Source organism: Symphodus melops (assembly GCF_947650265.1).
Source record: "Symphodus melops genome assembly, chromosome: 10".
Classification (NCBI taxonomy): domain Eukaryota; kingdom Metazoa; phylum Chordata; class Actinopteri; order Labriformes; family Labridae; genus Symphodus; species Symphodus melops.
This window is the reverse complement of record NC_136700.1, coordinates 8717390-8789478: the sequence shown is the minus strand read 5'-3', so window position 1 is coordinate 8789478 and position 72089 is coordinate 8717390. Positions and strand designations below refer to the sequence as shown.

The 72089-nt window shown below is 39.0% G+C and overlaps 3 protein-coding genes across 4 annotated transcripts in view; 1 reads left to right on the top strand and 2 right to left on the bottom strand.

Annotated features, from left to right (window-relative positions):
* Positions 1–3961, top strand: part of hspa8b (heat shock protein family A (Hsp70) member 8b) — a 5458-nt gene extending 1497 nt beyond the window's left edge. Inside the window, exons 2-9 of the mRNA XM_079354336.1 lie at positions 761–970; positions 1062–1267; positions 1529–1681; positions 1846–2401; positions 2511–2713; positions 2820–3018; positions 3111–3343; positions 3424–3961. Coding sequence (XP_079210462.1) covers positions 766–970; positions 1062–1267; positions 1529–1681; positions 1846–2401; positions 2511–2713; positions 2820–3018; positions 3111–3343; positions 3424–3618 — 1950 coding nt within the window. The 5' untranslated portion in view covers positions 761–765 and the 3' untranslated portion in view covers positions 3619–3961. The remainder of the gene's footprint in view (positions 1–760; positions 971–1061; positions 1268–1528; positions 1682–1845; positions 2402–2510; positions 2714–2819; positions 3019–3110; positions 3344–3423) is intronic.
* A 723-nt stretch (positions 3962–4684) lies between these two features.
* lim2.3 (lens intrinsic membrane protein 2.3) lies at positions 4685–6687 on the bottom strand. The gene is made up of 5 exons (XM_079354809.1): positions 6533–6687; positions 5840–6034; positions 5207–5356; positions 4980–5114; positions 4685–4901 (listed from the first exon to the last, which is right to left on the bottom strand). Exons 2-5 carry the CDS (start codon positions 6012–6014, stop codon positions 4840–4842), a joined length of 522 nt encoding a protein of 173 aa, XP_079210935.1. The 5' UTR covers positions 6015–6034; positions 6533–6687; the 3' UTR covers positions 4685–4839.
* Positions 6688–13365: 6678 nt separating this feature from the next.
* LOC306830450 (roundabout homolog 2) lies at positions 13366–63794 on the bottom strand. Of its 2 annotated transcripts, none has more exons than XM_079353971.1 (26): positions 63206–63794; positions 53381–53707; positions 43221–43378; positions 41834–41954; positions 41604–41742; positions 39440–39567; positions 36211–36335; positions 34105–34276; positions 33475–33680; positions 31014–31095; positions 30632–30800; positions 27538–27704; positions 27115–27236; positions 26668–26884; positions 25814–25932; positions 23008–23185; positions 22197–22415; positions 21167–21209; positions 20925–21061; positions 20563–20844; positions 19759–19903; positions 17985–18301; positions 17652–17768; positions 16411–16590; positions 15960–16081; positions 13366–14036 (listed from the first exon to the last, which is right to left on the bottom strand). In XM_079353971.1, the coding sequence occupies exons 1-26, from the start codon at positions 63258–63260 to the stop codon at positions 14025–14027; spliced, it is 4059 nt and encodes a 1352-aa protein (XP_079210097.1). In that variant the 5' UTR covers positions 63261–63794; the 3' UTR covers positions 13366–14024. The 2 variants fall into 2 exon arrangements, with proteins under 2 accessions (XP_079210097.1, XP_079210098.1); XM_079353972.1 differs by having other exon boundaries at positions 16411–16572.
* Between the last annotated feature and the right edge of the window lie 8295 nt (positions 63795–72089).

The window sequence follows — 72089 nt, the reverse complement described above, 5'->3', positions numbered from 1 at the left end:
GCTGTTCCAGCTCATCCCTGGCTGCTTACTGAGTCATCCAGATGAATGCGGCGCTGTTTGTAACTACGTTCACGTCTTTATTTTCAGAGTTTTTCCAACATATTGTATTCTAATAACTCGTAAACCGAGTTCTAGTTCTGCACCTACTCACTGACTTCTGAAGATCAAGTTTGACAATTAATACTTCAAAAACAACACTCAAACACTGAATTGATTGAGAAAAGTGTCTGATATTCCCCTAGTGGCTAATATTGCAACTCAGATATGATATAGATATTTTTTACATTCTTATATTTTTATCTAATTTGATGTTTGCACTGTCTGATTTTCTTCTGCTATCCTGCTTTGCTGCTGTAACACTGTAAACTTCTCTGTTTGTGAGATGAATAAAGAATGATCTTATACCATAATAAACTCCGCAAAATGGCAGTTAATAAAAAAAATAAAAAAAACCTGCCAATAAAGGCTCTCTGCTTCCTGTTGTCCGGTGTTGCCATAACAAGAGAGCTGACAAGCCGTCAAACGTGGGAGACTTGAAAACAGGTGCTGTGGAGCCTCACTTCACTGAGACCGTTTGTTTCCACTTCTGTTTGAGCTCTTCACAGTCTGATAATAGCCTCATTACCCAACACTTTAAACGGGCCTCACAGATGCTTCGCACAGTGCTCAGAGTGGGCTGGAGCTTCTCATCTTCCATACACCCAGATTTTCATTCCCATGCCAATATATGATCAACAGCTGATCTTCTTCACATTCTCAGGAATCATGTCCAAGGGACCAGCAGTCGGCATTGACCTGGGCACCACCTACTCCTGTGTAGGAGTGTTTCAGCACGGCAAAGTTGAGATTATTGCCAACGACCAGGGAAACAGGACCACGCCCAGTTATGTTGCCTTCACTGACACAGAGAGGCTGATTGGAGATGCAGCCAAGAATCAGGTGGCTCTGAACCCCAACAACACAGTATTTGGTATGAAATATGTTTTTATAGACTAATCAAATATGATCATCTGAAATGAGATGCTTCTGCTTCATTTTTGAATATTTTTCTTGTCCTTCAGATGCAAAGCGTCTCATTGGACGTCGCTTTGACGACGGTGTCGTCCAGTCAGACATGAAACACTGGCCGTTTACAGTCATCAACGATAATACAAAGCCCAAATTGAGAGTAGAGTACAAGGGTGAGACCAAGACCTTCTTCCCAGAGGAGATCTCCTCCATGGTGCTCATTAAAATGAAAGAGATTGCAGAGGCTTACCTTGGAAAGGTACACCTGTGCTGTGTTTCAATATAAGTCTTCCTAAGAATTGTGTGTTTGTGTTTGACTATAAAATGATTTATTATTTTCAGTTGAACAGTCAAATGGTCTGTGCTGCTGCTGCTACAGTATTGTCTATTCCTGCATAGTAGTTTGTATTTGAAAAACAATTCTCTGGATCTGTGAACTTTTTAATTTAGGATTCAAACCGTAAACTTAATGTTGAGAGTGTCAACATCTGCTCCACCTTAAATAATTCTCTTCTTTCAGACTGTATCAAATGCTGTCGTGACTGTGCCAGCTTACTTCAACGACTCTCAGCGGCAGGCCACCAAAGACGCAGGGACCATTTCTGGGCTGAATGTCCTCCGTATCATCAACGAACCAACTGCTGCTGCTATTGCTTATGGCCTGGACAAGAAGGTACAATAGCTCTTTGGCTTTTTTTAAAAAACAGTGTTTTTAGTTTAGGGATTATACAATTACAGAATATGGACCCGCATGTTTTTTTTGTCATTTAGATGTAAATCTGTTGTAGTCCAAAGTGCTTCCTGTAGAAAGAACAATCAAACTATTTAAATCTACAGGTTGGAGCTGAGCGAAACGTTCTCATCTTTGATCTGGGTGGGGGCACATTTGATGTCTCCATCCTGACTATTGAAGATGGCATCTTTGAGGTCAAGTCCACAGCAGGGGACACCCACTTGGGCGGAGAAGACTTTGACAACCGCATGGTCAACCACTTCATCGCCGAGTTCAAACGCAAGTTCAAGAAAGACATCAGCGACAACAAGCGGGCAGTACGCCGTCTGCGCACGGCGTGCGAGAGAGCCAAGCGCACATTGTCCTCCAGCACTCAGGCCAGTATTGAAATCGATTCACTGTATGAGGGCGTGGATTTCTACACGTCCATCACCAGGGCTCGGTTTGAGGAGCTGAACGCAGACCTTTTCAGAGGAACCCTGGAGCCTGTGGAAAAGGCTCTTCGTGACGCCAAGATGGACAAGGGTCAAGTCCATGACATCGTCCTGGTTGGAGGTTCCACTCGTATTCCAAAGATCCAGAAGCTGCTTCAGGACTTTTTCAATGGAAAGGAGCTCAATAAGAGCATCAACCCTGATGAAGCAGTGGCCTATGGAGCAGGTATAAACCATTAACCAGACAAAAAGCTTCTAGAAATTAATCACAGAAGAGCTACAAGTGTAATACACATGGTTTCCCCCCCCCCCCCCCCCCTACGTTTGTTGTGCAGCTGTGCAGGCAGCCATCCTGTCAGGCGACAAGTCAGAGAATGTGCAGGATCTGCTGCTGCTGGATGTGACCCCCTTGTCTCTGGGCATCGAGACGGCTGGAGGAGTGATGACTGTTCTCATTAAAAGAAACACCACCATCCCTACAAAGCAGACCCAGACCTTTACCACCTACTCTGACAACCAGCCTGGTGTCCTCATTCAGGTGAAACCACCATGACCTTCCACTGAAACGTATCGTTTTTGGAGGCGTTTTACTTTTCAAAAAGTATTCATGTTTGTCTGGTGATCTGATATGATGTATGCTGTAGGTGTTTGAGGGTGAAAGGGCCATGACCAAAGACAACAACCTTTTGGGTAAATTTGAGCTGATTGGAATCCCCCCTGCACCCAGAGGGGTCCCTCAGATTGAGGTGACCTTTGACATCGACGCTAACGGCATCATGAATGTGTCTGCTGCGGACAAGAGCACAGGGAAGGAGAACAAGATCACGATCACTAACGACAAAGGTAACCTAAAGAACAACCTCATTGTGACTCTGAATGTTTAAGTTTGATGTTTGTTATTCAGCTTTGTGTTCATCTGACGTCACATCCACCAGGCCGCTTGAGCAAGGAGGACATTGAGCGTATGGTCCAGGAAGCAGACAAGTACAAGGCTGAGGATGAACTGCAGAGAGAGAAAGTGGCGGCAAAGAATGGTTTAGAGTCGTACGCCTTCAATATGAAGTCTACTGTGGAGGACGAGAAGCTGAAGGACAAGATCAGCGACGAGGATAAACAAAAGATTGTGGACAAGTGTAACGAGGTCATCAGCTGGCTGGACAAAAACCAGGTAAGAATAAAAGATGAGACTGAACTATGACCACTTCAGAATGTTTTGATTCTTCAACCTTTGTTTGACTCTTTTCTCAGTCTGCTGAAAAAGACGAGTTTGAGCATCAGCAGAAGGAGTTGGAGAAGCTGTGTAACCCCATCATGACCAAGCTGTACCAGACTGCAGGTGGTGTACCCGGAGGGATGCCAGGGGGGATGCCCGGCGGATTCCCAGGAGCTGGTGGCGCGCCTGGAGGAGGAGGAGCCGGCCCCACTATCGAGGAGGTCGACTAAACTCAAAGGCTGACCATACATGCATGAGTCTGTTCTCTTTTTCTCTGTCAAAGGATGGTGTGAGGGGTGATAACAGTCACATATCACAAGAATTACTACAATGTTGCACTCATAACCTTTAACCACTTTACCTTACCTTTTTTTCATTTTTTTTTCAATCAGCACGTTCACTGTGGTTTTTCCAGTTGTTGGTCTTTTCAAGCGGCTGAATGTTTGTTCACTTAAACCTGTTAATGTTTACATTACCATAGTGTTTTTATTTGAGCCTTTTTTTCTGGCTGGAAGAGTGGGTATTGCTTTTCTCTTTGAAAATACTATCCAATAAAAGATTTTTGAACTTGAACTTATTGCATTTCATTGTATTATTCTTTATTATAAAACGTTTCCATGTACACATATGCAAAACCACTTTACTTCACATTTTATTGAAGAGTTATTTCTTCCACTTCAGTGACATTTGTAGAGACTTGCAGTAACTGCAGGTACCCCTGATGTTTCCATCCATTTCCATTGTATTTACTCCTTTTGCCTACATCTGAACTCTAATCTCGTCACTTTTAGGATGAACTTGAACTTGTTTTTAAAGTTTTTCTAGTCAATCTTTTTATGTGTCCACTGAAGCCTTTTCATCAAATAAGCAGGTAGCAGAAACACATCTGTTGAGTGTAACCTATTAGCTATGAAGCTAACCATTTCCTTTTTATTATTTTTTTTACAAATGCAGTTGTTTATCACTGTACACTTAAAGGTATAGTATGTAGAATGATATGCTAATGTTACATTAAAATCTAACTTCAATTAAAAATGGACTAAACCCATGGTATATCTGTTTTAGTTGAGTAATTGCATTATAGCAGAGACTCACTACCGTGATACCACGTGAGCCTCTAAGTCATCTTTTGTTATTGTTTTGATTGAGAGCCCCCTAGTGGTGGATTTTACATACTTATTTAAACCTGATCCAAAAAAACAAGGAGATATGTCAGCTCCAGGCTGGTGTAAGATAGTGTTGTTCCTCTAAACTGACTAGACTTTTTAGTGATGTGGACAGAGCAGACAACAAATGCATTCTTTATTATCATTTATTTTGCTTATCCATGGATATATTGTAGGCCTATATGTTAACAGAAAGTGGTTGTAAAGTTAACATGGGTGTAAAGTGGTTCTTCTTGGCCCAATAATGGACCTGTGCTTTTGTGTGTGTTGAAGTTTTTCGGCAGGTCAGCGCGAGTTCGAGTTTCTTGGGCATTCGTGCATCCGATAGGCACACATGTAGAAGATACCTGAAAGAGAATCAGATAATTATGTCATATTTTGGCAAAACAGCATGTTTTTATCAGTTACTGTGTTGGTGTGCTCACCTGAGAAGAAAGTGAGAACCACTGCCACCCAGCCCATTATGTAGGACCAGGAGAACCGCCAGCTGCCATAGCGTTTACCGTAGTAGTTAACTGTCACTCCTGTGTACACAGCCATGGCCAGCAGCACAAAGAAGCCTGCACAAGAGAACAAGCCTCGAATTAAAAATGATGTACGTCTTCTGAACACAAAAGAGAGACAGAGATTTAGCTGTGTTTGAGGAGCTCACAGGAGATGAAGAAGAGGATGCCGGCTGCAAATGTCTTGTCAAACCCGTCAAAGGAGGAGTAGTGGATGAAGGCCATGACCCCGATCACGATGCCAATGAAGCAGGCCAGCAGGGAGAGAATCATGAAGGCCCGAGTGGCATCCCAGTATGCTGAGGATGAGAGGAGACAAGGAAAAAGACTGAGGCCTAAGAGACCCGACATTAAAGACACCCAGCATGCATTGCACGTTGAGTCAGTCATACTGTTCTTTAGCTGCAATTTGCAGTGTTAATATTTGCACCTATAATGAATGAGACTTTTTTTCTTGAATTATGAGGCAGCTGACTGTTGCAAATGAAAGTAAAACTCTCATATTGAATTTCCATAAACCTCAAAACTCACAACTAAAAATATGAGGTTTTTAGGACAATTTTCTATACAACATACTATTCATACAACAGTATGATCATTTCTAACCTCTATGCACTTGGCTCTCATCTATATGTTACCACCCTCAAAGGGAAGCTACCCCATTGTTTATAAGGATTAGTGCAGAAGCCACACACTGTCAGCATACTATAACACAAATAAGCCAGGATGTGCCGCCCTGCTTGTGCTCAAGCTTTGGAAAACAACACCTGTGCACCTCTCACCAATGCTGTCTGTGTGTGTCATGCATTTCCCAGGCACACAGTATCGCCACAGGCCCTGGTGCATGTAATTGCTTGAGTGACGGTACTGCATCCAGTAGTCAGTTGCCGTGGAGACAATAAGGAGTATGTTCCCGACTCCAGCACAGAACAACCCACCTCCCATGAAGCTGTACATCCTGCCAAAAAAAACACTGACTGACAAACAGAGAGAGATCACAGCAGGTGAGGGTCTCACAACATTTGGCCAATGCAACACTTTCTGTAGGAAATAGAACAACTGGATATGAAAGCAGCCTAAAATGATCCAAATTCATTCATCAGTACAACATAGAGAAATACATTTTAAAGAAAAGGAACTGAAACCTTTAATCTCACAGTTGACAGAGGTTTGGCCAAAGAAATAAAATAAAATGTTCAGACAATAATTTTAATATTTTTTTAAAACTTACTTTTACACTAGCTTAAACAACCAGCTTTCCCAAATTACCAAAAATATGCTCTGAATTTGAGTATAAAGGTCTAGAGTCATGTTTTTCTCCAATTTAATTCACTTAAGGACCTTTTTTTCGAGAGGTTAACTGAAAATTGTCGCAATAAAGAAACACTTTAATAGTATTTTTAAATATACAAAATATCACACAGGTGTAAATACAAGATTTGACCCTTTTAGTTCTTGGGTTATCAGTGACCTACCTTTATCTTTTACTCCTCAGAAAAAGTCAGAGATTCCAATTTTTAGGGTTGTCAAAGCACTGAGGAGCACGATATTGCTGTGTGTGGCAGGAAAGTTTTGTTTGCACGAAGGAAACCAAGCGAACAAGCAGCCTGATGGAACAATGGAGCATGCTGAGCCACAACCAATCACAGAGGATGAGTTTTGTGTTTTAGGGAATCTGCTGAAAATACAAAACTGTTATAGCGCTGTGCACATCTCAGTATTACTGATGACACAGGGCTTTTCATTCAAACCGCTGCACAACCACACACAGTAAACTCATGGCTTGCAACAGGCTAAGCCAATGTCAGTGCTGGAAAAGTTGCATTTAACAGAGATAACTGTCAACCCTTTAATTTGAATTAGGTTTAGGTGATGCGGTTTGGGAAAATTCTTCGGTCAATTACGTCAGTTAGGAAAATCAGCATTATTTTAATTAGTCAGTTTGTTCTTTAATTGGTCAGTTCTGCATTTTAATACATTCATCTGGACCAAGTTGTTCAAATAATTTAAATACAAGGTGTACCGTGTTCGAATTTGTTGAATGCCTCTGTGTATAATTAATGAAAATGCCTTTTGTCCTCCCATCTCTCATAATCAGACCCGTCGCCAGACCTTAGTCTTGGGTGGGTGGGGGGGGGGCCACAATTATTATCAGCCAGTACGCATTTTAATAATCCTATACTGTATTCACGCAGCACGCAAACATCACGTTCAACATAACCAACAGCAATATGACCCGGTACACTAATAAATGATTCTGTAGTCATAACTTAAAATATCTGATAATGTATTCAATATAAATGCATCATTGATTTTGTGGCAATTATTTAAGTAACTTTCAAACAAAAATGTTTAAGATAGTATCTGATTATTTTGGTTGCATTAAATATAATCTTTATGTTTATGTAATTCTAAATTAAGAGAATTTTTAATGAATCCAATTCAATAGAATTAGCCAGTTTTCAGTTGAAGAGCACTTCATGTTATTTTGCGCCTTTTTTCTGCTTTTGAATTCAGCAGCTATCGTCTGGTCACAAGACATAAAGAAAGTTCAAATAATTTAACTCAACAATTTCATTTGGTTGACAAAGGAGAGTTTTTTTTATACTGTAATGTTAATGACAACTTGTGGGTGTATGCTGCGCGTAATATTTACAGTCTATGATGCTACATTACAAAACAAAATTAACAAACAAAGTAATCCAGAGAGACAGAGACACAGTTGAGGTTATGCATGTTATGTTAATGTAGGCTTTTGTGTGATGGTATTGCACCACGATATCAGAAAGATATTACGAGTATTAGTTTTAGTATTAGTATTAGTATTAGTATTAGTATTAGTATTTGTGATTATTGATGGTGTGCAAGACTCACAAAATATACAAAATTCTTTTCTGGAATATCAAGTGTTTCATCAAACATTTTGATCCTACTAACATTGAAGAGCTACTATAGGACTATTAACAAGGACGGATGAATACATACCTTTCCAACTGGGTGTAACATCTAACCTTATAAAGCAACTGCACTATTAAAACGAGTAAAGTCAAAATGTCTTTAAATCTTTATATTTGTATAGCTATTTTAAAAGCAACTGGGGGTTTGTTGACCGACAAGGGACAAATATTAAAGCAAGAAAATGATGGTAGTGTGTATTTTACATAATACATATAGTCTTTAAGTTATAAACTCCTGTATATCCTGTTTTGTATTCTTTTTAAATACAAAAAAAAAGTTTTTGTTCGACTTAATACATATAAAACAGAATCACACAAATTCATATTTTATTAGTGTACTGCTCATATATTTCTCACCAGCTGCTCTTTGTTCTAGTTGCTCAAGGTCACGGCTTCTCCTGTTTTTGCAAAACAGTCAGCAGTTGTACCTCTCTGTATTAGTCCACTGCCCAGATAGCAGAAGACAGTCCCCTGAAACTATCCTTCATGAAAATTACAATGACAAAACAAGAGTTTTAATAAAGACAGTTATTTTTCTTTCTTGCTGGTCTGGGCTGAGCAGAGAAATTCTCAGCTGGGTGGCTCTTTGTATTACCTGTGATCAACCTGCAATAAACCAGCTTTTGATTTGATCTCATCAGGTCGTGATCTTCCTTTCCGTTAAGACGACACAGCCTAAAAATCTTTGAACTGGTGACCCCGATGTGATGTCTGATAGACAAGACGAGTCTGAAGTTAGGACCATGTGCGGTGGAGTTGGCGGACTTCTCCGCAGACGATTCAGGGGGCCCCCAACTAAAAGGTGAGCAGAAAACCTTTTGATATAAGAATTTCTGTTATTGGATAATCTAAATAAAATTCCCTTCTCTCTCTCCCGATATCCGTATCTATCCACTTTCTCTCTCTCTCATAATAAAGGCAGAAAAAGCCCAAAAAAATAATTTTAAAAAAGAGAGATTCTGTGAATATTAACTGTAAAAGGAGGACGGGGATTTTCATTTAAGATGACATATTTCTGACGGTCAGACAGAGGGGTGATGGCCATACAGCACAGGTAAGGACTTGTTGTTTTTCATGAAATGTGTTAAAGGGTGGCAGATTGACACATAAATGACAACTTTTTTTATGTGTATGTGTATATTGACATCGTAGAGACTTCCCAGGGAAGACTCGAATTCGTGGCAATATCGCACGGTCGGTGTCAATCATATTGGGAACAAAGAGGGTGGTTATAGGTAACTAGTGGGATATCCATTATGAATTAGAAACTAGTGTGTGGTCAGTACGGTCCGAATTCAAAGCCGATCTGGAGGATCTAAGATTGGAGGGTCCAGACTCTCGAATTAGTTGAGAGCCTAGAAGCTTGGCCTTCACTCCTTGATCGGTAATGAATCATCAAACGTATTGGTGAGACATTATTCGGACTGAATTGATTCACACGTGTATGATCTGTTTGACCCTCACTTAAATTAATAATGGCAGAAAAAGAGATTGAAAAGTGGGAGGATGGAAAGCCCAGCATGGTGGTGTTGGCATTGCTTGCCATATGGTAATCATGGAAACAGGAGTTTGAAATGAAAGACAGAGAAAAGGCAAATGTTTTTTCTCTAAACTTTTAAAACTAAAAAGTAAAATGTTTGTCAATGTTTATACATATTTTAAAAGCATTTTTTACACTGTTAAAAAAACAATTAACCCATTTTAATTTTAATTATATATTTTTAAATTTAAAAGCAATTTTTGCAATGTTAAAAACAAACAAGCCAAATGTCTTTCAATCTGTATGTTTGTATTAAATATTTTGAAGCTTTGAATAGGTTGGGTTTTTTTGAGGGTTTTTTTTCCCAAAATTTTGCTCTAAACCGGTAGCCGAAGAGAGGAAGAGAGGAAGAGAGGAAGAGAGGAGACCTCACCCTCCCCCCAGTGGGCGTGACGCGGCGTCAGGAGAGGTCGCGCACATTTTTTTTCTGTGTACGCATAAAAATATGTATATTTCATTTTTATTATTATTTTTTTAAATCAAACAATTACATTTTCCCTCAAACATGTCTTATGTGCTTATGTTCTCTCTTTCCTTTCCCTATTCTTGGCTGTTCTCCGTCAATGTTCTTTTCTCTCAGTCACTGTCTATACTGACAACAAAACTAAGACAACTAGAAGTTTGCCTTTACAGCCTTCTGCCCGACGGTCATGCTGTGTATCTTTTGGGATAGTAAACATTTAATACCAACAAACAAGATCAGGCATTTAGGAGTGTGAAAGAAATAAAAGAAACACCATTGTCCCTTATTACAAGCAAGTGTACACACAAACTTTGAAATGATTTTAATGTTTTAAAAAAAAGTTGTGTAATGTTTTGTCTTGGCAGAACAGAGTGAGATGAGTTGGCAGGTGTGAGGCTGATAAGTATTGTGGGTTTGAAAAGTTTTAGCAAACAAGCTGCAATAAAATAATGAAAGGGATTTATCTTTGTTGCCACTTCTTGTCGAGAGTGTAGGAGTTGAAAAGACTGAGAAAGGTGTATTGCTTTGCTGTATTGGAAGTCATCAAGAAGGCCAGTTTGTGAGGAGTTTTTATGAGAGCTTTGAATGAATCAGAACTAAAAGCAACTCATCTGAATTTTGTTGCTTTACTTTCAGGGCCTTCGAGGTACTGTCCATGCTGGCTTTTTGTCATACTGTCACCATGCATTTGGACTCCCTTATTGGAAAGAGCCATCATAAATACTATTCAAACACTATACAGGCTTACATTTTTTAAGAGTTTTTGCCAATAATCAGCGAAATCCAGAATGGAGTCCCTGGGCTTCAGAGTCCATCGCATGCCTCAATTATGACCACTAGATGGAGCCTTTCATCAAGTCTGCCAGTTAAGACTGAATCTGGGGGTTGATTTTCTTTCATGTGATTAAGTCTTGATTCACCGACATTCACCCTAAGACCTTCAGTCGTGTGTCTTTTTTATATTGCCTGCTGTTTTCTCTCCTTTGTGTTGTTACTGAAAGGGATTTACAATGAATCTGCCTTGAAATTGGCTTATTTTGGACAATATGAAAATAAATCATGTAACTTCTGGGAGTTTACTGATCCCACAGCTAAAAGGTCAAAGTATCAACCTCATTAAGGACACTTTAATTCAGGTTATAATAAATCCTTCACACAATTTGAACTTATTGTATTTAAACTTATATTGTTATTTTCCTTTTCATAATGTTGGCAGCAGTAGGTGTTAAACATTTGGATAGGTAGAGGGTTATTGATAGTAGGCTGCTCCGTTGTGCAACTTCAAATATGAAATAATGTGTAATTCAGGGTTATCTTTTACTCACTGAATCTTTCTCTTATGGTTCGTACACGAGTACTACTGACCTTCACGGTAAACAAAAAAAGAGTGTGCAGAGTTTGAAAACAGAAGGCCATTTGCACATTCAGAGGAAGCGTCTCTGTGTTTAACCTGAATCTCAGTTGAAAACATGAACCAAGTAGCTGATGTTTTTTTCTCAAAGATTACAACCGGTGAGAGAGCCCATGTGGAACCTTGCAACCTGTACTGCACAAACAACTCCTATTGAAACCAGTCTGGAGGGTTTCTTCTGAAGTATTTTAAATGTCATGTCAAACACAAGCTTTGAGAAATAACTTTTTAGTAGGAGAAAAAAGTAAGAGTTGATCCATTGGAGTCCATTTGTTATTACATGTTGCTGGTCCATGTGGGAGGGGTGGAGAGTGTAACCCACAGAGTTTATAATCCATGCAGGCCTAACAGCATAAAATTGTAGAACCCTTCTAAATTGCATAACGCCTTCAAATTGCATCGGATTACCATTATCCTCCCAGCCTGGAGGGATGGAGTCGGTAAATGCCAAATACAGTTGAGTCGAACTCAGTTACCACATCGCACATTTCTCTGCCAGCCAAAATACCGAAAGTGCTTCAACCCAAGAAATCTGCTTACAAGAGGCTCATTCAGCACATCACTGTGCAGACATGAAGAGAGAGTTTTTTTTAAATATCCTTTTTTATTGCTGACACATTTCAGGAGTCATACAGTGAGAATACACTTATCTCCTCTCTCATTAAGCCTCATTCACAAAGATGCCTCCTCCAAAAGCTAAAGTACCATTACATCTGAGGCTACAGAGTATCCTGTATCAGAAGTGGGTTTCTGTCAGACCTCAGAGACATTTGGCTCTGATGTAAAAAACTCAGCTTTCTCCACTGAAAAAGGCATCTTAATCATACAGCACCTATAGACACGATTTTGATTTTTATGTCACAAAGATAACGTCTTTTGTTCAGTACAAAAATATAAATGTTTGAAATACTTATATCAACATGTTATGTCTCAGTAACAAAGCTAGCATGCTTATGTTCATCAGTGATGCTCCTTATCTGCCATGCATCTTCTGTGTTACAGCATGCTAACTGGCTCTAAACATGAATTACAGCAGAGTTTGATGGGTGGGTGTTAGGGTGATGTTTATCTTCGAATGCAATATACAGTCATTGTTCGCACATTTCAAAAATGTGTGCTTTCAAATATGTTTGCATGATGTGTTATTTTTCTGTCTTCACGCCATTGTGTTCATTGTACCCTTCAAATTCTCACTATGGATCAGTTGAATTTACTTTGATTATTACTGATTCTATCAGAATTACTTGATGTATTACGGAGGGGGATTTAGTAATAAAAAGATGTGGATTTTAAGCAGTATAACTGTAACATGAGTTACACAACTTAATCAGAACTGGATTGTGGCCAAGCAAAACAAACATTGTCCAGCACACTTGTGACATTAAGAATATCTACAAATGTACAATTTGTGTATGTATGATGTATCCATCAGTTGTTCCAGTGTAGACTGTAAGGTGTAAGGTTCATTATGTAACATTAATCATATGATATCATATTATTTTAGCACTGAAGAATGTCCCATTGCTGTTAAACATTTTATTAGAGCTCATTGAACGCCTTCTCCAATCAGATAACTGGGTCGTGTAACTTAAGTTTTGCTTATAGTGTGTTTCTCACGTCCATAGCTTCAAGTATACTCTGATTTTCTTCTCCTATAGGTGAGGAGGCTCAATGTTATGTAATATAATATTTAACTAAGAGCACAGATTGCATTTATGTGCACCCACATTATCAAGTTAAGGTCATCAACTACAGTAAGACAGTGAGACAGAATCACATTTCTGACCTGAAGAGGGACCTCAGTTAAATTAGTTATCATGAATGTGCATGGAATATAATGTTATTCTTTTTGAGTCTCACAACTAAAATACCATCCACACGTAGATTTCCTTCCCGAAAAGTGTAATATCAATCACAAACGGACAGAAATATTTTCATTATAAATGTTTTATTGGTTTAAAAATCTTGACAGAACACACTGGTGATCTACAGGAATACCACAGTACACAGCCACACAGAAATGAGAGAGCAGTACAGTAACATACACACATAAACACTGCACACTTGCACTGGCACACGCACGCACACACTCACACACACACACACACACACACACATGCATAACCACATGATGGTTTATTAACACATTTTCTGCCTCATGTCCTCTCCAGTCTTTCTTAAAACACTCACATCATCATGGTTCCATGGTCAGGAGTAAACAGAAGATACATTCATTAATCTGCTGTTCATTTATGTTGTAGTTACATTTATGTCCCAGTGCCTAAAAATACAGATTTTCTTTTAGTTTTTATAACACCAGATCCATTTTAGTAATATATCTGTTCATTTTTTAAAAAAAGAAATTGCAAAGATGTTTATATACATGGAGGACAGGGTGAAGAAAATCACAAAAAATGAAAATTCAATCATTAGGAGGAAATAAAAACCGTTTGTGAAAAAGGCAGATGGACAGCCTGGACGCTTTCCCCTTAAGACTTGAGCTTTTCAATAGTTACCATGGCAACAGATTGATGGTCACAAAGACAGGACTCATGGTGGGAAATGGAGGATGCCTTGCCTCATAGTCCTCGCCTGACTACATGAGGTTCTGAAAAGAAACAAGCAGAACACAGAGAGCAATGAAATTAGGTCACAGCAGCAAAGACTCACTAAAGAGCCTGACTGATATACAGTTTTTTTTTTTTGTTTTGTGTAAAAAGTCAGAGATATGTTTTTTTTACTTCTATTTTTCTGAATGAATATGTCAACTTGTTCATGAGGTTGTTCTTACTTTGTTTTCCTGCGTTTTAAACGTCATGGCTATGATAGAAACTAGGATGCTTGTTTACCCTTTGAGCCAGATACTGTAGGTCTGCGTCACTCCTAACTGCTGTCTGCCTCCTTCACTGCATTTGTAGTCATTACCCTTTCCCACTTAAACCTTATCACCACGAGCCAGCCCAAAAACACTTCCAGAGACACCTGATTTTAAGCTTTGATGTTCCCTGAAAAATATTTGCCTGGCCTTTCTCGTCATAATCAGTTCTGTGTGACCCTATTTAGCACGAAGGAATACATTAAATATGAACCAACAAAACAGTTTTGTTGTTTTTTTAAGTAGTTTGAGTGAGGGATAACATACAGCAAAGGGCTGTACCCTTTGCTGCTACCAAACTATCCATTGGCCCAAACTAAACTCTGTTGAGAGCAAATCAGAATCGAAAAGTATCCAATTGTTCTTAATCACCTAATTTGATGTAACATTTTAATTTTGATGTAACATTTTAACTTGGTCGTAAAAAACAGTATAGCAGAAAACAAAGTGTATGGCATCAAAGTAAAAAAAGGCATCGGAAAAACAAAAAAAAGGTTTGACCAAGTACAATGGAAACAAACCTCTTAAACCTCAACACAAGTTTCAGGCGAGTGGCGACAGAGAACTCTAACAACCCAAACATTCAACAAGAAAATTTGGTTCACACAAGATATCGTCATGTTGAGGTTTGACTTTCTCTTAATTTATTATTATTTATTTTGAAATGACTCTCCACTGCACAGAAAACACAGTTCACCCCTCTGCAGCAGTCCTTCTGATCACATTAACAGTGATGGACTGAAACACACGTTTTTTGAGACTTTTTTTGTATTTGCATTTTTTTAGGTTGCCACTTGTGTTACTAACATCTTGAACTAACATCTTGTTCTCTTGTATGTTATTAGGTTTTAGCTTGCATGCTATTATTATTATGTCAGATAAAGCAGGCAGTACCAACATGAAAGGTCAAGAAAAATGACAATAATGTACTATTTCTACATTTGATTTCTAAAAAGTACCTTTCAAAAGTATTTTCAGTTATTGATTGTGGTTTTGTATGACCGAACAGTAACATTTTCACAGTCACTTCATTTCAAGTAAGCAAGGTAAAGTGACAAATATCTTTTAAAGAGATTCCAGACAATCAAGCCTTCAGTGTGATTCAGAAAGTTCGGAGAATTAAAGCAAAGACGTTCAGAGAAGTTTCATCGACCTTTTGACTCTTCTCTCAGTTTTGAAAACATATCACCTTCCTCCTCGACATCAACCTTGTTACAGTTAGTCTACTATCACACCAACTGCAAAAACTACAAAGGTTTGCACACATTTTTCATGCCAACAAGTTGCAGGCAGATTTTAAGTATGTGTAGTAACAACTCTTCAATGATTTATTTCATCTTCATCCGCCAAAGTGGAGATATTCTTTAAGAAACCCAGTGTGTAGCTTCTTTATTTATGGCGTACCAAAAAATCTTTTAATTATCTACTTCGTATCAGTAGATCCAACTGGATAATTGCCTTTTGGTCTAATCACTCTGTTAGATGACCTCATTTTTCCTATTGCCCAAAACTCACAATAATCGTTTGTAACCCGTATTCTTAGGAAAGCTGAAAAACACCTTAAAGCACCCTTAGTTTTCTGTTAAACTGACTCTGACTCATAACCAGGCAGACACAAGATGTGGTCAGCAGCTTCAACTATAGGTCAACATGTACCTCTTCTCTCTTTCGGCCAGTGGTAGAGGGCCGTGAAAAGGTTCCTTCACCCAGGGACCCGTATCCTGACATCTGTACGCTGGGCGGGAAGCTGGACTGTCCATATGGGATTACATTCTCATCTGCATGATGACAAACAGATCACTCAAAGGTACAGCTGAATTTATATAGGTTAAGCCCTAAGTAAGGGAGCAGGCTGGAAATAGACCCCCTGCTACTAAAAGCAGCGCTACAACGAGATAATAAGTGTGCAAAAAATGGTGGCAGTTGGTTCTTTCTAAGCTCAAAGGGATTTATATAAAGCATCAGAATAATAATAACACATCTGTTTAGGTCCCAGCTGTTGAGACAAGATGGCACGAGCTGCTGGGGCATAAATTGTTCTTTTATTGTCAGATGTTGACAGATACAGAAAGATGTTGGAGAAGATGGTACTACATTTTGCACTTACCCTCTGATAACCACTTTGTAAGTCCTCTCCGTTGGGGTGAGAAATGTTCCCCCCTCCTTTGAAGAGACGGCGAGTCGCTCCCCTCCTTCCTTTCACTGTCTGTTCGGCTGCGGCTCAAAACGTCAACCAGGAGCTTCAGGGAGTCATCTGCGGGGGGAGGGGCTGGTGGAGGGGGGAGTTCTGAATATGAATAATCAATGATGATTAATAAGCTACAGACCAAAGACAGGAATATAAGTTTAAAAGAAATAGTCCAGGAATGTTGGAGAAAACATATATTTGCCTTTTCTGCTTTGAGCTGGATGAGACGATTGACACCACACAGCTTAGCATGAAGGCTGTAAACTGACTGAATAACTCATTAATAGGTAGAAATATCAACGACAAGCACCAGTTTGTCGGGGGGGTTTTTTTCAAGAAAAACTTGGCATAACTATTGGCCCTTGAGGGGTTATGTTCTGCAGTAGTTCTTGCCAATAAACAGTTGCCAGGGAAAACTTTAAGATGTTTGTATAGTATCATTATTTCTGTATTTCTGTCTAATGCTTCTGTTTAATCCTAAAAGCCTTGTCAAAGACAGGCGTTGCAAATTAGCCATAGCTACAAACCTGTACACATGGCACCAACTTTTTATGTTACATATTAAGCAATGTTCATTGTGTATCTGTTAAATAAAAATACGTATAATTTAAGTATTAGTAAGAAAATGATCCAATGTGCTGCTAGTCTGAAGCCACACTAGCATCATGTCTCTATCATTGCCAGTGCTGTTATGTAGTGCTATAATGCTTAAAGGTCATATATTATGCTAAATGAACACAAATATGTGTCTCTAGTCCGTCTACAATTACCACCATTATGAGAGAAGTCAATCCACTCCTTTTTTTCTGCTGCAGTTCTGATCATCAGAATCAGAATCTGATCAATTTTATCAAATAAGCACTAAATACATTAATTGTCGTTAAAGCACAAAATGCCACAACTAGTATTTTTACATAAAACAACCTGGAGAAACTGCAGTTTTGACACAGGGTGAATGAGTAGTAAAGCTTTAATAATTCAGCCCCTGGGTGACAAGAAAATGTGTACAGAATGTTCATCCAATTCATGTTGCTGAATTAATTTGTAACAGTTTCTGCTAAAGTGGTTAGCAAAGCTTCAAGAGAGTCTCCGGAAAAATCACTGTCTTTTCTCCCAGAGAAAAACAGAGGTCAGATGTGTTAAAAAAATAAGTATCATACCTGGTTGGGTGTGCAGCTCTCGCCTTAGTTGTCCATCCTTGGGTGTTCTCTTCTTACTTCTGGATCTGTGTGCCTGCGCTGTGGGGCTCGACTCGGCAGCAGGAGCCAGAGATTGTCCTGACAAGAAAGCACACTGATGTCATCCTCAGGAAACTTAGAGGAAACTAAAGAACACTGAGCAGCACTGAGCAAATGCAACATGATTTTCATGTACAAATACTTTCTGTTAGGTAACTTCATAAACTAAATTATACATGACACTGTGTGGTTGTGCGTTGCCTCATGGGAAGGTGCTTCCAAAGATTTGAGGCATAGAAATAAATGAAAACTGACCCTTGCCAAGGCTCTCCCCCTTCAAGTCTTCTGCCCATTGGCGTGTGTGGTACACCTCACTGGCGTCCCGGCTTTTGGTGTTAAACAGATCTGGGTTGGACTGGGAGACCTGGTGACGGGCCAGGAGGTCAAAGTGCTGCAGCCGTGGGCTGTCACTGGGCTTATGTGTATCGCGCTGTGGGGAAGACAGTCGGGTTGGTTTGTGGGACAGCTCATCTGGTTTAGAGGCCGTGCAGGAGAGCTCCTCCCTGGAGGTGTCCATCAGGTAGGTCCTGGCAGGCAGTGGGGGACACCAGTCATCATCTTCCTCCTCAGAGCTGGAGGACAAACAATGGGAAACAGTGTGAGTGTGTTTCTCAGAGGGAAACACTTAAAAAATCTAAATACTTCGTATAAATGAGAGTAAACAAGACAAGGAGTCAACAGCAATGCTAAGGGCTCTGTGAGGGTTTGCACAGTGTTCTCAGAGCTAAATACTAAATCAATGTGTCCATACTACTTATATATACTTATATACTATAAGAACAGATACTTGTATATTGTGTACTTAATTTTAACTGTTTGACTAGATGATTACACTTGATGAAGAGTCAGTTAATCACCAAAATGAACATACTTCCCACAGAATAAAAAAAAAGAAAATCCATCAAACAGTTTTAAGACGCAAAAATTGTCTGTCAGCATCTTAGTGACACCAAAGGAAAGCCATAATTATCTTTTCCTTTTTTTTTAAAATCAAAAATCCCCATTAATGTCATCTTATAAAGAGTGAGATGAACAATTAGGTCAGGATTCATCCTCTTGGGATAAATACCTTTTTTATGCATTTATTTTTACAAAACATTATAAAAGTTAATCTCAAAGTTTAAAAAAGGCACTTAATCAGCAAAATGGTAAACCCACTGTTGTGGAGTTTCCACGAGTCATTAGCGTTTATCCTCTGGAGACCATGAATGTTGGCACAAACATCTTGTGACCTCCACCAATGTTGACATTTCTGTGGGAAGTTCAGGAATTACACAATTCAAAAGGGTTTCTCCTCTGGGGACACTAAATGACAACCAAATTTCATTGTTAGGTAGGTCCCTCCAATGTTAAAGACTTGACCAGCACGGGGGATGGACAAACCAACTCTTTCACCCATAGAGACACACCATTAACAAGGAAAAAAAAGAAACGATTATTGAAATAATAATTTAAAATTGGATCTGGTTTAAATAAAATCAAAAATCAGGATGTAACTTGAGAGAACAAGACCTCCTCTGTGCTTTGTGTTATTGTCACTTGAGTGCCATTGGAGGGGGCTAATTTAATGATGGACTTGTCATTAAAAATGGAAAGTACTAATCCAGGCTGTCAGATGGTGGCTAATGTCATTACAAAAGAGACGGCACAGTCAGAGCAGCCCTCCGATCCCACCCCGTTATGTCCGCAATCTAATCTGTCAGAACTAGTTAGAGAAGACGCCCCCCTACATAACCCCAAGTGCAATCTACTCACTGCCTGCAGACAGAAGTGTTGTTAATTTGAAAACTTCCCAGAGTCTAAAGTTGTGTTTGACAGCTTTGGCAGAGTTACAGGGCAGGTTTGATTTCTGTCTGACTTAACTCTGTCTGTCATTTAGGTGAAGTCAGAGGTCCTGATGCTTATAATAAACCGGCTGATTGAATAGTAGAGCAGACTTCACGAAGAAGGCAGCACAGACTTGGTTTAATCAATCAATCAATTTAAGAATGAAACATTATTTCTGAGCTTATAAATAACTCTCACTCACCTGTGTTGCTTTTCTTTTTGGCCTGTTCTTGTGTGACCTTTTTCTTTATTGGCAGGAAGCGGCAGCGACAAAACATCCACCCAGGTGAGAGGAGCCTTCGACATGGACCCGTTTGACTTCTGCTTGACTAGTTTGTCTACAGTACCTGCATCGTTCAATGAGCAGAATTAATAATTCTTTCCTTTTGGAAACCTCACTTTCTTCTAAGAAGCCTGGTAAAGCCTAACAGATGTGTCTTCAGTTTTTATAAGCCTGGGCCCTATTTTTTCATACATTTAAAAAATAAATGAAGGCTATAAAAAAAAAAATTTCAGGTCAATTAATTCAGCCAGAAAAGGCTATTATAATGTTATCCTTGCAGGAGAATGCACCAGATCAAAGCAAGTTCACTTAGAGAGACTGTTACTGTTTGTCAAGGTGGGAGAAACTTAACAAATAGAGGTACTGCACTGCTTTTTCTGTTCTTTGAATTTAATAGGTTATCAAATGTTGTGTATGTGTATTAATATGCAAGCATAATGTTTTGCTCCTCATTAAACCATCATTGGAAATCACTGTACAAGGTGTACCTAACCGAAGGAAATCATAGCAACAGTCTTCAAGCTTCGTACCAAATCAACTTTAACACCCTTATCGAATTACCTTAGAGTAAAAAGACTTTCATTTTTAAATATAAATCATCTGAGTATAAAAGTAAACACAGCAACTCATTCATATTTTAAACACATTTAAACATGAGATAACAATAGAGTCACAGTCTCTTGGTAAATAAAGGAATATAAAGAAGCAGACAGAAACCCTTACTGTTATTTTTCTTGGTGTACTGGAGCTTTGCATATTCAGATCCAGACTGACCAGATTGGATGGTCCACTGGTCCAGATCATGCTCCAGACCCACAAGCCCACCATTTGACAGAACCGGGTTGCTACTGTAGGGGTCAGGACCCTGGGTGTAGGACGTGCTGGAGTAGGTGTCGTAGTAAGCCAGCAGGTCGTCCTCCGCAGCTGGGTTGATGGTGCTGTAGATGGGGCTGTCGGTGGACGCGGTGCTACGCTTCTCCGTTTGGTTGGGGTAGTTCATAATGCCTGGATAACAAAGGCAGCTATTGCTTTTTGTATTCTGAACAAAGTTATTTCACCAAACATTCAAATCAAAGAGTTCTTACTGTTATAGAATCTATCTGAGTCCAGTTTGCCCGAGCAGCAGTTGACCGAGTCTTTGCCGTTATGAGAGAGGTTTGGAGTGGGCCAAGAGTCGGCCAGCCAGGGGTAGGTACCCATGTTTGAGCCCAGCAAGCCAGGCCTGGTAAGAGAAGGGGAGTCATATCAATATATTCATTTACAAATAATTACATAGAAATGCACAGAGGCAGATATTATCTTGATGAAATCTTAATCTTCAGTTTACCCTCCGTTGATGATTCCAGATCCCTCGTTGTGAGCAAAGCCGACTGGAAGGAGAAAAATCACATCCAGTTTATTTGTCGAACAATCATCAACAGAACTAATCATGAAATGTAGAGTTATTCAAAGTTTTAATTGTTTGTTTGTCAGCAGAAAGGTTTTGTATTAAGGAAGTTTAATGAGATTGCCTGAAAGAAAAACACATTTGAGGGTTTAATCTGCAGATTTGAACCTTTTTTACTCCAATAAAAGTACTATATTGATCGGTTATAAGACGGATACCAGAAACAATGTTTGATAGATGGATAGATGTTAATCCACACTTAACAGTATAATCCTTAGTTATTGGTCTGAGTAGCTGAGAAACATTTATGGGAAAATCAAATGTTTTCTTTAAGCTGTGGGCCATCCATTGAGTATTTGCAACCACAACCAAATATCTCTCAGAGTCAGAGAACAGCTGCTGTGTTTACGTGCCAAAGGGCTGGTTTTAAAATAAACTGCATAGTGGTTATATATGCTTCAGTGATATTCCTGCCCAGCAGGGATAAATACATATTAATTAAATGAATATGCAGTGAAAGTTCATGAGCCTCTTTATAAAACACAACTAAAGCTGAAATCATTCATCACGGCAGGAGTTATCCCCAGTGGTCTATGAAGAACTTTGTCATCGTCAGTTGTTTCAAACGAAGTCTGAAGGTTTGCTACATCACAACTGGAGCCTTTTTTTCGCCTGTTACATCTTCTTTCCATGAACAAGGGGAATATAATGAATCAGATGTGACAGAGTGCATCTGAGGGTGTCTAAAAATCATCCTGGATCACATCATTGTAACTTTTTCTTCTTTTCACAGTTCGTTCTTAAAGGACAGATCTTCCTGACATCAAAAACCTAAAGGTGCTGAAAATCCACAAAAATGTCACACTCCCCAACTTCGTCTTGATGACATGATATATATTTTTCAGTTAATACTTTGAACATCCAGCTGCTGTCAAGATCTAGATAAGAAACACAAATCTTTTCAGCTTACCTGCAGGTGTGTATGCAAAGGATGTGGTGTAGTGTCCTAGCTGCTTCCTCCTGCGGTGTCGACAGTACAGCCAACCGCTGAAACCCATCAACCCCATCCACGCAGCAACACCAAGACCTGCGATGAAGGCTGGCTGCCGAACGACTCTCGTGATCTGCTCTGATATGCTGAGGTCACCGCCTTTCTTCCCTGGCGTCAAGGTCTTCACCAGTGGGGTAGCTAAGAGAAGAGTTTGCCTCTTTACTGAGTGTTCTTTTCTGCTTGTTTCAGTTTCATCATTTAACATCAAGCTAGTCAGAGTTTCACAAAAATTGCATTTTGGAGATTATGATATTTACTTTGTTGAACAAAGAAGAAAAAAACATATCACTACTATTCTTAAGTCTGAAAAAGATTGTACCAGACTTTATGCTAGCTTAATTTAGTTTGAGACTAAAATTTAGCCAATAATTGCAATTTAAAAAATGTAATGGTTTGACAGCTCTACTTTGGACACAACGAACCTAGTCTTTTTCTTATTAAAATATTCTTTAAAAAAATGGCAGCAAAGAAAAAGTGGAGGGAAAAAGGTGTCACAAAAAAATAAACAGAACCCATCACATTAGGGCTACAACTTAGTAACCACCTGTGTGTACATTTTTAGCAACACTTTATATGTTTTACAAACATCAGTTTACACAGTGTTAAGTCTTTCACACCACAGAAGCAGCAGTCCACATTCATATTTCACTCTAAGGGCACCGAGCCCGCAGAGGGTGTACCTTGCCTTATTTCTCTACGTGTAGTAGCTGAAACAGTTTGAGTGACTCACTGAGAAGCAGGCTGACAGGAAGGCTTTGAGCACCCACGCCCAAGCTGGTGACAGCAGCCACTGCGACAGTGTAGCGGACATCAGGCAGGAGGCCTGTCAGCAGGATGGACAGAACCGCTCCGTCCACTGTTCGGTTTATGTGATGCTCTGGCTCCATGCTGCGGCCCAGACACCAAACCTGATCCAATCCACACATAAAGGATTAATCTTCATATCAAATATCAAAGCATGAGTACAAATTTCTAAAGCGACAAATGTATCCAATTACAGTTTAATCTGATCGTATGCTGTGGAGAATGACAGCAAAGATACTGCAAAGATAAAAGAGAAAAGCATATAAATGTAAAAATAGTTTAAAGCCATTTGTTGTCCTGATTTTGTAAATAAACACACCTTTAGTTTAGACATTCAGTTCATGCAGTGAATATTAGATTTATGTTCTGTATATGTTGACACAGTTGAAGAAACCAAAGACCTTATAGTTTGAGGTTCATCGAGTGTTCCTGTATTCATAAAGGCATTTTGCAGACCGTGGCTTAGTGAGTCAGCATTAGGGAAAGAGTTAAGTGCTGAAACTGTATTGAAATATCTAACAGAAGCTGCACAAGCAAAAGAGACTTATCAAGTCAGCATCATCACTTTACTGACTCTGTAATGCTTGTTTTACAGCAGCATCCATCATACTAGAGCAAAAAGGCTGCGATTGCAAAGTGTTTTTTGAAATTGAACAGTAAGATTTACTGCTTATTAAATCAACCTTTGTGGGAGAGCATATGCTTTCACAGCAAACTGTACTTACAGTATCAAAAGCAACCTTTACCAGTATGAAGAATTTTATATAAATGTCACCCTTTTTATATGACCCAATACGTAACTGATGCACCAAGACGTTATTGTAGGGTTGGATGATATGTCCTGACAGTAAAGTTTCTTGTTTATTGATTTTTTTACAAACCAAACTGGTGCTATGGTTTAATCAATGTCTCCTTTTAAAAAACAAACAAACTATGAATGGCAAATTAATGACTAAAATCACGTTTTGCTGTCATTTTATCAAGATGATTTTTAAAAACGCAAACAGAATTTGATTACAAAAATGAACAGCTTTTTCGGGTATTTTAAAATATGAGCTGTAAACTTGTCTTGTAAAGTGCAGTTTTAGGCTACAGTACAGCAAAAGTACAGAGGAGGCAGAGTAACTCAAGCAAAACGCTTATGGCTGGGTGGCACATACCGCACCTCTATAGAGAGTAGATTATGGGGAGGGGAGAGCAGCAAAGTAAGTTAAGGAGAAAATCTTGATTTTTAAAAAATACGATATACCAATTAAATCTGTTTTTACTCCCAGCCCTATGTTAATGACAATTTAATTCTTTAATGGGTTTGGATGGAACTTATTTTTTTTTAACAAAAACATGGATGAAAGGCTTACAACACCTAATTAAGAATAGCATATACATTCGTCTTGTTTTGTATTTGACATTTTATTTTGAATTTGGTAAGTAGAATTGTCTAAACCTTTAATAGAATAATGAGTACAACATTCTCACTTTAACCTACGATAGAGAGATGAAGTTAAAAGCAGCATGAAAATAGAAATACTTATGTTCAGTTACATGTGTGCATGAGTACATACACTAAGCCTGTACTGTAATGTGTTGTAGTGTAGTAAAAAAGGCTAAATGAACTTGAAGCTTTAATTACATATAGGCCTGTAAGTTTGCTAACTTTCTCTCATATAAAGCATTCGTCGCAAGAGATCAAACAAAACTGTGGAAGCAAAAGTCTTCAGTGTGTAAAAGAACAGTTCATAAGTGCAACTTTTAATTAGTAGCAAGCTGCATATTTTCTTTCTTAGCATACACAAAATGACAGCACAATCTCCTCTTACAATAAAAGCATTCATGTAGGAAATTAGCATTATAATGTTGCAGCTGCTTGTTTGGAGAAAAACTCAGCTGTTTTTAGCACTGAGTGTTATTTAACCCACAGTGATTCTTCATTAAGGTCACTAGTAACAACTTTAGTAAGTAAGTGTGAATTAGAACAGAAGTTACATGTAAATTTTAACCATCCGCCTCCAGTGGTATTTACATAATATACAACACATACACTTTCTATTACTAAAGTTTCTTTGATGAAAATGTAATCTGCATTGTAAAACTAATAATTCAACATTTCATTTTTGACATTTGAGCCATGGAAGGCTTTGTAAGGGTGAAGTTTTCAGCAAATTGAATCTTTAAGGGGATTAAGTATGATCCGTGCTGTAGGCTGCTGAGCCTCCAAATACCAAGCGAATCTGCTATTCCATGATCAGACTTCTGAGAACTTTCTCCACGCTGGTGGGGAGAATAAATCAAAACAAAAGAACTGCATGTTCTTTTTTTCTTCTTAGAAAAGCAGCCTGATGATTAGTAATCAGCGTTGTGCTCATGCTCGGAGACTGATAATCAGAACTCAGTGTTTTTCACGGAGAGGAGCAGATGACAAGGACAGTCAGCGTTCAGACAAGAATCTGACAACAAAATTGAGTCTCTTTCTCTCCTGGCAGTTGATAAGAGGCAATGAGTAATTACTAATGGTTAATTAAAATCAGTGTTTATCACGAGTGTCTAAACAAGAAATGTGGGCATAAAAATACAAGCATCATGATTCAGAAGACCAATTTGTTCCACTCTATTTCTGCAGCATACAGCTGCGCCGAAGACTGTCCGACGTCTTACATGGAGAAATAAATATCAGAGTTTGAAACAGTGCTGTCTCATGGGTTGTTGTAGTCTTAATCTTAAAGCTGCAGTCTCACCTTGTACTCCCGGATGATCCCACTCTGAGTGTTATGAGGCGGAGGCTCCCAGGACACACTGATACTGGTGCTGTTGGTGAGCTGAACCACTGACACCGCCTGTGGAGCTGCACTCAACACTGCAGACAAAGATAAACAGAAAAATGTAATCAGTTTTTTAAATAACTAAAACAGATAATTATGGTTACAGTGATCTGTATATTAGAGGACCATAGTTGCAGATAACATCGTCGTTTTATTTCTATGAATTTCAATATGAATATTCTCAAAAGAAAAGCTATGTTAAATCTTTGTTGATATATATTCTTTAGTCTAAATATATGTCAAAGTTTCAGATAACTCTCTGTCATCTGTCTATTTATTTTCCTGAAATACATTTTTATAATAAGTAAACCCTTAAGTAATAATCAGACATTCTAGAAATGTAATTTGAATTGTTTTGAAACATTTTGTCTTGTGGAAAGTCCTTTAATTTGCTTTACAAAAAAAGTGATGTCAGTTTTTCCATTGAGTTTGAGATTGATTGATTCTCCAATATTCAGGCAGTAGTTTTATTTTGTACAAATGTAACAGTGTTCAGAACAGCTTGTGTCTTGGGTTATTAAGCAGCCTTAAAACTATAATGATCAAAATAATTTGCTGTTTCATAATGACTACTTTATCACACTTGTTAACTGCAGTATCTGCTTGCATTCTTTCTGTGTCGAAAACACGACCTCTATAAAGTACAACTTGTTATTTTTTAGACTGTTGCGTTATGAAAAAAAGAAGTTGAATGAGTGTACCTTTGAAAATATTTGACTAATTTAACGTTTCATGATATCAAAACTGCTGTTTATTACAATATTTCTTACCCTCCTCAGGTGTACGCAGCAGTACCATTAGGCTGTCATGTCCCTGTAACTCATTGAAATACGGTCGTATCTTGATCTCATACTCTTTGTTGCTGTGCAGATCAACCAAAATGGTGCTATGATCAGACGTGGCCTCCACATCCTGGACCAACCAGGAACTGCCAATAGTGCGGTAGAATACACGGTAACCCTGAATGTACTGAGACTGAAGAGCGACCTGAAAAATATTGGAAAGACAAGAAACTGAAATTCCGACACCGAGTTTTTATATTTACATCAGTAATCAGGAGCAGAACCATCTGTGTTTGAACTTCAAGTTAATCTGTTTGTGTCACGTAATGTTTGGAAGAGGTTTTGAAGTGAATGTTTAGAGATTAGCGTGTCCTCCACACATCCAAAGCCGACTTTGAAAAGTACACTTTTCCATCAGCCAAGTCTTCAACTCACAGTCCAAGAAATTCTGGCACTGGTGGGAGACAGAGCGACGGGCTTCTGCAGGTAGACAGACACCTCTCCTAACTCTCTCTGCACCTGTCTGTGGTCCACACCTTGTTCTGTAGGACTCCCATCTGAAATAACAAAGACAAACATACAGCCCAGGCTAAAGAAACAGCTGAACAGCACATATGTAGTTAAAAAAAGAAAGCTTTTTGGATATAATTAAACATTGCTCAGGGCAGAAGAGTATCACACTGAGAAAGCAATTAGTTTTTTTTGGCTTTATATGCAAAGTTTTTCTAAACCATGAAGCACATTATCTTTGTGCCTTACATTCTGGATCTCAAATTTTGTGCTAAATATACACTGAAATGAAGAATGTAAAGAATGACTGATACTAAAAGCAGAGGCTTTTTTACTAACATAACTCACCCTGAGTCCTGACAGGCTCAGATATGGGACTGGGGTCACTGAGGCCATAGGAGTTAACAGCTCGGACAATGAAGAGATAAACAGTGTTGGGGTAAAGTCCGACAACCGTGTGCCTCTCCTGCTTCACATGATCCGCCACCGTCTGCCAAGTGCTGCCCACTGATTGGCTATTAAGAAAAACAGATGATATTTCTTTATAATAAATATACACATTCTCTAAATACTGATTCATTTCTTTCGGTCATAGATTTACAGTGACATTAAACAGGGGGAATGTGTTTATGGATTAAAAGTTCTTGAGAAAAAACAAGTGAAGGTTAAGATCTTTATCAGGCAGATGTTCTTTGGGTTGTTTAAGTTTAAAAAGGCAGATGTGCTAATGTGCTGCCCACATTGTTTCACTCCGGTTATCTTTAGAGAACAGCTTCATTATCATATTATCTTGAGATAACAATGGATTTGATCACAACTCTTTGCCCTCAGCTGATGGCCTGATAAAAAAGACTGATGAAGGTGGACTATTAAAAGTCAGAAGGATAAACGTTACTCTGATATATTTGGTAAACCACGTAATATTGAAGCTACAGGTAAAATGCATCTCGTTATGAGAAAACAAAGTTTGACATGTCAAAGCAACAGGATTTTATAATATCCAGGATAAACTGTACATCGTCTTTGTTAATATATTATTAAAGTGACAGTACAGCCAGCGGCCTTTCACGTTAAACCATTGTTCTCAACTGGTGAGTTTGTTTTCATTAAATACAACTGATAGTCAGATAAATATTAGTCAGTTGGGTCACAATTTACTATACCCACTAGCACAGTGGGTCCTGAGGCTAGACCAGTTGAGAAACACTACTTTAACAAATAACTAGTTGGTTTAAACCATACACTGTCAATGTGTGGCTTCTTGCTTAGATAAGCTAACTCTCTCCTAGCTGTAACTTCACATTCAAAATACATATTTCAGAAAATCTATCTTTGCTTTTAATGGCCAACAAGAAAGTCAAATAATTCTTAAGATCTTAAGGATGATAATGCAAAACCAGTGAGGAAACGTGAGCACAATTCTGTGCAGAGACTAGGACTATCAAACAGCGTGAGCACAATTTAACATTTTCCTCAACTCCATGGAGGAGTAAATGGCGAGGTAATTATAACAAGCATGCGACAGCGTTTTCTGCAATCCTCCGTGGTTTCTTCCGTCACCTTTCTCACCACATGTTCTCCAGAGAAACAGTTTGCCATTTAAATACTTTTTTATTTTTTTAAAATCTGCTTTTAATGGGGATTGATGTAGAAAAAAAAGTAGATACCTTTTTTTAAAATATTGCGATAGCTTCTTTTTTATACCAAAAATGCAAAAATCTTAATTTGTTTAACACATATATAAAAACATAAAAAGAAACAGTTTTTTTTTTTAACTTCTTCTCTGTTATTGTTTGTGCCTAAAACAAACATGTCAAAGCAATTTATCAATGCTGGACCTCGCAAAAGTGCTGTGTGCAAGTCTACCACATTCTCCATACACACAGCTAACTGGACTTTTGTGTTTGTGTCTTGCTCTGTACCCTCTTTACTTTTCCTGTAATGAGCGAACTCCCTAACTGTGCAAGCCCCCCCCCCCCCCCCCCCCCCCCCCTGTTGCCCCAGGACAGGACAGAGCTGGCAAGCTGACCACTGCAGTAATTGTCTCCTCCTTCACTCCCTGTCTGTCTCACTAAAGCCTCCGGTCGGTTGTTAGGAACCACTCTGGCTCTCCTCGGGATGCCATAGCTAAATAGTGATGTAGCGAGTGTCGTGGTTTCACTTCAGGACGTCACTTAACAGGACCGTCTTTCCCTCAGGCAGAGATGAGACATTTTCAAACTCTAATGAGTCTAAATGAAGAAGACTTCATTATCTGGGAACAGTCAGAATATTTTAAAACACAGAGAGATGGTGGGTAACTTTTTAAGAAAGTGAGGCCCGGGCCCCGGAGCAGGGCAGAAAATGCAGTTAACTCTTCAACTTTAGTTGAGTCAATTTTAGCTGAACTTTAGCTCAGGCAGAATAAAATAGGGTTGCATAATAATAATAACAAATACTGCAGATAGCGTGGCAAGCATTGTACATTAATCTCTCCATTCAGTTCAATTCTAAGCTTAACTGTCTGACGCAGACTGTTATAAAGGTGATGGGGAGTACTTAACACCTCTCCCTACAGTAAAAGAAAGAATTATGAGCAGTCTGTTTTCAGGTAAGCAGAGACAGGTTTGTCTGTAAAGCTCTGTGAATTGCCTTGTGTCTGTACAGCTCTATATAAATAAACTTGCCTGCCTTGTCTGGTCTGTCTCACATCCTCCACTTTGAATGGTTTTTACCACCTGACCAATAACAAAGAGTTTCCCAATGCAATCAGAATTGTCTAACAAAAATATTTGTAAAGACGTTGATCAAGATAAGATAAGATAATCCTTTATTCATCTCGCGAGCGGAGAAATTTACAATTTCTGAATATTATCATATTGTATCATGTTGTATTGTATCGTGTTCCATATTGCATATCCATTATTCCTTATTGTACTAAATTTTATCATGCCGTGTCGTGTATAAATTTTTCTATAATACAATTTATACAAAACAACAATATAACAAATAAAATGTGGCTTTGCACTTAACAAACCACACACCTTCATCTGACAGTTCCAGATAATCACCATGTTTTAAAATGTGGTTATACAACCTTTACCAATCACAGCTGGTATGACATACATTTGTCGGGTTTGCAGCCAAATCCAGGACTAACATCTTATTATGTAAGTTAAGTTGAAATCTAATTAAGGAAGGACACTGAGAAGACACTGAGAAAACTCTGAAAATCCTCTGTAAAGATATGTTCAAAACAACTATCCCTAAAAGAAAAAAAAAAACATAAGTACTTAGGATGGCGTATGAAAGCAGGTGGAGAAAACCAGCATTGACCTGGCTCGGAGTCAAAAGGGTTAAAAAAAAAAAAAAAAAGGGAAGGGCGCATGATGTAACTGCTTCACTTCCAGTGCCCTAACCTTCAGTACTTTGAAAAAGACTTTCAGCATGTTATTGTGCGTACCTAAAAGCTTCGATGATGTAGGAGGTGACGGCGGCTCCACCCTCGTGTGGGTTTGACTGCCAGGTGAGGGTGACAGTGTTTTTGGTCACCTCTGTTACAACAGGTTTCTGCGGCGGCCCTGGGAGCTGTATAAACTCAGAAACTTTGGAAACTGATGAAACTCCGTCCTCTGTTATACAATCAAAAAAAATACAAAAACAGCCTTGTTACATCACAAGAGAAAACATTTGGGCTCAAGTGGATTGGGTTTCTTCCTATTACAGCTGAGACTCTTGTGAAGAACATTGGCATGTTGAGTAGTTTCTTTTGCACCGAGGTGTAGTGGGAGAGTGATACAGTGTGAAGTGTAACACAGAGACACAAGTGTGAGTGGTGTTAGTACCTCTGATAGTCAGCATCCCACTCCAGCTTGACTCCCCTGTGGGGCTCGATGCCACACACGTGTACATCCCCGAGTCCATGTCCTGTTACACAAAAGTCAACTTTCTGAGACAGGCACCACCAAAACTCCAAACAGAACAAAGTACCTCTTGATATTTGAACAATAGTTTCAACCCACTTCAATGACTTTAAGAAAGTTTGAATCAAGAAAGTCTGAGGCTAAATCATTCTTTTATTTTAGATATCCTGAATGTGACATAGATGTAGAATCACATTTTCTGGCAGCACTGTTTATTGTAAATACAGTATTGTTACTATGCTTTCACATTATACTACTGTTTTAGTTCAAGTAACAAAAAAAGTGTAACAGGCTGTTTGACTTTATCTGACTGGTATGCAAAAGTTACTTTAAAGGTCACATATTATGCAAAATAATACTTAAGTGTTCTGTCTACAAACAACCCAATTATGAGAAAAGTGCAACCTCTCCATCTCCTGCCTTCTCCACTTTTTGCTTAAACACGCCATTTGGAGGTTTCCCCGTCATGAAATCACGAAGGGCAGTAACCTCTTCCTTAGGTGGGTGACAATCACACAGCTAGCTGTTTGTTCTGCCCTATGAGTCTGCCTTTTCATCGACAACAATAGGTCATGGGGTGAGAAAGCCCAAGACACCCAAGCCCTTCAAGAGAGGGGCGTGGCGAGACACTCATTTGCATTTAAAGCTACAGACACAGAGACAGCATATTCTGAGCAGATCTGAATGTCAGGGGTTTATAGGCATAATCAAATCAGCATTAGAGTGGATTTTTGGCCAAAAATAAAAAAATGTTTTGGAGAACTCTGAGACTTATTTCATCTTTTTAAAAATTAGTATAATATGTGACCTTTAAATATTATATTGGTATCATCTTACTGACTCAAAGGCATACAAAATATCATCCACAGTTTTAACATGTTGTCTAATTGGTTAATGGACCATAGTATTACATTTTAAGCAATACAGGGTACATAAGTACTAAGTAAACAAGGTGCAAATAGTCACTATCTTCTAATTCAGCAGGTTTTTGTTTTCATACTACAAAGGAAATCTATGTCTAGCCGCCTAAAGTTTTATTTGTGTCATCTAATTTTGTTGTAGTTGAGCACAGTGAAACTGATCCAACCACGCCGTAAACCCTCTGAAAAATCAATCAAAGAAGACAACAACAAACTCCATTGAGGCAAAGAAAACTGCAGAGTTAGATGATAACTCTGTCAGAGTTTCAAATGCCTTATCACATGTAAACATTTTATTAATTATAATACAAAAACAGAATGATAATAGTAGCTTACTGTATGTGAAGGAACCCACCATTTGCGATTGTTGTTTAGCTTTGCCACCAACCTTTGAGTAAAAGTACACTTAAGCTTTGCCATTTTTTACTAAGTCCCTGTCACCTAAAAGCCTCACCACAACAAACAGTGAAACAGCACATCTCCCTCTACTGTTCCTACCCTGATGTTTCCATTATGAAGTGTACATGCATGCTTCACTGAGATTCAGCCATGTCCTGGCTGAGAGCCAGTATGCTGGAACCATCATCAGACCATATGAGATCATCCTCTGCAGTGTTGACCTCTGGCTGACAGACAGAAGGCTTGGCGGGTGGTGCAGGTGAACTTCTTTAGATGACTCAAACTACCGCTGAAATATTTATTGGCGGGCGGGGGCATCAGCAGGGTAAATATTTTTAGTCGCTCACTCGTCATCTCCATTTCCCCTCCCTTCCCTTGATGCCACACTAATGCATCTCTTCTGTTCCATTGAGCACACTGGCATGGCAGATTTCCCCCGCCTCTGTGGTGCATCGGGCTGAACTTTAATTCTCCAAGTTTGCTGAGAACCACAGTCGGAGACACAGGAGGAGGGAGGAAGTGAACTAGCATACAGTCCCGGGCAGGAGATTTAATTAAAAGCTGGTCAGATGATTAATCATCCATCGCCAGTCAATTAACTTAAATGATGCTACTTTTGCTCTGTCCTGCCTGCATCCGCTGACCTTCAGGTGGGGTTACAACACAAACAGGGCTACTGACTGCTCTTCCATCAAAGCAGAACACATTAGCATTTACAAACAAGCACCTTCATTAACATTACAACGAGAATAGGCATGAGCACGTAATTGCGTTGGAGAGATATGAGCCGCCTTAGAGAGAATGGTCTTTGAAACCCAGACTCACCTTAATTCTATGGACAAAAAAAGGAATTTCTAATGAAAAAAGGAGAAGGAGATAAGTTGCCAAATGGGCTGCAGAAAAAGGTTTGAGATCAGACAGGAAACCTTTTTCTGTCATTTCCATAAGTCACAAAGTCAGTTTTTCCTTCAGCCTGAAGACAAACACCTGTCAAAACACCTCCTTGTTATGCCCTTCATTTTTGCCCTATAAATGACGCTCATTTAATGTAAACACATACACACCTTTATGTCTGCAATTTGCAGTGTGCCATTCTCCATCAAGGTCACCCGCGGTTTATTTCCCTGAAGTCTCTCTCCCTCCTTCTCCCATGAAATCCTGACTGCAGGCCCTCCGATGACTCGGCAATGCAGCTGTACCGTGGCACCCCTAGAAACCGTCTGATTGGCTGGGCCCTGGCGAATAATCGGTGGGACGCGACCTGAAGGACCTGGCATTTTGAGGGCAGAGTATTATGTTGATCAGCTTTAAAGTGAAGAAGAGTGCAGAAAAACATATTTTGAAGGCACACAAAAGGCCTATAGAAAATGAGATTATGAAGCTGCCAGCCATTGGAGTGCAAAGGGTGAAAATAATTTAGCTGCTTAGTGGGCAGAAAACAAAAGGCTGCACAAAGAGAGAGAGAGAGAAAAAAAAACTTAAATCTGGTGCTTACAAGCTGCCCGGGGAAGAACATTAAGTCAGAAACTCATTGCTCATCCAGCATGGGGTCTTTTACTGACTTTTTTCTCAGTCTTTATGAACCTTAATGTTGTGCACCTACTTAGTAATTAATTTGTTTTATTCTCATTAGTGTAGAATACAGAATAAACCTCCCCGGAGTGCAAACAAATGTGACTGTATAGCAGACTCACCTCCCTCCACCTCCAACAGCGCCTTGGTCAGCACACTTCCAGCCACACTGATGGCCTGGCAGATGTAGAAACCTGAGTCCTCAGGGTGGACGTCTGTGATGGTCAGCTCTCCGCTCATGGAGACAGTGTATCTGCCAGACTGTGATGGGGGCTGCCCAGGGAATAACAACATCTGGGCACACAACAGACACAACAGAAAAAATTAGACATTAGACTAGAGATACATTAGGCCTCATATCATCAATCAATAAATGAGAAAACCCATATACATCCATTTTGCACTAATTTTTAAAAAAAAAGTTTTTTCCTAATAAAAGACTTACTTACTTATTAGTGATTTTAGAAAATGTGTCATCTCTTTTTTTTTAACAACAACAGGCCTATTGATCAATGAGTTGTCTTTTTACGGAGATCAATGTCAATATATTTGCTGTCTTTATTATGTCTATTACTGTATGTGTCAAAGAGAATCATGACAGCATTAACAATAGACTAAAGCAATAATGAGACACCAACCATAAAACTTTAGATGAATTGACTAACTGTTTAGTTAATGACAGTTTAAAGGATTAAACACTTTATCTGGAGCACATCTCTTCTTCTTCTGAAGTTAGCCAAATAACCGCCTACTGCCATGTTTGCAGTTCTGTAAGGCTTTATTATGAGAAGCTAACATAACTATGCTAGCATGCAAAAAATGCTTATCCTAACCTAGCCCCAAGCTAAATAAATGTTAATATCAGCATTTATACATGCCGAGTGTTGATTGCAATGGTAATGCTTATTTACTTTATAGCAGAATAAATGATTAGCATGATCACAGAGTAGCCTATAAGCATGCTAACATTGGCAAATGACAGAATTAAAGGTAAAGCCGAGGCTAACAGGAATAACTTTAATTGTTTGGTCATAAAAGTATTGTGTAGATGTTTTAATTGAAAGTAAACAGACATGAATATCTGAACTGTACTGTACTAATATCTTTTCACACAAGATCTCAAAGTTGGAGGTAGCCTTACTAATTGAAAAAACCTAATCTTGGAACCATAACAGTTCTTACACAATTGCAAGGCAATTCATTCGAAAGCTGTTTCAGTCTGGAACATGTAATAAAGGTCTCAACTGGAAGTGACATGGTTGTTTTGATTTTTTATTTTAGGTGACTTTCACTAACAGACTAGAACGGCCACAACCTTTTCGTTCCCTTCTGTTCGCCCCATAAGGGCGACGTGAACATGGGGAAAGGGATGCACATCAATCCATTCAGCTTTCCATTTCATTCCTCTAAGAGGCTTAGACTTCAGAGTAGGGAAAAGGTTATAAAGCTACAGATAATCCCCCAAATACAGCAAAATGCTCGACAAACAGTCAAGCCATGCCTCAACCATCCTGCACACATTTTGCTTATTCACAATATATGCGGCTGAAATTCCTGTTTTTATCAAGACTAGCTTATGAAAAAACTAATTCTGAAGCTGCTTCAACAAGTCAGTGATCCCAGCTGCTGTTGAGCAACAAGGTATTTATAGTTGTGTACAGTGTGAAAGGAGGACAGTGTATTTCTGCAGGTTTGCCCTGAAGATGAAACTTCCACACCTGGCGTACTTCCTGCCACATCTCCTTTCTTCCTTTCTACTACTTCAACACCTCTTTTCTCCCCTTGACTACTCTCTGCCTTTGCAGTCGCAAGCAGGAGAAACATTCCTCGCCAACGCAATACCGCAATGCCTTCCAACTCTTTGTCTCCTCTCATATCTTTGAGCCAAATGCAAATGTGCTGCATTATCTCTTGTTCGCCTCTCGCCCATCCGCTCGCAAAAAAATGTGTTTTAAAAAGTGTGGGCCACCAAAAGGAAAAAAAAAAGTGTTAGAAAAAGTAGGATTCAATCACATGAATCCTGTTCGTGTTGCAGAGTCTTTCTCGCCTTTCGAACAAAGGAGGTGTGAAATAATATGAGTAAGGTTTGAAAGACCTAATGCTTAATGATAAGCAGATGTAACCGTACAATGGTTTGAAAACAGGAATCTACTGTACTGAATAAGTGTATTGCTGCAGTAGGCTATACAAGTTTAGAGAAGTACGTATTCCCTACTCCAGCTCCTCACCTGGCTGCCCTCTTTCTGCCAGAAGATGGCAGGTGGAGGGTTTCCCGTGGTGCCGCATTGGAAGGCGACGCTCCTCCCCTGGGAGGCGATCTGATCACGGGGCTTTGTGGCAATCTGAGGAGGAACTGTAGGAGAAAAAAAAGGGAGGGAATACCCATTTTGAACCTTATTTTTTAATTTAAATCATGTTTTTTTAATCAGTTCTGATCACATAATCTTTTAAACAGTGGTGGAAGACAAATTTAGAAGATATGCTTTATTGATCTTGTGAGGGGAAATTCAACACTGTTATTGAGACATACTCAATGTACATACACATGCAAAAACAGGATCCTACGGTTACGTCTCGTCTCTTTTCTTATCTTGTCCTTTACATGAGTAAGAAGTTTTTTCTGACGTAAAAAATATCCAGCTGAACTTTTGCAGTCATATGTATCAATTGTTGGGAATATCTGCAGTAGAAAAGGCTACAGCGTGATGAAGGTTGTCTCATCCGACACCTACACTTTGGCAGCAGTATCAGGCATTAAAAATAACTTCATTGAAATAGTCAATCTGTTTGCATTTTTAGGTCACAGAGAGACATTCATTTTGTCATTTCATTCTCTTTTACAACCATTAAAAAAAACTACTCTCAGGGGCTTTAAAATCATGTTAAAGAACAAAACATTAACATTATAATTTCCTTTAAATGTCAAAACTAAAAGATCTTCTGCATGAAAATGTCCCAACTGATAGATAAATCCTCATCCTTGCTTTAGCCTCTCCTGTAACAATAAAACACTCATCAGCTGCCAAAGAGGAAAGATTTAGGGGTTGTATACTTAACCTTCAGAGCGTTTTGATCTATCACTATACCCTCATCGCCCCCCTCTTCTCTAATGAGACACATCACCTCCTTGTCCTCAGAAAATAACAAATCATCACAGTGCACGGCCGAGCTCTACCGATGACATTTACTCAGGTATTTTGGGAAAAGGTCTGGGCATGAGCTGCCAATTTCCAGCTCGGGTCAGATCATTGCGTTAGCTCCATCATCGCAGCCTCTGTAGATTCACACTGACCAGAGCCTTCTACCTCCCGTCTGAAATATTGGCTCAAACTTCCCATCAGATGAGAGGCTTCTGCAGCCCCTGTTCATCCACTCTATAAATCTCTACACCACAAATAACCTTACGCTTTTTGTCTCAAAACACTACGAATCCGAGTCATCTTTGTTGAGTTGTAATCTTCTAACTAAGAGCATGTTCCCAAATGCAAACCTGTCACACAATCATTTATATTTTACTGCTTAAAAAAAATGCCTTCAAACAAATCTGATGAGCAACTCTCGTGCAGCTTTTTTTCTGATGACTTTAGGCATTCGACTCAGCTTAGGGTTTCTTAATTGCTTTTACAAATCAATTTCTTTTATTTGTCTAAGTCTTTGACATTGTAGCTTTTGGTTATGCAAGTTGTGTTATTGTGTTTCTCATGGAAAAAGATGGTGTTACACAGTTACACAGTTATGACTGTCACCTTCGTTTATTACCATTGTTGCTGATAACTTGCTTGAAATAACTGCGGGTGATAACACACCAGCTGGTCAAAAAACCTTAATGACATCATAGAGGTTTAGTTTACTACATTCTTCTCTGTTTATTCTGTCAGGGAGTCGAGGGTTTTTCTGGCATGTTTTTTAAGACACCTTTTTGGTCGTAAATGAGTCACATGCAGCCCTGTAGTCAGAGATACTGTATATATTTATATCAAAGCAGGAGAACATGAGACAACATCAAAATAGTAAAATCAACACAAAAGGTGCTACTGCACTATCTCTAAAAATACTGAGAAGTAGAACAACTTCTTCCCTCAATTTTAGATTAGCTGTATGTATGATGTATAATGTATGAAGAGTAAATCAGCCGGTTGTTAAATGTTCTCTAATATCATTGTGAGGTCAACTGGCTTAAATGCATTGATCTATGTTTTAAGAGGACTTTGACATGTGGGTTGCCTGGTCATAATGCCAGATGAATAATGGGAAATGTTGGATTCAGTCTGTTTGGAATTAGTCCCATTACAGAGATTCAAAATCAGGATATGTCAGCCTTCAATGCAATTACGTTGATCATTTTTTCTTCTCTCATTTTTACTGTCGCTGTCTCTGAGTTCCTTGATGTTTTGGAAAAAGCACTTCTAAATTGTTCAAGTACTCGTTAATAATAAGTGAGCACCATGTTCTTATTTAAAATTAAAGACAGAGACTTCCACTGTGTTTGAAATCACTAATGTTGAGATGTATTCTGAACAATGTAGCTGCAAATAAGGGAAGTTTCTACATTCACACTATCCTTACACGCTCGTCTTTCCGCAACAGATGTGCATTAGACAGTAGTCCTTAATCTGCTGTGCATTAAATCAGTATGTCTGTGATTTACTTAATGCCAGAGTGCAGCAACAGGCATGTTGTAAACATCTCAGTGCCTAATGGAGGAATTTATTTAAGTCATTAAACTTTGATTGTTGTTTGAAAAACCATCATGAACGCCATTCAGAGAAGAGCACAAAATAATCGAGCATAACACAAAAGCATGTTTTAGAGAAGAATTAGCTGGATGGTGAACTTACAGAGCAGGCCGACTGGAATGATGATAGGGTTTGAAACATGATGGAGAAAGATGGAAAATTAATGAGATGGATGAAAAGCTGAGCCACAAAACAAAATGGGTGAATTTATGAAAAGGAGCCAAAAAGGGAGAAAAAAAAGCAGACTGAACACTGGGTTTGGATTTCATTTACACTGATAAAAGCATTAGTGGATGAAGTCGTCTGAGACAATTTAAACCGAGACACACAAAGTGAAAAAAAGGGCATAGGGAGGAAGGAGATAAAGAGACAGGAAGAGAGAGGGAGAGAGAGTCATGTCTTATTAATACTGGGACCGCTCTCTGGCAGTGAGTTAAAGCACACATCTACCAAACATCTGTCAAATGGCGTAATCCATACGGTTTAGCATAAGCTCCTGGCAGCACTGCTGGACAGGAACTCACAGAGATACACTGATATTAAAAACACTGAGCTTTGGACTGAAAATGGGTACTGGCTTTTGCATGATACTGTTGCCATGTGACTGAATGTTATGCATGAACATGGTTCTAGATATGAGCGCTATTTTATGCATGCCAAACGTCTGGGTGTGTGTGTGTGTCTGTGCACCCATATACAATATGCATGATGTGTTTCTTACCATGGACCTGCAACATGGCGGAGGCCTCTGTCTTGCCCACACTGTTCTCAGATGTGCAGATATAGGTCCCTTCATCCTGCTCCTTCACGCGGAACAAACGCAAGCTATTGCCGTTGCGGATTTCAAACCTTTGGAAGGAGAAAAGCAGGGAGATAACATTAGATCTAACAGAGAAAACCACCATGCTAATCTACATAAAGCAAAGAAAATCTGCCAGTGGTACAAGATACTGTCATTTCTTTCCTTGTCAATCAGTGTATTGCAAGGTTTTTTTCCCCTTTCCAATCAGGTTACATCAACTTAAAAGTAGTGGAATAACGTGCCTTATCTGCCTCAGATGTTGTTACTGGCACCAGGAACATTACTTGAAACAGTTGAAAATCAATTTGAAATAAGATTTTTTTTAACCCATTGATGGGATAGACTTACAACAGAATATGAAATATAAAATTATGATGGTATTCGCTGTGTTTTTCTTCTAAATGGCCACATACCAATGCAGTGCTGAAGTCTCATTTTTCATTTTATTACCAACAATAACCTATTTTAAAAGTGAATAAAAACACTCTTACATTAGAGTCACTGTCCCTCTGTGGTTCTATTGATCTTTAAAAGCTTTTCTGCCTTTTCTTCTTATCACTGCCTGATATTTGAGCACCACAGAAACAAACAAGACCCCCATGAAAATTTAAACTTTTTTTGTTTTGTTTTGAAGGTTGCCAACACTGTCAACAAATCAGTGTCTTTCGAAGATTTCACAGCTCACACACCAAAAGAGAGTGAGCGATAGAATTCAGCGACTCCTTTTTTCTTTTCAGTTTGACATCCCTACTTGTGCATGAATGATAGAAGGTGCATCATTTTGTTAACAACAGCAGCAAAAATTAACAACATTAACATTTCTGTCAGCAGTTTTATCTTTTGGTATAATCTCTCTTCCACAAATTAGCATCACAATCTCTACTCTGTATATAAGTCTGAATCTGTCTGTTACTGTTTCACATCGGCCCTGTTTCTGTCCGATCCTCTTTCCTTATATACATCATCTTCGATATCATGTTATTCAGCTTGTCTCGCCCCGCCTCTTCTCTTGTTTCTGCTTGACAATATTGAAAAGCACATTTTTAATAAAGTTGCCAAAATAACATAAGTCTTGAAATGTTTTTTTGAAAGTCAATTTTAATCTGCTTGTGTACGAGCCTTGTTAATTATGTATAGGGAATGAAAGCCACAGAGCATGTGCTAGATGCTATACTAGCAGCACATATGCGAGAAGGGAGATGGCTTAGCTTAGCATAAGAAGCAGTAAACAGGAGAAAGCAGCGAGCCTGGATTTAGACATTTGTCAACAAAAAGCCTACCAGCACTTAAAAGCTTACATCTTAAGTATAGATTAACTAACAAAATAGTAAGTGGTCCTTCTGCTACCTCGTGACACTGAGTTTTATTTTCATCTGAAGCCATGACTTTGGTACAACTCTCTTCATCTAGCTCTGGCCAAGAAAGCAAAAGAAAGAAAAGAGCTTTTGAATTCCAGTAGATGCTTTTCCAACTTCTCATTTTCTTTAACGTTCATTATCACTACATGTGTTTGTTTTTGTTGTTGTCATTGAATCTGATTTCTAGTCTGACTTTAAGTAAATACGACTGAGAGAGCAGTACTTCAGAGGAGGATTTATTCTCTAACTTAACAAATAATGGCACAACTACAGAATTTAATTTCAGCTCTACAAACAGCATTAATAATACGAACCTTGTCAGCCTACTGTGTAATTCATGGCTGTGTAATACACAGGTGATTGATGATGTCGATGTTTGTGATGAAATATTTGTACCATTGAGCTTGACGGAAATAATTCAAGAAAAGCCTTTGCTAAATATACATCATATTGGGTTAAGGAGGAAAAGGGATGAAAATGGTCACAGGAGGATCCAGCCTGCTAATGAATCCTCTTTGGTCTTTTTCCATTTATGAATTTTTATTAGCAGACTGACAGACAGGCATGAATTAATGAACAATTACTCCACATGTTTTCTGGGTCACATGAGTTTATGTTCCAATACACCAGTCTCTTGTAACTCAAGATTTCTTATGCAGTATGATGTTCATGCATCACTTGTGTGACTCTCTATTGGCCTGTGCTCGTGTCTTTAACTCTCTGACCTCCCACGGGGTAGCTCCCCTTCCTCCCTGCGCCATCGCACTGTGGGGGGAGGGTCTCCATGGACCTCGCACAGAAAGTCCACCGTGTCTTCCTCCATGACCACTTGGTTCACCGGCCTTCGTACCAACACAGGACGTTCTACAGGAAAAAGCGCGGTTCGACTGTAAGTTTGTGTTCCTTCAACAACTTCAAGCCAACAGACAAACATTTACTAACTCGAGCAACTTACCGTAAACCACTAGCTCTGCAGGATCACTGTCCCTCTCGCCAACCATATTTGTGCCCACGCAAACATACATGCCAGCATCACTCTTCCTGGTGTTAGAGATCATCAGCTTGCCCCCACGCATCTGAAAAGCAGAACAGTAACAGCTCAAGAGATCAGTCTTCAAGCTCTTTTGAGTGATGACATTAGATAAAAAAATATTTATCAGCATGGTCTTTATGGAAAAATAATCCACATTTGGATTACTTTTTTTTTTAATATAAATTTCCTTCATCAAAGACATTTGGTCTATTTGGTATACTAATATTTAGATTTGTACGTTATTTAGTGCATAACTAAAATGAAGTACTTCAATTTACTGTATGTTATGAGACGTTATGATGCTGATCCACTAAAGTTCAGAAGGAAAAATACAGTACTCCTGTCCCTACTACATTTATTTTACAGTAAGGATTAACAAATGACAAATGAATCTTAAGAATAACATGTTATTTACAGTAGCATATCTTTTTAGCAATACCCAAGAATACAATACTTAATCTGAAACTAATGACATTTCACCTGTTAAAATTTCAATGCAGAACTTTTACATGTTATAGAGTACATTCATGGACTTTTGCAAGTTTTTTTTTTTTTTTTTTCTAAACAATACTTGAATACTTTCTTGATCACTGATTTAGAAAATCCTTCCAACAACCATCAGACATAACATCCAGATGTGGATTTATTTTACACACAAGAAAGAGAATTAGAAAAAGCAGATCCTAAACATTTTCCAGGCCAAAGAAAAGCAACATGTCCGCTTTGCATTACTTAACCCAGTGAATGTTTATCTCTATATTTCTCTCGCTGAAGACATTCAGCAACGGTTTGAATGCAATATCAAATGTATTTGTATTTTTATTTGAGCTATTGTTTGGTCAGATATTAACTAGTATAAAAGTAACCTCTCGCAATATTTATTCTCCCTCAATTACAAAAGACTAAGACAGAGTATTTGATTATTATATCATATGTTATAAATCCTTAGCTATAGGAACAGCTTAGGCTACTGCAGACTAAACTAAATCTTACATGTGTTGTGAGTTCATTTCATTAATGGGGATAAATAATTCCCTAAAGTTGCTGGGTAATGTAGTGAAATTGTCGGGAATACTTTTAGCCACAGATTCAAAAGCACTTGGTGCCCTGGTGTGAATTTATGGCATCAAATCTGAGTCTTTTTTTGCCATTTATGGGGATTTTTCTTCAGCATTTGCTTCAGTGCACAACATAGAGTGTCTAAAGGGCTTAAAACCTGCAAAAGCATTTCCACTTGTTTTTTTTTTTTTTCTTGTTTTTTTTTTTTTAAATGGCTGCTTGGCTTGTTCAGTATTTCAAGGGAACTCACAGAGATGCGGTCATCCTTGTTGCTGACTCGGACATTGTTGCGTTTCCAGGAAACAGTGGGCTCAGGGTGACCACGAGGAGGCACACACTCCAACACTGCAGGCTCACCCGCAGCTACCACCACGTCACTCGGGGCCTGGCGGAAATCATCTCTCAGGACTGAGGAGAAAACACACAAAGAAAATCTAATTAGTTTCAGAAGCCTCGTCCGTGTGTCTGATGTATTTAAAACAAAGCCTGGAAATCAGACCGACAGATCGGTGAGCAGACACAGCAAAGAGCAATACCATCAAAAGAAACACCAAATTGCCTTGGATATCATTTTGACTTGTTTTCTTAAACACCATCTTCTTGTCGAAGATTGCCTGAAAAAAAGCTTATTGAGTGAAAGTCGATTATTGTGTTTGCATGTGCATGACTGCCCAAATCCCTGGCAACAACGTCCTTGTTAGACAATGCTCTAATTTTTTTCCAAGCCCGTGTCCTACTCTGCTGTCTCTCCTGACAGAGCAGATGAATAATGCACATCTCTTAGTCCAACATGAAGTAAACAAATAACAGCGCATTCATTATTTAGCTCATGTGTGAGGGAGAAAAAAAAATGGCCTTTGCGTTAATGAAATGATCGTGTCTCTGATTCCAAACGCTTTCTGACAACTCTGAAACACTCTGAATTGAATAAGCTCCAAACCAAAAGAAAAGCTTCTCCTCATGTCATCTCTGAAGTTTGCTCTCCCGCCACCCTGCGTATGACGCCAGGATGAGGAGTCTTTGACACGGCCACCTCTGATATCTTCTAATCTTCTGCTGTGATTGACAGATGAAAGCCACAGCATGAACTGTGCACTGGAGCTTTCTCAAGAGACCTCCTGTAGGATGGAAACTTATACTCCAATGCTGACAGGCTCACAATTTCAAACACTAACACACGCACACACACACACACACACGCACACACTTTTACTTATGCCGGACCACATCCGAAATCTGCACTGGCAAAGTTTTTCTTCCTCTACAAGTGTATTATTACAACATAATCAGTAATCACTCAATTCAACCTGCTTTACACTTTCATAAATATTTGCTATCTTTTTACATATAGAAAAATGGCTGATTGCTTTCATGCACTTCTAAATCGAGAATGGTGTTCTGAAGCATTTATAAAAGAGCATCCATAATCAAGCACAGTCGGCCCGTCCATGAGGGTTTGAAGATTGTGGCTTGAACTTGTTTTACATAAGCTGCAAACATCATTATGTCCAGCAAAAAGATATTTAAACCAATAGCCAAGAGTTGCTTTAAAATGCAAGGGAGCATGTTTTAAGTTAAACCTAAACCCTATCTCACCCCGAACTCTCACCTAACCTAACTCCCTAAAAACAAATCAACTCTCACTAGACGATTTATACTGAAGGATAAGTCCACAAAAGATACAGTACCAGCATCAACTTAACCTTTAGGTTCATTCTTTGGCAACTCGCCTGCTGCCTTTAGCTTTTAGACTAGTTTTTTTGATTGAGTGAACCCGGTATGCAGGTACATAGTAAACACATAGTTTAACTATTTATTTATTCTTTTTGGCCATCAGTAGTTGGACATGCTTTTTAAAGATCTTTGACAGCATTAGGTGGCAATTTTTCTATTTTTTTTTTTATTTTAGTATCACATAATCTGTAGTTTGGAGCGATTGTTAGAACCGAAAACATATATAAATAAAATCACAGTATTAAAAAATTTTGTCCACTCAAAAGCTTACCTATATTACTTTGAGGGGGAAACAACTTAACACTATCTGAGTGTCTTGCTGCTTTTCTTTTCTACGTGAATCATCAACAAGTAAGGAAAGCACCTTGGAAAAGCCGATATATAACCTCTGTTTTTAAATCATCAAATTGACCTCTGAGTGCAGATAACTTTCAGTCGAGCTTTCAGTCAACAACAGGCTGAGACTGTCAGCTGAGGCCAAATGACAAATGGCTACATCTCGTCTACCTGTCAATCATGTGAGCTACGTGCCTAACTATGGATGGTTTTTAAAAGACACACACCCCCGTACAGTGTGTGCCAGTCATGATAATAACTAATCAGACCTATTTTGGTTTTTGTACCTGCAGTAAACTGTATCATTTCTGATGTAAAAACAGCTTTTTTTGGCCGGTGGTGTGTAAGTGACTTCCAGGACTCCTGGCACCAGTCTCAAGCTGACACTCAACGAACTGCAGAATTTTGTATTCTGTATCGGCTTCTTTTTCCAAGACCCGAGTAAATAAAATGTATGGATGCATATCAACTTAGGTATTTCGCAGCGAAGCTCCCAGAGTTACTTTAAAGAGCTTATTTGTTGTGTGAGAACAGAAAGCTTATCAGGTGTAACAACAGAATAACCAATCCACTGGTATTATCTCTATTACTCTTTGCTTATAAGGATTTAGTGGCACTGCAATCCACCTTTAATCGATTATTCTAAGCCTTTGGTTTATTCTAAGCTAATTACTCAATCTATGCAACATCAATTATCCCCTACGTCTGCCAGCTATGTGTCAACATGGCACTTCAGGCCACTAATTTCACCTCAATATTCAGACCATGTGAGCTGGAATAAAACCTCATCTCAAATAACCTCATGTCAGCTATTTACCGACGGGAAATCTTCCTCACTTCACTTTGGAGACGGTAATTGTCTTGGGTAAACAGTTATGAATATTACAGAACTTGAATGAGCAGACTGTTTTCCCTCAGGTCTCAGGTGGACAATGAGTCGGTCTGTGGCATCAATCACACAGCAGCTCTTTCTTTAAATGAATCGATCACACAAATCTGCCATCTTAAACTGAACTTTATTGAAAGAAGAGGAAATTCACTCTCACGTCCCTTCAACTTTACTCGCTCCTCTTTTCTTTCTAATGGCCTGACATTTAGACAAAGGAAAGTGAGAAGTCTTTAGATATGAAGACTCAATCAGTACTTCTAACCTCATTGACATTATCAAAAATTCTCATTAAGCCGGAGTGATATTTGAGTTATTATTCCCAGTCAAACACTGTAATAGTTCTTAGAGCTGTTGATTAAGTGACAATGAAGGAGAAACTTTCCTAATAGGAGTTTGGGGATATGATGTAAAAATATGAACATCTGCCACAACAGCACAATGAAGGAGCCTTCGACACTATAGGCTATTCAAAATGAAGTGTGGACTACAACCACTCCTCCTCAAGGTCTGTTCACAAAAACAACAACAACAAAAAAAACAACTCTGTTCACTTGGCTGTCTGTTTCAAATGCTTTGCGGAGCTGAGGGGCTAATTGAAAGCACTGCATTATTTTTAGACCTCCGTCTGTAAGGCCTGGTTAGATGGCTGCACAGAGACCTTTCTTTCACTGGCATGGTGACTGGAGTGAAAAAGTTATGGGCAGAGAGCTAATCCCTGAACTGCACAGACACACAAACACATGCACACATGCACCTTCTGCATTTGATACCAAGGGTTCTCGGGGCACAGACAGAAAGGAAAGTGGGACATTTGAATGTTGAAACACACGCCAGAGAGCCGAATTATATATCCCTGACATTACAAGCCCCAAACACAGTGCAACACGAGCTCCAAATTTCTCTTTGAAGCTGCGTTCAAGTTAATGTGATCCTTCCTTGCTCTGACTTTAAAGCCCCGCCACACTAAACAGAGTTTCCAACGGATGCTTGTAGGCAATGATGATGATGATCCAAGCACAGAATCTACCAATCTCTTTAAAAACTCTCCTCCCTCCCCGACTCCCGAGGGGCTACTGTCCCTTAACTTCTCAGACATAACATGTCTCTGATGGCCAAATAATCTCCCAAACCATGCTCGGCACTCTCGTTTGCCTCAGTCCATGCAGGGCCTAGAAAGAGAGCCTTGTTACTGTGGGGCAGCTGAGGCTTGACCCTGCTAGTGTAGAGGCAAATCCTAATATTCCCCAAGGCACTTCATGTAAGCTTAAATAATGGCAAAGCAGGGACAAATGACTTTCAGCGCTTTTATCATTATATCTGTGGGTGCTATCCCAGCAAACACCCATTCATTTTCATAACTTTAATATTTCAGGGATATAAAGATTAGGAGTTTAATCTCCCTCGAGAATATTCATCACTGGATTTTTAAGTGACATTTATCTCTACATTACAGCCGAGTGTTGAGCAGAGAGGAGCTCTAGGACCGCAGAAAGGCCATCTGTTAGTGTTACTGTAAAAAATGAACAGAGGGAGTGGGACAGATTAATCACAAGAAAATTGAAATGTAAAACATTCGTTCTTTGTATCGCATGTTTGTTGGGTCCCTTTTAGCCTTAATTGATTGTGACTTTGTCGAAAATAAAAGCAGCCCACGGGGCAAATTACTGAACAGTTCACACACCATTTGCATACCCAGCAGGTTAAAGAAACATGATGGGTTACTTTGACAGGCAGTCAGAGGGGGGTGGAGAGCTTTTGTATTAAACACAAGGTGACAGTGAGAGTCGGAAGCAGACAGAGTGGTCCGGACAGATGTGTGAATGGTTACCATACTGTGTTTATATATGGAGGCTGGAGGCTGGAAAAGGAGAGAGGTTAAAGGACAGCAGAGGTGCACAAAACCTGCTGCCCAGCTCCTATTGTTCCTTTTATTTCAAAAAGCAGTAAACCAGTTAGAGAGGGGGTCTAATCCCATTGCCATGATACTGCCCTGTCACAGCTAATGGAGGCTTTGCCTACAGAGAAGAGAGATTGGTTTAATCCACCTATTGTCTGATTTTGTTGATGGAGGATGAGAAGAGACTCTAGGGCAAACAGCCTTTATGAGAAGCCCATGGATATACATTCCAACACTTTCAGAATAAGTGTGTTGATGTCTCAATTATAAACAGGCATTACATACAGATAACACATTTAGCAAAGCCAAGATTGATAGTTGTTGTGAAGAGAAAAGCTCACATTAACGCAGTCATCCCAGGAGGTGGACGAATTCACAACGAATGAACAAATAGCTATATAATTCCTGTGCATTCTTTGCGACATGATTTTTAATACCTCAACCACTAAATCTCTCGTGTCATGCTAGTAAGTACATCTGATATTTCAACTGCATGATTTTGCACAGCATATGCTGTGAGGAAAACATATCTAAGGTGCAATAGGTAATCTTAAAATAAAGCAAGATTTACAAAAAAGTTTAGCGATTTGGAGTTGTTGTTTTTTTACTGTCTCGTTATAAAAACACTCAACACAGTTACGGCTATTTTTGCATTGTTGATATGCTCCACAAATTTGATTTGGGGGGGTGGGGGAGCGAGGAAACATCTCAACTCCCACTGCATGTATTTTTGAACATAACAATCCCCAAACTGTCTAGAAAATAGAGGGACTGAATTTAAAATTGCTCATGAAAGAATTTTCATGGAGGATGATTTATAGCTATAGTGAAATAAAAAGCAAGCCAACCAAGGAACAAGCTCGGACCAGAAGTTTGATTCCTTCATAATCCCTCATCAGGAGTAAGAGCAACATCTGGCTCTAAAGCCTTTTATACAAGTTGTATTTTTTATTTGTCCTACTTTATTCTAATCCTGTCGCACCATGTGATGGTCTCCTCAATGAGGCAGGCAGACATTAACATTCATGGTTTGGAAATGGAAACTACTGACATTTTTTCACCCTTTTTGCTTTCTTTTAAAACCACAAAAACACAGTTAGGATTTCAGCTCCCTTCCACTGTCTCATTATTCTGTTTTAGTTTTTTTCCCCCAAAAGCCAGGTAACTCAGCCGGTCACGAGCAGCTTACAGTAAAAAGGAAAGAGAGGGGGAAAAAAAGACAGAATAATGACTGCTGCTGGCATTTCCAAGCAAGGCATGCTTCTTACAATGAGGCGCTCTACAATGGAGAACAGCTGCAAAATCATCAAACATCACTTGTGGACCTCAGGGTGCGCAGGACGCATTTGAGCATCACCCTTACTGCTACTGTGTAGCTACAGGGACTAAGAGTACAGGACAAATGTGTCCTTAAAACCCTTTTATGCTTCAACACAAACATCTGTGACTCAGACATGAACTGAACAACACATGTCAATGCTTTATTGTCTTCAAAGTAATGAAATTAAAAAGAACATTTCCACGCACACAACCATGCAATAGCGAACCTCACATGTTGGTTTTCCTTCCCTTAACAGCTTCCTTATCTTTTAGAGTTTTTGGTGTGCCAAAGATTGATTCAATTGTTTTAAAGCTTATGTTGATATCAAAAGATGTAGTCACTAGATATTTGTGACTTAAAATAGTTTCTAGTAATCATATCTGTGACTATTGTAATAGAGAAACCATAAAAATTCTCCCAAATAAGTTACGATTCATAATGTGATAAACACAATTTAAAAATAAATGTCATTAAATTAGAAACGTACTACCAACACAATTTATGCCTTTATGCTGAGAGACCCTATAAACTGTAAAATAATGTATACCTAAATAAGAAACAACACTTTTGTGTGAAATGTTTGACCAGCCCTAACAATTAAGGGGCTGTAGACAATTTTTGGACAACATGTTGGATAATCAAGCACAAGTGTAAGATTAGGGGGGATGTGTATCAGCTCCTCTGAGATTTAAAGCTACCCTTAACACCGATATATTTGTTTCCCAGCTGGAGCAGCTCAAGGTTACTTCAGCAGACACCAGTTCAGCGAAAGGAATAAGCACAAGTAGCATGCATAATTTACCCAACGTATCCTGTGGCTTGAAAAATACACGGCTGAAGTCAGGAAGTGCAGAAGCCTGAGAAATGCAGCGCAATACATAATGCATAATTCACTGTCAATTAATCGGTAATTAATGTGTTTAAAAACCAGGTTACTGTGAGTCCTTCCACTCCTTACTCAGAGACAAACCAACAGTTGAACAGATGCATCCGTGTTAATTACAGCTCAGTGGGAGTTTTAAGCTCTTCCTCCGTCCACCTGTTGTCCCTCAGACTCTTGCTTCACACACAGCCGCCGCCACCGACCAACACACTCACACTCACATAATTCTGCAAGACCACCATCTTAAAACTGGCCGGTCATTAACACTGAGTCCTCCCCTCTCTCCCCTCCCTGCCAGAGCTAATTGGGTCACTACTTACCCCACAGTCAGCACAACCTCACTCAGAGGGGAGGGGGGAGGCTAAGACCACCACCATGCTGTCTTAGCATATGCCCTCTCTGGCCGGAGGCAGTGAGATTAGAACAACAACAGGCACTTATTAATAAAGTTAGTCACTCAGTGCCTGCAGGTGACTCATCCGCTCACCAATCTGACTGTGCGGTTATCTCCAGCTGCACACAATGCCAAACACCATTATCAACAATTTAAAAAAGGCTGTATGATAGTACACGCTTCATTTCTTCTTATATTTGCATTAGTTAGCTGCCTATGGTTCCAAGTATACATTGAATCTGACGAGGCTGTCCCTATTTTTGGACACGAGCGAGAGATGTGTTCATTCAGCCATGAGCTGCACTTACACTGCCAGTAAGGAAGCTTCAATACGGCAGAAGATAAAGACTGTACTCAAATTGCTGTTTTTATGTGTTTAAACAAGGACAGTTCGCCCTTGCTAATCTGTTATGTTCCTTCCGCTAATCAACCTTCTGACTAATCCATTTCCCCATGCCAAAGAGAGAAGCAGTTCAGCCCAGGGCCGAGCCAAGGCTGCACAATAAGGAGGGAGGGAAGACAATGGCACGTGTCCTGAACCAAGGAGGGAAAATAATAGACACAGCTCCTACTGGGAGCGTTTTACTTCATTGCATTTTCACAAAAATGTAGGAGACAGCTCACACTTTGCTGCTGTACTCTTCAGCAGGCGCTGTGCAAAGGAAACACACACAGCTACAAGTGCAGCCTTTGCTGACATGATCTTGTTTGGACACACAAAGAGGACTCTCAGGTAATGTGATAATAACAAGGAAACCATAGGAAAAGGATCCACAGCTCAGCAACAGCGGCTTGGTGTTGCATTTCTAATGTGAGGGGCCAGTAAGAGTTTTTCTTCTGTAGGCCGGATCCTGCTAATAATTCAGAAGTTCAACTTTATGAATGCAAATATATGCTGCCGTTGTTTTCTGTATATAAGATAAACTCAATAACTGTGAGGTATAAAAACAATGTCCTAACAAGTCATTGCCTTGTTAGGAAATCATCATTGGAATCATTTGTACATGTTGGTCATAGTGTAAAGAGTTATATTAATAATACAAGAAACATATTTTATATATATATATATATATATATATATATATATATATATATATATATATATATATATATATATATATGTGAAATGTTGCAAAAGGATTATAAAGGACAGAGGTAGATGTGATTAAAGAAAACATTTACATATATATCAACCTGGGTATTATTCTAATTTGTTGTCCATTTCTTATAATATCAAGTCTTTTTCAAACTTTATCAATGGTATTTGGAAACTCAGACTTACTCTGGCTTAAGAAGCCTCCTACAGCTTTCAAAAAACACTTTAACGTGACAGAAATTATTTCAAACATTTGTCATTGAGTCTGACCGAAAGAAAACATAAAGTAGTCCCCTTGAAATACCCTGGGGCTGCTGTAATGCACCGCATAGCATTACTGATCATCTTTGACACAAAGACAAGTGCTTGGCGGAATGTTTTTCCTGTTAAACCAAAGTGTCTTGAAAGCTGTAGGAGGCACGGAAGCATTAACCGTCTGACGGGGAGCCTGTCAGAATCTGTGAATTCCAAATATGTACATAAGGAGGGCCATGATCCAACCTTTTTTTTCCACCTAATTCTGAGAACTATACCTCAATTTAGGATGTCTGCCAAAACAATAAACTAATAAATAACCACCTTTTTACTTTATGTCCAAAGTTATCGGAGGTTGTATATAGGATAGCAAGTCTTCAGGGATATAGTGGCACTAAAAACTCATTCTGGGACCATAAACACTTAATTGTTAAAGCTCTTTTTATCTGTTGGGGTGCAATCTGTGGACAAAGTGGTACCACTTTTCTCTCTGCTAATCTTGTCCTGTACATGTGCTAGCAGTGTTTTTATTTTATTTTATTATTATTTTTTTTTTTTATCAAAAATATCATCCTACGGGGGCGCCGATAGCTCAGCGGCAGCGACAGCGCGCGTACCATGTTGCGAGGCCTCGCTCCTCGCGCGGGCGGCCCGGGTTCGCGTCCGGCCTGTGGCCACTTTCCCGCATGTCTCTCCCCACTCTCTCCCCCTTTCCGACTCTATCCACTGTCCTCTATCAATAAAGGCAAAAAGGCCAAAAATAAATCTTTAAAAAAAAAAAAATATCATCCTACTTTCTTTGAACAGTGAAACATATCAGATTCAGTCACCAAGAATATTTGCTTTGGAAAATATAGAAAATAAAGGCTGTACCTACAGCACTTTTTTTCACTTCGTCCCTCACTTCCTCCCTGGCAGAAGACTCAGGCGTTAAACAGCTACATATAAATGACCAATCTTTATGCTAATGGTTTTGTTTGCTGTTGTAGGTGACAAAGAGGCATCAGTATATGTTTCGGTCTATTTTATAATATATAGAAATCCTTACAGGAGCTTTAAATGACAATGACCAAACAAAGTAATGAAGTGAATCAGTCACATAGTTGGCTTATCTGAGCAGTCATATTACAATACAGGACTGCAATCGAACATTGAACTTAACTTTGAAACCAGTAAAGTGTTGCCTTTCTGGCCATTAATAGAACACGTTTCAGACCTGCAGGCAATGTCCACTTCCTTTTATATTGAATTAATCATTTTTTTATAAATACAGAAATGTCTAAAGACAAACTAGATTATTGTCACAGAAGCCTAACTTTGGAACAAGTCCACAGGCTTTTTGTTATTACTGCATTTATCTCTGTCCATACCACCCTGTTTTTAGATGGGGCCTCCTACAATCTGGTCGTTTCATATCGTCATTTTTAAGCTCAGCCAAACCTCCAGTGGAGGTCTATAAAACAGCAAGGTGGCTTCAAATGGATCTGGGACAGGGCTGTGAAGCTTCTGCATGCTGTGCACGCACACACATGAGCATGCAGTGCATAAAAAGTGCGGAAGCATACACACTTTGAGAACAAATACCAATAAAAATTAAGGCCTTACTGGCAACGTCGAGTGACGCATTGCGACTGATGGCTTCTCCCAGGTAGTTGCGGGCCACACATGTGTAGACGCCTTCGTCTGGTTTGCTCCGTCGTCCATGTACGATGCGTAGGAAGAAGAGAGAGCCGCTGGGCAAGAGCATGCGATGGGAACGGGGGTCATCTTTGTCAGTCTCCACCCGCTCACCATCCTTGTACCACTCGATACTGGGAGGGGGTCGGCCCTCTGCCTTACAGTTAAGGGTGGCAGGCTCCCCCTTGGAGACGATCAAATCCGATGGGTCTTCCACAATCCGAGGTGCACTGTCTTCAAACCGAGCCCGGGACCCTGTGGAGCAAAGATGAGGACAAATGTTAGCTCTTCATCTGACTCCCTGCCATCCATGAAAATATATAATCTCTTTGTGACAGGACAGATGCACAGCGAAGCCATTTAAAAAGGCAAGAATATCCTCTGTTAGAGGTGCTGTTTGTGTGTTGGATAAATGTGTGTGAAGCGAAGCAGCAAATCGTCTCTTTTTGAAGGTTGACTTTGAACGCAGGGTAAGACATTTTCCTGTAACAACCTGTTCCTTTCAGATCACTAAGTTTGATACCCATTTGTTCAGCTATATGTGTCTGTTCACAGAGGACCACCTGTACAGAGGATGCAATCACCCATGTGATATGATAATGGCCAATCCCTGTGTCAATCAAGAATCTTGTTGCAGAGGTAGAGATGAGATGATAGTTTGTGGAAAGCAGAGAATAAGACAGGTATACCAACAGTACACATATCAAAGGAGAAAGACCCGGGTTTAGAGCATGAGTGAGGCAGCGAGATATAGATAACTCTCTAGGGATCCATTACTATTCTTCCTGGGCTGTGAGGGAAGACTCACTGCTTTGCTTCCTAAGGTAAGCTTTTAGAGCAGACCAAATGTTTCGACCAGTGTGTTACAGTTAGAAAAATGAATAATTCAAAATGCCAGTGCTTTTAGTTTGGTTCTTAGGGAACAGATGGTCTCTCCCTCACTCTTAAAAAAAAAAAAAAGAAATGGTCAGTGTGCCACTGATTATTGTGCTGCCCTGTTTGAGGCATTATCTTCAGCACATAATCTACACTGCATGACAATCCTCTATTATTACTAGACAAGAGCAGTGAGGAGTAACCCAATGACACACATGTTGTTGTTGCTGCTGCTACATTACACTCAAATCAAGAGGCATGGGGATAAACCCTCCCTTTTCATCTGTAAGCAGATTTATGTCTTTTCATGAACTGATTTCAATGCGAGCCAGGAGTTGCCATCATGGCATAAACCTGAAGTAAACATCTAAAGAGCAATCTGAGCGCTCTCAGCTAACACCCAGGGGTCACAAACCAGGACAGCTCAACACACTAATGCAGGATGTGGATGAATACTAATCGAGCCATTAAAATGTGGCATGGCACCTCGAGTCAGTCCTCACAAAAACAAACACTTGTTTACAATCGGAGCGCAAAGTGTGAATTATTTCATGCTGGTCCTGAAAACTAATCTTTCAAGGTATTACAATGTCATTTTTCTTGGAGCGTTTTCTATCACATTTATATGTCATCTCTGGAGAGTTTATGAAAGCAATATCAAACAAGAGGGAGAGCAGATGTACTGGATGTCAGCGTGGCTGTGGTTCAAGTGAGATATTGATTTTATTCAATAGTTTCAGAAGCATTATATAGAAGTGAAATCATCAGATTTTTCTTTTTCAATCAATATGTTTTGCCCCAGAAATACCTTATTAATGTGTCTCCATGTGATCACTGGCCAGCTACTTTTGTATTATGTACATTTGGCTACATGTCCTGTGTGATTCCTCCAGACAGACGTGTTTTCTGTAATGCTTTGACAATATACAGGACAATTAAAGTTATACTCTATAAAAGAACTTATGCCTCTCGTCCAATCAAATTGCTTTGTTGGAAGTAACTAATACTGCATGAGCATCATTTTACTTTGGCTCAGAGTTTTTAAAGCGTGTACTCTCAGTTCAGATTCCCAACTCATGTAATGCAGTTACATCACTGTGAACCCTGAACCCTTTCATCAACATCATAACAGGATTTTACAGCAAAAACAAATACTCAAGATTACTCTACAGTTTTTTCTCTCACTAAAGAGTAGGACGATGTACAATGAATGGCATCAAAATACTGGACCGTCCAAAATACTGGCTTTAGTCATACCATTATGTTTGAACATGTCATACTAGTGGCTTAATTGCTTAAAACATTAAGATTTGGCACATGAATATCTGACTTTACTCGACAGTGAAGATATTTCCTCAAAGAGTTCATTAATGCAACGTTTGGATTTATGTTTTGACTCTTCTATAAACCCACAAATACCAGTTACAAAGATGATGCAGCACATGTCATGTGACTCTGCTGAAAGTTTATGGCAAGCTGTTACAGAGCAACGTTGTCCTCATCATGTTTATGTTCTCCACCAATTTATGAGGGTCACCCAAGAGACTCGTCACGATGCCAGAATGTTTCAACGTCGTCATCGTTCCAACAAAAAAATAAAAGTATTAGGAACTTGATATGTGGGTGATTCCTTGTTATTGCTAAAAAAAAAATTGCAGACAAACTCCTGCACACCGTCTACTGCACAATTATTGAAAAGTCTATTTTTACAATTTAGACAATGCTCTCTACTGCAGGACATTTTTTTGACATAATCGATCATTGAAACGTTACTCTCTAGTTGTGTCTGTTTACTGTTTGGCGGAAAGCTGGTTGCATGACGTTCTCCAAGCTTTTTAAGCTGAAAGTGAAACTATGAGAGCAGTAAGAGCGACCCAAAACACAAAGGACAAACAAAAGGCTGAAATGCATTAAAACTCTGTGTAAAGCTTGGGGCAACTGATGAGACCTTTGTTAATTCTCCAAGGATTGGCCCTTACAAGCTACTGCTTTCACTTTACACATCTAATGATAACATGAAAAGTGGAAGGGGCTTTAATGTTTGTTTTAATGTTAAAGGAACTCTACTTCCTCTAAGGGGCTTTTAACTTTAACTTGCTCTTAATTTTAATCATTGATATACAGTAGTTCTTTTAATTAGTGTGGCTGCTTTTGTTATTTGGTTTCCTGAATAAATAAAGTGAAACTCATTTAGTATTTGTTTGATTTTGTTTAATTATAACTGTTCAATGTTTGGTTTCATTCACAGGACTCCCTCTTGAGACGAAAGCCTTGGTTTACACATCAATGCACTTTAACACCAGTTTAGTTCAAAACAATTATTACAGATTATTCAGAATGATAAAAGGCCTTTACATCAAGGGTTTTGCTGTGATACAGACATATTACTTTACTATTAAAGCACTAGCATAAGTTCAGTCAGGACGACTATAAGTATGTGCCTTCATGGTCAGGTCTGTCTCTCATTCAACCCTCTCACTCACATTTCCACTGTTATTTCACAGATTTCTCTTGAAATTGTGTGCCAAAGCCCTTCAGTCAAGACTCTATTTTATCTATTTTGATAAAATAATTTTCATTGTTAACCCCCCCCCCCCCCCGATTGAGATACATATATGTTCTGTGGTACAACAAAACTATCAATCTGCAAAGAAACACACTATTAGCCAATAACAATGGATAAACCCATCATTGTTTATGGCAGCCATATTTGAGACTCTTTTGTGTTAAGTAACCCTTCTAGTGTTGATGAGAAGTAGCTCTCGTTGTAATCTTGGTTGACAGCACATATTGTTCAGTTCTGGTTGCTTTCAGTTGGTTTGGCTATAAAAAAAGACGTGTTCTTATTTAATTTGGTGCGTTCATTATTTGAATGACAAAAGGCACTTTTGAAAACCATTTTAAAAAATGTAGACGCCCCCATCTTTCAAACGAAACTGAGACAAATAGATTGTATTAGAAGTACACTTCCTTCCAATGACATAAAAGGTGATGGATAAAGATTGAGACTTAATGGGTGCTTATTACTGTTACAAAAGAATAAATGTGCTTCTATGATGTGTTACTGAGAAAATTAGACTTTTCAAAAAAGTTTACTCAGACATTTTCAGGTGGCAAATGTGACAGCTACAGCCAGCTTCTCTGCATTCAATAGAAAGTCTTCGTCACCTTGAACATGACAGCAACACATTTTCTTTCTGAGGAAAGGACATTTTCATTGTAATGTTGCCTCCATGACAGGAAGATTGTTGTGTAGTGGTTGAAAGCATCTTTCAGGAAGAAAAAAAAAAAACTCTTTCAGCCACACCTGTGACACGGAAAAATAAACGTCACAGGCGATAATGGGGATCGGCTCATAAACACGGCCCATTAGAGCTGGCGGTAGGCGCTCAGAGATATCCAAGTGCAAGAAGGAATTTAAAGTGTGACGTGATTTGTGTGGAAAAACACTAATCCGGGGCATTCTGGTGTGAAATCACTTTTAAATGTACAAGGGATAAACAAGAAGGGAAGGACATCGCTTCCTCCTGCTGCGGTTTCAGAACAATTTACAGACACGCAAGCGAAGACGCTTCAAATACTGCTTTTGGTTCATTCAGGCATATTCTTAAAACTCAGAGCTTTGATGATGTTTCTGTGATTAACAACAGCTTCAATAGGACAGGCTATTTCTATTTGCTGCACATTCATAGTGTTTTCTTTTGTTTTGTTGCTGAACTAAAAGATTGCAGGTTCATCTAACTGCGCTGATTTGTTTCTCAGCAGCAAATAAAAGAAATAAAGCACTACTGTACAGAGAACAAATGGAAAAAAAGAAAAAACAACAGGAGATCAGAGCAGATTTAGAACCAAATAAGATCGCAAAAATCACAACATCACCACACGTATTGAACCAAGAGGCTTCAATTGAAAGTCATAATACATTGTTAAACCCAGGAAGGTAACACACATCGTCTTTGTGCCGACACCACATCATTGCTGACGGATCAATAAAGCTCTTTTAAACACATCTTAACTTCGAAGAACCTTGCAGTCCTTCGGGAGGGGTAGAAGAGAGCAAAGATAATCCATAAGAGTGAATGGCAGTCAACCTTGAGCTGCTGTCCAATATGGAGGGGGGGCTTTGTGAATGAGAGCATGCCAGACTCATGCAAGGTTATCACTCTATAGAGCACTCTCAAGGCAACACTGTGTACTAATGAATGTGTCAGGGAGAGAGAGGCAGAAGAGCATTTTACAGAGAAACAGATGTATTCAACAGCTCTTCTTATTTTACTTACTCATATTATTCTTTGTGTTTTTGTGTACTGGAGTGGTGTATTATACCTTGATGAAAAATTACATTTTTTAAGACTATAAACTTCAGAGTGTAAAAGGGAACTTTGGAAATGTTTGACGCAGACTGGTAATTTTGTTTTCCTATGCCTTGTTAGTCCATAATTCGAGTTTATAATCATGTTTCTATTGAAGAGCTCATTGCTTTACAACTGCATCAACTGTTTTATGGTTCGTTGATTACTCCATGGAGAAAACCCTACAGACAAAACAGCAACATAGTCCTAGAGTCTTCAACTAGGTTTAAAAAAAGAAAAAGAAATGAGTTCTAAACTTTACCTAACCGAAACAGTTTTTTAAATCATCAAGCTGTTAACATAACTATTGGTACTGGTAAGAATGGGCATTATAATATAGGTCTTAATGGGGATGCCTTGACTGTTGTTGCCAACCTCAAGTGGACACCCAAGGAACTGCAATTTTTGGCATTTCTGTACTGGCTTCCCTTTTTCAACTCTGGAGCTTTCCACTAGTAGAGTAGAAACACAGCATTGACCTTCCATCACCTTTCAGTCAAAGGACGCTCGTTTACATTGAAGAAACACACCTTTTCAAAAGGAGTCATGTTTCTGTCCACCTGGCTGGTGTAAATTATTAAGTTCACTCTCTTTTAGCTCTGTTTTTGGTCTCCACCAACAGCTGAGGGAAATGCATGCCTTTTCAGCAGCTAAAAGTGTCACTATTTACTGTAAACTAGCAAGCTATCGACTTTTTCAGTCTCTGTTGTTTTGAGTTGAGCATTGAGTGTGCTGTGGGGGCTCGAGAGCTTTTCAGCGCTGTTGGAGAAAACTAACAGAGTGAAGTTTCCGCTCATCTAGTCATAATATTTTGATACTGTATTAATATTCATTTGATGTATTTTTATAATGAAATGATGATGACTCATTTTTGACTCATCTATTATTAACATATTAGTAAGTAATAGGGGCCAGCAGTGATATTGTGTATTTTTTTTCTTCAGTGCATAAACTTAATTAATTAACTGTGTACAAGGGATGATAATGGGTGTGATGGTTTTGTCTCTTTTCAGAGTTTTGACTTAATTTATTCTAATCTGATCGTGTGCTTCAGGCTTATTTGCTGTGGTAAATGTCAAGATTGAATGTGATCTGTAATAATTTATTTATAGATTCACAAAGAAAAAATAAATCCAGAGAAAGCAAGCAAACACTGTCAAATAAGAGTCTATTAGTAGTGCATGCAGCTCTGATAGACATGCTATGGCATTGTTGCTAATTGCAAACTCAGACACACGCCCACATGTGTGCTCAAGGCATCTCCTACATTTCTGCCTCATTGAACTCACAGAGTTAGCAGGCCAAGAGCTGAGGGGGTGATCAAGATCACGTCTTAAAACCCTGTTGATCCGAGCTGTATATGGCGTTTCTTGGCTCTTAGCTGATGCATTGCATAACGAGGGGCGCTTTCATTAATTAGTGTGTCTAAATATTAACCTCGCATCCCCCCCGGGGGCACGAGTGTACCGCTGTCACGCTAATGTGTGAAAACATCAAAGCCTCCGAGGGGACGTCTCTGTCTGGCTGCAGATTTTGTTGCCTTTTAGCGACAGCCAAGCTCAGAGCAAAATAAAACATACAAAAAGCTGGACCTGTCTCAGCTCACGGCTTGATATCTGCTGAAAAACACAACTACCTGTTGGGCAGACTGCTCAGAGTCTAAGTTTCAGTGCAAGTTAAATTAAGACAGAAGCAGCTGGCTGGCAGCTTGTCTGAGGGGCTGGTGGCTGTCTGCTGAGATTTACTCCTGTCTTTTTCAATTTTAATTCATTTACATACTTGAAAAGGCCAAAAACATTCAAGCAGTTCCTCATGACATTGCCAACTAATCTCTGCGGGAGGGCGATAGTGTGTCAGTTGAACTAAATTTCAAAGCAAAGAAGTCAGGTTTTAATTTCTTCTGGCAACAATCAAGGCTTTTTGAGCCTTTGTTTGGCGACGTGCCCGTGATCTCATCTCTGAATGATGTCATCACTGACTGTACCAGAAGTGGGACATCATCTAGCGACATGACTCAAGCCTGTGGCACATTACAGGACTAACCAGCTTCTACAGAGATTTCATCACCCGGTTGTTTCATCAAGAGGCACAGTGAGAGGCTTTAGTCAGCTGTCAGCCATGTTTGTCACAACGTAATGAGCAGGAGGACAGAGTTGACACAAATCGCCGACTAACGGTTGTTTAGCATCGATTAGTTCCACACTGAGCCGAGTCTGAATGCAGCTCAAGATAACGAAGATTCAATGAGATGTATTAGGGTCCGCACTGATGCCGCATTAATTGAGATTGTGTGTGTGTGTGTGTGTGTGTGTGTGTGTGTGTGTGTGTGTGTGTGTGTGGGAGACAGCTGCTGTGTGAAATCAAATGCAATTTGTTAAGGGCACTTGTTGTTTAAGCACACAATCACACAGAGCATTAAGAAAACACAAACAGAAACCCCAACAATGCATAGAAGAGCCAACAGGAAAGATGTTAGAATAGCTGGACTTCACATAAACAAAACATATGGTGCTATAACACTCATATATTTTATTTTCTCCGTATGAAAACAACAGAATAAATTTCCCTAAGCGGGGTATTTGCTGAAACAAAACTCCCACAGAGTGCAAAAAGCCTGCTTAAATCCTCTTCTCTCAAGTATTTTTATTAAAAGACACTTCACCCAACAGTAAAGTGTGGTATAATAGAGGTGGGAATAAGAGAAAACCCCATTAATAGGTGACGGCAGATGGTGTGGGTGTTGCAAAGTGCCTTTAATGTGAGGAGGTGGCACTAGTTTATACATAATTATGAGACAGAGTAAAAGGAACAAAGTATAACACATGACCATGAAGCTGTGTATCGTAAAATAATTATAGTACATCACAGAGGAGATGGGAAATAGAGCAGTGGGCAAATTTGACGAGTGGATAAATATGTACTTATTCAAGCTATAAAGGCATAGAATAAGAGTTCCTCATGGGAGCTTAAAATGATTCAGCAGATCGTTTTGGTTTATCGTCCCTCAGCTACTGTTTCACACCACTCTGGCTGCTTTTACAAGTTACAGCAGGTTGATGTTTTCTATGAAAAAGATCTTAAATTCTATGCCACGCCAACTTCCCACACCTGACACCAGACAAACAAATGAAGCAACATGCTTGCAAAAAGTATAGTTTTTTACAGCTAAAGAGGCAAAACAAAGTCCCTCAGGAGTTGGTGGAGACCAAAAATAGAGCAAAAAGGGGTGACGTTCAGATTTGTCTAATATTCTACAGATAGACAGAAATGTGGCTACAAACACAAATGCAACTTGTGTATTTGGGGACCCCTGTTGTTTACTGTTGCCCTTGAGTCATGAGTTGTCTGTATGTTTCCTTGATGTTCTGTTTTTAGTTAGTTTTTCATTCATTTGATTTTTTTTTTATAAAAATGTGTATTTTTAATGAGCTATGTGCAGCACTTTGTTTAAAAGCATTATGAATATATGTATTAATATTGGTTTTACCTATTTGGAGAAAGAGAACTACGCTAACAAGTCACATGCGTCAACAAATAAAGTTGGTTTCCTCTGCCCCATCCTGGCCAAAAGTTTAGCTTACAAACTGGTGCACATGCTAACAAAGGGGGGATCCAGTAATGCTGCCATGTGGTCAAAAACTCCACAGTGTACCTTACAGTAGGCATGTGTTTGTGTAAATATATCATAATCAACTAACATGATACTAATAACGTAGGTTGATGCATTTCAAGTTTCAGGGACAAAAAAATGTTGTATTAGTCATGATTTTTTTTAATGGCTTCATTTTCTGTTAAATCCACTCAGCCAACTCCAGTTTCATTTATTCACTCCTAAATAAACAGAAAAACACATTTCATACAGAGTGTTCTGTCTTCAATGTGTGTTAAAAGCCATATACTTTAATATGACAATAAAATGAACATATCTGCACTCAAACAAATTGTTTTTTTAAGCCCTGTTTTAATTTGGGGTTTGAGATTAAAGATCAAAATATTAAGCTGTTATAAGAGCAATGGTTGAAAAAAAAAACATATAATCCCTTCCTAAACAGTAATTAAAATGAGCTTTAAAATGATATTTTTAATAGTATGTGTGTATGCTCAAACCTCTTGGAAGAGTGTGGAGAAGGTTGTGGGACTATGCCACTGTCACTGAGAGTTCATGTGCTAAAAGTGAGAGCTAAATGGTTTCACTTTGGCTACAGTGTGGAGCCTCTTCTGACCTCTCCAGCTGCGTAATGGCCCCCTGCGTGACCACCCCGGGACTCAGGGGGAAAGACGAAATGTGCATTTCCTAATGATATCATACATTTCAGATCTCTATGTGTGTGTGATATTCCATCATACATTTCATTTTCAAGGGAGGACACAATCAGTTTACAGAGCTTACCGGGAAACATTTGAAATCTGAAACACGAGAAGACAAGTCGATGCGTAAATACGCGTATTGTAGAGAAAGGAAATCAGAAATACTTTTGAAACACATCTGCCTAATTATATAAGTCATAAATATTTTTGCTGTTACCTGATGCGATGGTGATGAATGAGACCGTGACAAGTAGTACATTTCCAAAGTTCATCTCCACTCTGTCCTGGAGCCCCTTGACTTTGCGCTCAAATGATCAATTATAACCAGACCTCGTCCGATCATTAAAACGCGCAGATTTGACTAAAAACATGTAAATCTGACGCGGGAAAGAGTTGGAGCCTCAACTGGAATATTTCAAAAGAGCAAAATCATCCCCCTAAAAAAACTTTGATGTCACTCCCATAGACCCATGACAGCAGCAGGATGATCTTAAGCAGCAGCAGCAGCAGCAGCAGCAGCAGCACCGCCCCGAAGGAACCTAATAACAAAACTCAGCAGTAGCACTTCTTCATCCCCGCACGCTCACACGCTCACACAAACACTCACTCACACGGAGCGACTTCTTTCTAAGATCTACTGCTGCTCCCGACCACAAAAAAAGAAAGAGGTTTAACTAAATTTAGCGCGGTCATAAAAAAATAATTCCTCTGTGTGTCTCCGGCTCGGGCCGTTGCAGGTTGCAGCGTCAGTTTGAGCGGAGATGAGCTTGTGCACATGTCGCGCTGAGCTCCGCACTCACTGCTATCCGCACCGAATCCTCGCCAACCTTCAGGGGTCTGTTTTAAAGAGACAGACACGACATCTGCCTACTCCTGTGTATGCATGTTGTTATGTGCTTAATGTCTAGAGCAAAGGAAATCAAAAAAATGGAAAAAATCCATACATGACTGTGGCATAGTATAAAATAGGAAATATCTTTGTGATATCTCTGAGTTAGGGTTGATATTGCAGTTAGAATTTTTCTTAAGTTTTTTTTTTTTTTTTTATCTATGCTGTACATTTAAGGGTTAGGTTTTATTGATATACATATTTGTAAAATCTGGTCTTTGGACACTTTTAACTCATTTCAATACTTACTTTGAGGTAAATTTCAGTTTTGTTCAAATAGTTTTTTAAGTAGAAAAATGTTAGGATTTAGTTGATGCTCGTCTTGGACTCTGGTTGGTGATGAGGGATTAAAGGTCATCATTAGTAGTTTCTGAAGCACACTTTTGAAGCACATCAATAGCGGTTGCCATATTAGAAATCTTAACTCAACATACAGCTTGAGCTGAGGTGTGCTTAAGTCTTTGGACAAATGGCTACAATGTGCTCATTAACCAGTCAGATCATCCACGCTCCTCACTATCAATAAATCTTATAATTACAACAGATAGGATTTTGTAAAAAAATTTCAGAATGAGCGTGTATTTGATTTACCCTACAGACCCAGCCTCAAGTGGACACAAGAGGAACTGCATGTTTGTGCAGTTCTACATTGTATTAATTGTTCAACACTTTATGTTACCACTTCTCTTTAATAAAAAAGACGTTTTTGTTTTTCGTCTCAAGGGGGTTAGTATAAGCCCCTTTTTTATCTTTCTTTCACAATGTTTATAGTTTGGTATCTTTGTTCTTTATTTCAAACTATTTAAACACTTAACTATTATTTCTCATTTCTAATAGCATGTGTGAGCCTTATCATAGCATATTATTTCTCTTTTGAGTCTTTGCTAGTAGTTTTCACTTGATGCAGTTCTCATGTTACAGACTTTTTTTCTCACTGCTTCATACTTTCTACGCAGCTCATATAGTATCCTCAAACATTGTATTCCTTCTTTCTAATGCTCTCAGAGTACACAAATGTAATCTTTTATTTCCATGTGGTCTGATTGTAGCCTTCAGTGAGCAAATTACAGAACAAAAGGGCTGATTAATCCACATGCTTGCCAAGTAGATTCATTTTTTTTAGAGTTTAATTTTCCCATCATCTATTGATTCTAATGGAGAATTCAAGGAGACTACAATGTTCCAATATTTGATTTGCGATAATGTACTGTTATTATACGCTTCGCTGACGACTGTTGATTGTATACTGCTGCTAATCACACTGCAGAGACATATCGTCACTTCAAGGCCGCCATCATCACTACGGTCGCTATCATGGTCACTTTTGATCCTGATGATTATAAAGATAGTGCAGAGCACGGATTGTGTATGTTAACGGTCATTCTTGCAGTCCTGCTCTGCTCTGATTTATTTAGCAGCTGCTGTTTCACACCCACTCCTCCACAATCTGGCCTAGCTGTTGGTCTGGTCTTCCTCTTGGGGACTTGTGGACCTACACAGCTCCCTTGGGGGTATGGTCTCTGTTACACACACCCCCACCTCCACCCTACAGCACAGAGCAGACTCGTTTTTCGGTGCCATTGCTTCTGGTCCTCATTGTCTCTGTGTCAGGCTGTGAGAGGAGGACATGATGGAGAGTGACTTTTGGACGGTGAGATGCCTGTTCCCCTTTGTCCCTCCTAAATGGGATTGGGAATTGGGCAACAGAAGAAGAGTCCAGATGTCTGTTGTGAGGTGTGACACAAAGAGGTGCCCATAATGGCTTCAGTTTTGGCCTTGGTGGAAGTATGTAGCTTATTAAGAGCCACAAAGGCTAAAATAGAGGCATCTTAACGGGAGTGGTTGAGGTCTTGAAGGTGTCGGATGAGAGTGGTCTTATTTTCAGCTAAAAAAGCTCAGAGAAGTCAGCAGGAGTTACTCAGATGTCCCTGCATGTGGCACTGCTAATCAGCACACAGGTTGTTGGGGTTTTTTTGGCTTTAAAAAAAGCAATTTTTTTCTTTTTAGATGGCTCTAGTTTAATTTAAGTGTTAAATTTAAGCTCTTCTCTCTGGCTTCAACTATCTTTCATATTTAAATGATCATGTTGTTTCTGTCAGAACCTACTAACTTTGACGTCATCATTTGTTTTTAGAATTAGTCAGTTGTCGATGTTTTGAATACCATGAAGGTTGCAGCATTTCCAGTACAGGAGCAAATGTATTTTGCATTTTATGCATTGACGAGCCCACATCTTTTTGATGTGTTAAGTCTAACTTAATGGACAAACTAAATGAGATGTTTGTCCATGCCATCTAGAAAAGGCACTCAGAAGTAAAATGTTCTCTTGGCCCTAGCAACTAAAAAAATACAAATCCCACGGTGGGTTTTATTTCCCTAAATAATGTGGCAAAACACTTCAAGACATGAAATGATGAGACATCGCTCTGGTTAAGCTCTGGTAAAGTAAGAAATTGTTGTCATGGTTATTATAATAAATAAATGAAGAACAATCCAAAAATGATTATGGCTACATAAAAATTAGAATCTAACTTCTGATACTTTTGCTTCGTTCCTTATTATTGTTAATTGTGACTAGAATATATACTGATGTTTTTCAGGTCCCTTGTTGAAAAGACAAAGGATTGTCCTTGAGAGTTAGACAAGAAGATCAAATACTTTGAAGGATGGAAACAAGGGGAAACTACTGACCTATGTTTGTCCAAAGCTTACAATCCAGTGACAACACAAGAACATTATCAACAAGTTAAATATGGATTGTTTCAGGTATATACAGTAAAAACTAAATAGTTCAACCAGTTCTGGCTGTAAAGGAAACCCTCACTCTTTCTTTTGTGTATTTCACCTGGAAACAAAACAACCTGAACATAATTCTTTCAACTATTCTTTAGGTTTTTTTTGTTTTTATGAACTAGCTGAAACAGTTAGAAAGTTAACTCATCAGATACTTTATTGTCATTGGATGCAAATTTAACAGTATTAGGTTCAACAACAGTCAGCTCTAAAGCAGAACAATGTATATAGCTGAACATGTTGTACATAAATAAAAAGTAATAAACACAAAATAATAAGAATTATTCTCAGTGGTTCAATTCCATACATTGTCATTGAATTGATAGTTATTGCACAAACTACAGTGTTGTAGTTTTTATGTTGCCCCTGTATTGCCTCTCTAGGTGTACGTTTAAAGAAGTTTGTGTGTATGTGTGTGTGTGTGTGTGTGTGTGTGTTGACACTGCAGCGGGGTACAGATGGTGGGATGTGGCAGTCTGTCTGACTGCGGTGAAGAATGTGAAATTCAGCTGTCGGCCTCTTGCCCCCTGGCTCTGACCTTATGTGTCTCTTTTCACCGTCTGGCTCCATCTCATTATGGCTAACTCTATATTGGTTCACTTTCATAGTGCTGCCACAACAGTTACCATGCAAAAAAAATCCTCCTAAATATCTCCAGAAGCAGTGATTGTAGCTCCTCTCAGGGCATGCACTTATCACTAATTAGGCCTTGTTATCGCTCTTTAGGTGTTCAAGGGTCTTGGCTGCTGACCTGCTAAGATACCTTGTCAGCAGATTTCATTAGTCACAGAGACGGGGCTTTTGTTTCCCTGTGGTGCATTGTGGATGCATGTGTGTGGGAGCAAGTGCAAAGGACCTTCAGATAGCTGGGAGGACTCAAGAGTTTATTTATAGGCCAGGTGTCACAGCAGTGTAGGGCCAACAGCAGCAAGTCATTTACATCCAATGCACCAAAGTGCCAAGGTAAGCAGCCGCTACTGTCAGTGCAATATTCAGCTAAAAGGCTCGGCTATTTTTTTGTATGATTTGGGGCCCTCTCCAGCAGAGGGAGCAGTGCATTGCAGTACAGCTGCTCCTCATCTGTCACATAGTCTAAGAGTTGTTTGTGGGACTGGAGGAGCCCTGGAGGAGCCCTGACTCCTGCTGCTTCTGATGAACAGATATAATGAGCCTGTAGAGGCTGCTCACAGAACAGCACACTTTGTGATAAATGATACAGCTCCTCCAAACACTTTTCCTGCTTTTTTTATTTATTCTAAATGTAGGTTTGTGCTGTCCTGAAAACTACTCCTGTATGAAAGGAAAGTCGTTTCAGAGGTACTGCTTTCATTTCAAATGTTTTCTTCAACTTCAGGTTCCACTTTCCCTCCCCTCTGAAAAGACAAATACAGCACTTTTTGCACTTTACTGTGCTTAGATATGGAAGCCAATGTCAGACGGCAAAACAACTTGATGAAAAGAAAGTCATGATTAAATTACAACTGAGAATTGTAAAAATAAAACATACATCATTTCTCAAAGGGTTTGACAGAGGAAATCTTCCACATCTTTTGTCACATAACCACATAAAGCAGAATATTCATTCATTCAATCTCTTTATTTTGTTCTCTATTATGTTCAGGCTTTTAATGTCATCATTCTGACTCAGTAAGTAAAGTGTTTACCTCGAATCTCATATTTTGACTCACATTTTCATTATTTCATCTACAGTATGTGTGACATTATTTACCTCTTTTTGTCATAAATGAGCTTCTAGTTAGTAATGTGGAGCCTCACTTAAATGCTTGCTTTTCTCTGATGCAGGTTGCAAAAACAGTGACGTCACTCAATCATGATTTACTCATGGACGCATGCATATTCAGAACTTCATCAATTAGTAACTGCCTCTTCTTGCATCAGGCTGCTCTGTCAGCGTCACGCTACAATTCATCTTTATGTAATTGATATAATGATAAAACATGTCATATCACCCGGCTTTGTTTGGTGTTGATGAATCTGAATTTGGAGGGTGTTCTGAGCTGTTTCAAAAAAAAAAATCAAAATAAGAAACTGTAATTTTGTTTGTGTTGTTTCGCTGAATGCGGGAGGGGGTTGGGGAGCAGAAACGGTGAGATTAGATGTGATGAGCTCCACAAACAGCAGTGATTCTGGTTTCTGCAGAAATTAAGGGAAAGAAGACTTCTCGGTTTCCAGATCTTCAGCCACTGATTGCTTGGTACAAATAGATCTCTAGTGTAATTGCCACTTGTGCTTGAGAGCTCATCTATCTTTCCTGCAACACATAGTCTGAAGTCTTTCATCTCCTCTGAATTTCTGTGAGTAACATATTTGACATCTTTTTGCATCTGCTATCTTCTTCTACACGACATAGAGGTCATCTTTTAAAGAGGTTAACACAGGAACAACTCCTGTCCTTGTGTTTTAAACTTTCACAATTATATCAATTGGTGAAGTACAGCACTCAGAGTACTGTGAATGCTATTTTTTGGACCTCATTCCAACTACATTTAAATGTACAAAAATGAAAAAGGAAGTCTAGGAGAGACAAATTATTATTATTTCATAATGTAAGTGGCTGTCAGAGCAGCAGCTGATTCCAGTGAAGGCTCGGGGGAGTCCTCTGCTGGCCTGGACTCATAACTGCACATATTTCCTGAGAGATATCAGAGCTGCAAGAGTCAGCAGAAGTGCCAGCACAACTTGTTTTTTTTTTTAAATGGACACAGTGTTATTCAGACTAGATGTCAAATGTCAAATCCACTCATAAAAACATCTAAGTGTAAGAAATGTAAAGCCTCTCTGAAACACAACTTCAGCAGCAACATGGACAAAACCATTTGCAGCAATTATGTCACTTAACATAAGACCAAAAGCAGGGAGGCAACATCAGTCTTGATTATCAATTCAAAATAAAAATAAATTTCCCAAAAGTCCTCCTTAATGTACTCAAATCAATTGACGTATTGAGCAACATTACAAACCTGAAAGTGGTTCAGTCAGTATAAGATACTGTAAATCAAATCAAGCAGGGATAACTGTTGACAAATGCTAACTTGTGTAAATGTGAGATATTGAGCTTGATAGGCCTAGTAACCATGCGGCCATGAAAACATGAATGTTAGTGTTTGGGCATTTGACTTAGTACAATACAGATAAAGCTTCAAACACGGAAAATATTGGAGCTGAAACAAAGTCAGAGGACAATCGATTTTAATTCAGTGGCACGTAGCCATAGAGTTGCAGAATACTTCTGTCACCCTCACCTTCAAAGCATACAAGAGAACGTACTTTGGACCTGAAACTGACTAAAACATGAAAGGCCTGCACAAGGGACCGTGATTGTTTGTCCACTTTTGGCTACTGTAAAACATGTTGGCACAACATGGCAGACTCCATTAAAGATGACTTTCCCCATCTGTGGGTATAAAGAACTTGCTCTCATGTATATCAAATTAAACTATTCACAAAGAACAACACTTATTAAACCTATTCAGGAAATATACACATTCATTTCCTGCAAACAAATCCTCCAAAAATGTATGGACTGGTGCTTAATAAACCAAGGATGTGCATGCCGTTGGGTAACCTAACTTTAATATTTTCAGCAATTGGTAATAAAGACATAATTTGCTCAAAATCGCCAACACCTTCTTTATTTATCTATTAGCTCGATGATCTTAAAAAGATCTTTTAAAATGCAATATATGAGAGAACTGACCTGAATGTCCACTTTGTTCTATAGTTTGTGGTTGTGTTACTGGGGAGATGTGTGTTGTCATCATTGTATCATATTATCCAGGATTATATTAACACAAACAGGAAATGTCTTTTTTTAATGCAGATTTTTTTCATTATCTGTCTCAGCATGGTGTCACCTTCTTTTGAATGAAACTCATCATGAGATGGCGAGTCAGAGCACCCTCTCCAGGCTGATGTTATCAAAAAAACATGGAGCCACAGTATTATCTAAGATATACAATGACAGCTGGCAAGGTTCAGCTGTGATTTGTTGTATTTTTGCACATCTTTTCATGCTCGTTTTGTTGTCTGTAAATCCTAATCCTGTAGGAGAAAACATTTTGTTCTCACTGAACGACCTGGGTTCAGATGTAGGAAAATAAAATCCCCAGAAAACAGTTTTGTTATGTTTCTGGCATTCTTTTGTGAAGAGCCACAGCAGCTGTCATAAAACAGATGCAATGCTCGCATGATGCAAATTGTCAATTAGGATTTAAACAGTATCACCACTGTTTTCAGCCTGTGAAGATGATCTTGTTGAGTCGTAACACAGCAAAAGGACAAGTGGTTTCTGTGCTGCACAAGCACGTTTTTGGCACTGTTTTCCTTGGATGTTAATAGTAGTGAAGAAAATAAAAAAGTTAGCTTATAACAGTGAACTTCTGTTTTCCATATTGTAAATACAATTTAAATGCAAAAATATCATTTTATCAACATAGATAGCTCAGTAGCCAAAACAAACATTAGATTTTGAAAATCTAGCTAGTTCAAAGTCACATTTAATAACTTATACTAACAGTATCCAAGTCAACAGTTTAAATTCCTAGCTTAAAGTTTATTAGGAATCCTTGCCTGTTTTACCAATAATCCTGTCAATTTAGCCATCAGCAGGCAGACAGCCAATTGTGGTATGAACTTTTTTTGCTTTCCTGTTAGCGAAGCCTAACTCAGCAGTGATTAATTGCCATGATATCTTGGAATTTATGTGTATACAATCTAGCTTAGTGAGCTTACTTGTTAGCTTAGGCTAGTTAGCTGACTGCCTTGCTAAACCTGCAATATAGGTAACGTACTTTTAGCTGGGAGTGTTTGCCTTTCCAATTGTATTGTGTTACATTGTCAAATAATGTTGTTAGCAGCAAAGTGGCAACAATAAAGCAGTTGTTTCATGTTTGTTCGTGTATTTGATATATTGTTTTAAGTTGAAAGGCCCCATTTACATTATTTTGTACTATTTATTGACTTTTCAATCTCTGATCAATTGGGGAGCAGCCAGATGACACTAATTGTCAGATTGCATATGAAACACATCACAACAACATTTGAGCGTAAGCAGTAAATATATTTATGTTCTAATGTCTCAAGTTCAGACAAGGTCATCTCCTTTTTTCCATACATTGGCCCAAATCTGATCTCCTCTGTATTGGTGGCAGAGAGTGATATGACAGAAGGTCCATTACACAGAGGGCTCATATCACCAGAAACGTGGCAGACATCCAGCCACACACACAAACAGCCTCAGAGATTATTCAGCGGCCTGACTGTCACGGCGCTCTGCTGTGTTCTCCCCAGCTGCACAATATGAGCGTGTCAGTGTGACTTCTAAATTTTTAATGGAAATGTTGGGAGGAAGCAGTCAATGTCCACAGCAAAGTAATGGCTCCAATTTCACAGAAGGGAA

Coding starts and splice junctions, on each gene's coding strand:
- LOC306830450 (XM_079353971.1), bottom strand. CDS start 63,260: ATGAACTTTGGAAATGTACTACTTGTCACGGTCTCATTCATCACCATC. Junction 53,708..63,205: donor ATTCATCACCATCGCATCAG/GTAACAGCAAAA, acceptor TTTGCTCCACAG/GGTCCCGGGCTCGGTTTGAA. Junction 17,769..17,984: donor GGGGGAGAGCCTTGGCAAGG/GTCAGTTTTCAT, acceptor CTTTCTTGTCAG/GACAATCTCTGGCTCCTGCT.
- lim2.3 (XM_079354809.1), bottom strand. CDS start 6,014: ATGTACAGCTTCATGGGAGGTGGGTTGTTCTGTGCTGGAGTCGGGAAC. Junction 5,357..5,839: donor GACACACACAGACAGCATTG/GTGAGAGGTGCA, acceptor TCTCATCCTCAG/CATACTGGGATGCCACTCGG. Junction 4,902..4,979: donor GGTTCTCACTTTCTTCTCAG/GTGAGCACACCA, acceptor ATTCTCTTTCAG/GTATCTTCTACATGTGTGCC.